The 72,089-nt window shown below is 33.9% G+C and overlaps 4 protein-coding genes across 14 annotated transcripts; 1 reads left to right on the top strand and 3 right to left on the bottom strand.

The window, feature by feature from the left end:
- The first annotated feature begins 9,416 nt into the window (after nt 1-9,416).
- On the top strand, nt 9,417-22,686 carry LOC108204715 (mitogen-activated protein kinase kinase 3). Of its 3 annotated transcripts, none has more exons than XM_064091776.1 (11): nt 9,417-9,600; nt 10,165-10,376; nt 11,867-12,020; nt 12,095-12,349; nt 13,312-13,530; nt 13,624-13,764; nt 13,906-14,073; nt 16,910-17,023; nt 21,616-21,723; nt 21,884-21,975; nt 22,117-22,686. In XM_064091776.1, the coding sequence occupies exons 3-11, from the start codon at nt 11,919-11,921 to the stop codon at nt 22,475-22,477; spliced, it is 1,560 nt and encodes a 519-aa protein (XP_063947846.1). In that variant the 5' UTR covers nt 9,417-9,600; nt 10,165-10,376; nt 11,867-11,918; the 3' UTR covers nt 22,478-22,686. The 3 variants fall into 3 exon arrangements, with proteins under 3 accessions (XP_063947846.1, XP_063947840.1, XP_017229770.1); XM_064091770.1 differs by having other exon boundaries at nt 10,165-10,403; XM_017374281.2 differs by having other exon boundaries at nt 9,418-9,600; nt 10,165-10,403; nt 13,627-13,764.
- An 11,736-nt stretch (nt 22,687-34,422) lies between these two features.
- LOC108204227 (uncharacterized) lies at nt 34,423-67,214 on the bottom strand. 9 transcript variants are annotated; one of them, XM_017373558.2, is made up of 33 exons: nt 67,079-67,214; nt 66,891-66,993; nt 66,407-66,494; nt 63,798-63,906; nt 63,485-63,583; nt 61,294-61,336; nt 59,170-59,241; nt 58,984-59,079; nt 58,559-58,804; nt 56,818-57,001; nt 56,039-56,150; nt 55,832-55,918; nt 53,674-53,812; nt 52,286-52,382; nt 52,121-52,180; nt 51,893-52,002; nt 50,084-50,188; nt 48,613-48,686; nt 45,583-45,658; nt 43,914-44,147; nt 43,331-43,402; nt 40,624-40,695; nt 40,127-40,191; nt 39,935-40,037; nt 39,718-39,849; nt 39,366-39,509; nt 37,922-38,029; nt 37,755-37,805; nt 37,607-37,684; nt 37,416-37,529; nt 37,031-37,227; nt 36,164-36,233; nt 34,423-35,254 (listed from the first exon to the last, which is right to left on the bottom strand). In XM_017373558.2, the coding sequence occupies exons 2-33, from the start codon at nt 66,981-66,983 to the stop codon at nt 35,066-35,068; spliced, it is 3,519 nt and encodes a 1,172-aa protein (XP_017229047.1). In that variant the 5' UTR covers nt 66,984-66,993; nt 67,079-67,214; the 3' UTR covers nt 34,423-35,065. The 9 variants fall into 9 exon arrangements, 5 of the variants coding, with proteins under 5 accessions (XP_017229047.1, XP_017229048.1, XP_017229049.1 ...); XM_017373559.2 differs by having other exon boundaries at nt 34,915-35,254; nt 66,891-66,988; nt 67,079-67,212; XM_017373560.2 differs by having other exon boundaries at nt 34,915-35,254; nt 66,891-67,003; nt 67,079-67,195.
- A 766-nt stretch (nt 67,215-67,980) lies between these two features.
- Nucleotides 67,981-69,112, bottom strand: LOC108217376 (uncharacterized). Its single transcript, XM_017390213.1, has 3 exons — nt 68,769-69,112; nt 68,272-68,478; nt 67,981-68,149 (listed from the first exon to the last, which is right to left on the bottom strand). The coding sequence occupies exons 1-3, from the start codon at nt 69,110-69,112 to the stop codon at nt 67,981-67,983; spliced, it is 720 nt and encodes a 239-aa protein (XP_017245702.1).
- A 186-nt stretch (nt 69,113-69,298) lies between these two features.
- Nucleotides 69,299-70,365, bottom strand: LOC108217368 (uncharacterized). Its single transcript, XM_017390205.1, has 2 exons — nt 69,989-70,365; nt 69,299-69,947 (listed from the first exon to the last, which is right to left on the bottom strand). Exons 1-2 carry the CDS (start codon nt 70,363-70,365, stop codon nt 69,299-69,301), a joined length of 1,026 nt encoding a protein of 341 aa, XP_017245694.1.
- Nucleotides 70,366-72,089: the final 1,724 nt, after the last annotated feature.

Genomic DNA, 72,089 nt, shown 5'->3' with positions numbered 1-72,089 from the left:
GAAATTTAAAATACAGCCATAATATTATAAATTAGTGTAAAACGTAACCACACTCTTGAAATTTACTCTAAAATCGTAAAAGATAGAAATTATTCTTCGTACACCCAAATGATTGCTTTTAAAGTTTACAACGCTCTCTCATCAGGATGTTGGTCTACCTAAAATGTTCGGCCCATATTTTTGAGCCGACATTATCATCTCTTTGCTCTAACATACCGGGTTAGATTGTCATATGTTGACAAACCAAAATGATGACTAAAAGAATTTAATTGCTTTGTTTTAATTATTGGTTTGCTTTTGAGATGAGTCGTGAATGACTGTATTGCTGTGCTGAGTGGAGGAATCGATGATCTCCATAGCGAATTCATTTCTCTAATTTTGGCATGAATACTCGATCTTAAAAAGAATGCATTGGCTAAAAAATCGGGAAATTATTATCTGAAAATGATATATCAATATTTTCCACTTTGAAAAGTTGCCGTATCAATCAGTTTCTCAACGATCCTCACATGTTTGAGACCCCCTGTCTATCAGAGTTATATATTTATGTTTAAAATATTTTTGTCCATCAATTACTTATACTAGCTTTTAACCCATGCAAAACACGGGCGAGTATATAATTCATAATTTGTTAATTATAATTTAAATCTTTACGTCATGTTATTAGTATTTTAGTATTAATGAATTGAATTTTAATTAAATTATATTAACCAACTGATTATATCTTCCTACGGAAATTTACCTTTTACAATTTATTATCTATGTATAAATATTTTTCTAATATTAATATGTGACATTTTATTATTCAATTAATTTTAAATCAAAATTTTCATATTTCATATATCTTCATATGTTACGTAATGGTTCGTGTTTGAAATAGAAGCGTCTCTAATTATTTGTATGTATTTTAGACAAAAATATTCAAAATTGTATATTTATAATTTTATTTGTAACGTCATTATAATATTTTATATGAAATATTATATGATAACGTATCGAAATTTGATAAAATATTATTATCAAAAAAATTTATTTGACTTCCAGTTTAATAAAAAAGATATTAATATACATATCAATATACATATAAGGAGTGTTTTTAATATATGAAATTGTTTAATGATGCAAGAGAGTCCTAGATAGATATCTATATGTTGTAGACTTTTAGTTTGAGAGGACAGTACTAGAGAGTACCAAACCAAAATTTTGTACGACCACAAATTATACCCATGATAGCTTTTTATAGTATAGTATAGATATTTCATACCAAGAAAATGAGTAATATTTTGAATACAGAATATGATAATAGAGAAACTTAAAAACACAACACATGAGTCTCAAGCCTTGCTACCTACAATGAATAGTACTTCATGTAAAATGGAACTTCAAACAAATTAGAGGTGTTTTGCTTCATTTAACATGTGTTTATTTTTTATAAGTGAGGAGTTGAGGAGTGAGAAGTAATTTTTAATTATGTGTTTAGATAAGAAAATTATTTCTGACAACTTATTGGGTGTACAAATTATAATCTAATAATAAAATATTATAAATTATCGTTTAAAATGTTCTCATACATTTTTACAAATTTAAATTTTAAAATTCAGAATGAGTGACAATTTCAACTTCTGACAAATATGAGTTTAACTTATAATTCTTTACCCACAAACTATACACTAATCTGCCAGACCACAAGTGAGGAATTCATCACGAGATATCATAAGACATCTATGTATGCATGAACAATATCTATATCAATTTTAATATGCATGTAAACAAAAATACATACTAACACAAATAAAACACATATAAATATTAAATGATTCATTATTAATGCTCATATAATTAAATTATAAACGAAGAAGTAAAGATTTATCATATACTTACATTGATTGGAATGATGATCGTGTTGTTATTTCATATTTTGTGTGAAATCGTAGAGAAAATTATCTTCCATTGGTAGAAAAATGAAGTTTAGAGAGAGAGAGAGGAGGCAATTATTGAAATAACTTATGAACTGGAGCACATAGTCCGTCGTAAGTTCAATTAAATATATTATTCTGCAACGTTCAATTTAAATGTGGTTGGTGTGGTATTAATTACAATGGGTGAATTAAAAATTTTAAATTTTTGCAATATACGACGGACTATGTACTTTCCATCGTAATACTTTATGACGGACTATGTTTTTTCCGTCGTAATACTTTACGACGGAATATTTTCACCGTCATAAACTCTAGTAAAACGACGTTGGTGTAAGAATTGGTAGTTTTTGATTTTTTTAAATTAATAAAAAAAATTAAATATGACAAATTACGATAGACTATGTTTTTCCCATCATGATATTTTATGACAGAATATTTTTCCACCGTCATAAGGTCCTAGTAAAATGCCGTCAGAGTAAGAACTGGTACTATTTTATTTTTGTTTTTTAATTAAGGTTAAGGGAAATATTTAAATAAGACAATTTATGACGGACTAGTTTCACCGTCGTTAGCTCTAGTAAAACGACCGATACACTTTGATTTTTTTAATTAAGGGAAAATATTAAAAAAAGACAATTTATGACGAACTATGTTCTTTCCGTCGTAATACTTTATTTCACCGTCATAAGTTCAAATAAAACCACGTCGGTGTATGAACGGGTATTTTTTATTTTTTTCAAATTAAGGGAAAATATTTAAATAAGAGAATTTACGACGGACTATGTTCTTTCCGTCGTAATACCTTACGACATAATATTTTCTTCGTCGTAAGCTCTAGTAAAACACGTCGTCGTAAGAACTGGTACTTTTTGTTTTTTTTTTTAAATTGAGGGAAAATATTTAAATAAGACCATTTGTGACGGACTAGTTCTTTCTGTCGTAATACTTTACGATGAAATATTTTCACCGTCGTAAGCACTAGTAGAACGACGTCGGTGTAACAACTGGTACATTTTGATTTTTTTAAAATTAACAGAAAATATTTAAATAAGACAATTTACGACTAACTATATTCTTTACCGTCGTAAGATCCTAGTAAAATGCCGCCGGCGTAAGAACATACGGGTACTTTCTGATTATTCTTTTTAAATTAAGGTTAAGGGAAAATATTTAAACAAGACAATTTATGACCGACTATGTTCTTTCCGTCGTAATACTTTACGGCGGAATATTTTCACCGTCGTAAGCTCCAGTAAAAAGACGTCAAAGTAAGACGGAATATATAATGGAAAAATGGGTGGTAAAAATCAAACGAATTCATTTTTTAAAACAAATTGATAGAGTACAATTCTAAATTACTAATCATGTTAGAGAGGTAAAGGCAGAGAGCTCACAGTAGCTGGCGTTTCTTGATCTGTATCAACAGGCATAGTATAATCAGTTCCAGCTGAGAAACTTACATCCAATGCTTCTTCTTCTTCACCTTCTATATGAGCTGATGACTTTGAACCATCAGATGTCCCAGCAGGCGAAGGTTCAGCCTCCAGACCTAAACACTGACGAACACCATTCTTGAAAAACTTAATAAACCAGAAACACATGTTTCCATCATTATAATTTTCCATCAAGATGGAATAATTCTTTTTCACACCTTTTCTTTCTTTAAGTTTCTATACATGCGTAGATAGATGTCAACCAACTATAGTTATAATTTCATCTACGAGTCAACACTCAACGACACACTGCATGCAAAATGTATACCATCAGTTGTGGTAGGTATATCATCACTAGCTGGGACATTGACATACTAGCATTAAATGTATGCCCCAATTTCAAGTTCTTTTTGGGACATCTATTAATTTGCCTTGTATATATTCTGAGATTTTCAAGTGTTTTTTTTTTCAATGTTGACATCAAGATGTATTTTATTCGGATTAAAAACAATATATTAGAATATTGAAATTATATTCAGCTAAAATTTGAAGTTATCCTAAAATATATGATGGTAGTCCATGAGAAATTTAAGGTATATTTAAAAATATGGTGATATTTAATCAAGATTAATTAAAATTTATTAAAATATGTTCGTATTCAAAAGTCAATAAACCTCTTTTACTTTATAAAACGATGGATGTTGTTACATTATTCGATGTATTTTATATTTCTAGAAATTCATTTATATATAGTCCATTAGATAACAAGGATTGTGCTTGACAAATAATCTGTATCAACTCATGACATCTCACCTCTGACTGAGAGACTTTGTGTAAAATAAAAATATTTTACAATAAATTATAAGTTAATTATAAGTCATAACTTATTATTTACTTATTAAAATCCAGATTGAATATCTTTAGTATCCAAATTAATATAATCGCGATTTTTCTAATATTTTGATAGCATTCCACACTTGTATTTTTATATCATTCATGTACACAACACCTGTGAGTAAAGTCAACACGGTTCGGCAGGATCCGAACCGTTGATTAAACCGGTCGAGACACGGTACGAACCGGGCTAGGCACGACACTATACTAATTGTTTACAAGGACGAGCCAGTTACGGGTCAAAAGGGGACCATCAACCATGAACCGGCACAGATTGACCCGTCTAGCCGAACCGGCACAGCCCATGTGGTCATCCCTTTTCCTGCAAATTGTAACGATTGACTGCTGCACTCTTGTCAGCAGCAAACACCGACCGCATGCCTCTATCACTACAACTCTGCCCTTCTTGTAATTGAATTGGCACTCCTGATATACCCGCCTCTGTCAGTTCTGAACACCTTTACTCGTTTTTCTGGTCCATCTTCAACTTTTGCTCGAAAATTCTTGAAAATATTCAGAGCTTCATCCTTGCTTTTAAGAAAATAAACCCACATGATTCGACTATAGTCATCCACCAGTAGAAAGAAAAACTTGTTTCCACCAGGCGTTTCTGGTGAAATTGGACCACAAAGGTCCCCATGTACTAACTCCAACACCTTATTAGCACTGTAGTTTGCCTTGTCTGGAAATGATTTTCGTGTCTGCTTAGCCATTAAACACCCATGACAGATATCTTTTGGCTGAGTGAATTTTGGAATTCCACGAACCATTTGATTTTTCGACATCAAATTCATGGCTTGGAAATTCACATGTCCAAGACGATTGTGCCAGAGCCAAGTTGGATCCTCAACCTTAGATAATAAGCAAGCAGGGCTGGAGGTTTCAATAATCAATTTATACAACCTGTTCTGTGACCTTTTTACTTTCATTAGCAACCTTTCTTGCTTGTCAAAAACTCTCAAATATTCCCCAACCATTACAACTTTGTTTCCTTCCTCTGAAAGTTGCCCCAAACTTATAATATTACTACAGAGAGTTGGGATAAAATATACCTCGTGCAGTGTACGCTCTTCTCCGTTTTTACACTTGAAGTTTATGGTACCCTTGCCTTCAATCTTGACTTTTGATCCATCACCAAATTTGACCTGTCCAGTAATGCTCTCATCTAGCTCTTTAAATTTCGACTTTTGACCCGTCATATGGTTGCTCGCACCATTGTCTAGATACCAAAGGTTTGATTCAATTCTCTTCTCTTCAGCCCCTTCTTTGACGAGTTTAGGTGCAACTTTTTGTTCATTTAGTAGCATCAGGTTGTCCTCTTCTTTCACATGATTTGCCAACAGGAGTGCTGGTTCCTCATCCTCTATTTCTACAATATTTGCTTCATGTTTTTGTTCCCTTGTACGCCTTGGCTTCCTGCATTCCGCTGCATAATGCCCAAACAAATTACAATTATAGCACTTTACCCTGCTTTTATCCCGTCCACCTCGACCTTTAAAGCCAGAATGTCCATCTGTGTTTTCTTTGTTCGAGCGCTTTAACCATTCTTCCCTGGTGAGCAAGAGCTTGCCTTCGCTTTTCTCCCTTTTAGACCACTCCTCTTCAGTCAACAATAGCTTACCTCCAACATTCTCGTTCTGACCCTTGAGCCTTTCTTCGTGAGCCTGAAGAGACCCAATAGTTTCTTCAACTGACATCTTTTCTAAATTTCCAAATTGTTCAATTGTCGAAGCAATTTGCAAAAATTTAGAAGGAACTGCACGAAGTAGTTTCTTCACAACGTATGACTCACTTATCTCTTCACCCAAAGCCCGAATGGTTGATACGATTCCATTCAGTTTCATGTAGAAGTCATCAAGTTGTTCGTTGTCATCCATGCGTAATGACTCAAACTCTGCTTTCAGTGTTTGAACTCTAGCCTTCTTCACACGGTCAGCTCCTTGACACATGGTTTTGATGGCTTCCCAGGCCTCTTTGGCCGTCTTCTTCTCAGCAATAGATAGAAGCATGTCCTCTGGTATGCCTTGATAGATCATGGCCAAGGCAACCTTGTCAGTTTTCTCTTCTATTACCGCTTTCGCGTCGCTTGGTTCTACAGCAATCCATACTCCCTGAGCCTGCATAAAAACTTTCATTTTCAAGGCCCAAGCCGTGTAATTGCTCCTGGCCAACATTGGGTAAGTTAGACCAACTGATCCTCCCTTAACTTTGCCCACATCCATTTCGTAGTCTTTGTCTTGAGATCAAAGAGTACCGAAGCTCTGATACCAATTCTTGTAATTGAATTGGCACTCCTGATATATACTTATATCTGTTTTACTTTGAAACTAAGAAAAACAAAAGAAAGTTATATGCTCGTCAAAGACTTAACTTTTATTATGAAGAATTGCAGTACAATATATAGCCCGTAACAGCTACAATTTTGAAAGCTAAACTTAGGAAATAATGTACCAAATAACTAATTGATTCCTGCAATCACTCTGCTACCTTATTCTTTACGATCCTAGAATCTCTCCATAAATGCAGACCAAATCTCCAGTGCAGCAATTACAACTAATGCAATAAATAAAACAAATAATATCAAAGATACAAGTTTAAGATTAAAATGCCAACAGCCCTGTCTCCAAGACTCCAACGTCTTACACTGCAACTAACTCCAACGTTCACCTATTCTCTCTCCTCCTATCCAACGGTCACCCCCTCCCCTTTCCTATAAACATAAACATCTTCTCTCGACTCAACACTTGCTTGTTCTCTCTTCTCTGATCAGTTCATATACGAAAGTAAGACACAAATCGGGGATTAAGCTAAAAATAGTAGGGAAAATCAATTTTTTTGTCACTCGACTATTTTTTTCTTTAGAATTCTACCACTGAGCTAATGTTTTAATGATTTTAATCACTAACGTTACTTTTGTATTGAATTGTACCACATTCCATCAAGTTTGACCTCTGACCGTTAAATAAAACGCCTATGCTGATGTGTCGTATACATCTATACTATAATATAATAAGCCAACATAAGTTTAATTTGTAGTCATACAAAATTTTGGTTTGTTCATCTCCTTTATAACTACAAGTCGGTCACATCTAGACTTCTCTTACTCTTAAAATATTAAAGAGTTTTATACCGTTCAAATTACAAACACTTGTGATGTAATACAAGATAAAAAAACTCTACCATTATTCTTTTAAATATAATTTATATATTATTTATATACTATATTATAATAAACCGATATTGGTATAATTTGTAGTCGTCCAAAAAATGTAATCAGTTGGTAAATATAATCTGGTTATAAAAATCTAATTCATTAATACTAAAATACTAATAAGATGATGTTAAAATTTAAATTATAATTAATAAATTACGAATTCTATACCCGCCCGTGCTTCGCATGGGTTAAAGGCTAGTATATTTATAAATAGGGAAAATCAAATTTTTTGTCACTCAACTATTTTTTTCTTTAGAAACCTACCACCGAACAATATAACCCGATTTTGAATATACAACAACGATTCTGTTCATTTCAACTTAAACACCAGTTCCATATCGAACATCATCTAAATAACCTAAGAAACGCTCTAGCGATAAGTCACTAACATCAACCCCATAAAAAGTAGAACATTTACCTCCTTTGTAGTAATTATATTCCTTCTTTAGTTTTGAACTCACCCCCGTGATGTATCTCGAGCTTGACAGTATCCATTTAACCTACATAAAAATTAGTCAGCAATAATTAGAACAAGTGAATATGATTCGATTACATGACATAGTAATGAGATAATGCAAGTTTTTGTCTTAATCATACCTTGAATGCAAAGTGAAAGATAACCCTGTGATGTATCGTGATGATAAAACCCTCAGAAGCTTTCAAAAGAGGGGTTTTGTTTGATCAGGGGAGGAAGGGTTTGGTTTGATCGGGGATATAGGCTTTCGTTTTGTTATGTGTTTTTGGTTTTTTCTTTTTACTCAATTACTCAAATTTTAAATATACAAGTTACATGTAAGCAGCCACGTGTCAAGAGACTGTCCAGTTGGGATGAATCTTAACATTCGTTAATTATTTTTAACGGAATACTTAGTTACTAATTAAATAATTAGTATAGTTCTAATTATACGCAGTTTTATTGCTCGGTGGTAGGTTTCTAAAAAAAAATAGTTGAGTGACAAAAAAATTGATTTTCCAAAAATAGTATAACTTTATATGCACTAAGCCACAACTAACCAATTCCCACTCTCTTGTTGCATTATAACTTTCTAGACCCTATATTAAGCATTTTAAACTTCTAAATGAATTAATTTGTTCATGCAATAGTATAAACTATACACACACAAAATAATTATGTCAAATTTGTAATTCTATAATGCTAAAAGAGTACCATAAGATGGTGAAGAAAAACTGAGCTTTGAGAAGCAGTTATAACTGGACTTTTAAATGTATGGATTATTGAGACACATCTATCTGTTTTATGAGACACATCTAAACGGCGGTCTTTCTGATGTGTGTCTAAGAATACACAATAAGCACCAACTTCCATGAAAAAGACTTATTTTTATTGGTGAAATTGCTGTGAATGCAGGGTACCCATTGACATTTATTATTCATCCACCAATCAAAGTTTATCATTATTATGAGAGTTAGTGTCTATTGTGTGCTCTTGGCACACCATTAAAAACCGTTTAAACAAACTCGATATTTTTTGTGATAATGCCCCGAATGCGGAGGTGATTTTAAGTTGTAGCACTAGTGTAGAATTTTTTGTAAAGACAACAACAAAAATTCCTTTATTGTTTAGAAACATATAGTATCTTATAAAAAACATAATATATATATTATATTTAAATATATATAATAAATAAATATAATGTGATTATTATTACAGTCGGTTTGGTTGGGATTCAATTTTAAAATTAATCAAGACATCGATGTGATTTTATTCAGTTCAGATTTCATTTGGTAAGATTTTATTTAGTGCGTTTTCACACGATTTTAGCGGTTTTTGATTCAATTTCAGTTTTCGATTTTCGCTATGAATATATTACATTTCTAAATTCTGTCATATTTTTTTCCAAAGACATGGCATTTTTGAGATAACCGAAATCGTTAATCGTTCTTAGAAGGCCAAAATTATCATTTCAAAACAATAATAACGCATTACTTCCTAAAAAATCTAAAATAACCGAAAAAACAGAAGAAAATACCCCCAAATTAGTTTGGAAGAGAAAAGCGGGGAACGCGAGTACGGGTGAAGAAACACGAAACAACTCAAAGATTTTGCAGATTGTTTACAATTGCATTCTATTTAATACTCCAAGCTATCAGTCCATCACCTTTGCTATTTCTGAAGCAGGTTTGAATATTTTTTTCATTAATTTGTATCATTTTAATTGCTTTTACTCAACTCCTTAGGGTTTATAATTCATGTTCACTGCTCCTTTAAATAATTAAGTTCAATTTGTTCATACTTTGATTTAGGATCTCAATTTGTACTTTCACCTAGCTTGTTATATGCACTTGCTTTATAATGAAATGGATCCATTGCAAAGCTTCTTTCCCCCTGATGGATCGTAGCTATATACTCAAATTTTGTTTATTAATTTGATACGAGTTAATTAGTTGATGGATGCTTACATAATATAAGTTACAGACAACAATCCTGATATGCCTGTTAATATTGCTTAGTCGTTTTCCAAATACTATTCCGGGGACATCCGGGTTCGACTCTCGCTCACCCGAAATGTATTAGAACAGATACTCATTTGTAAGGCGTATAAGCCTAAAATTGGAAAAAAAAAAGAAAAAAAAGTTGTGAACGTTTAAGTACTACTATACCCTCTTAATAGGTTTTGAACATGTTTTCATTAAATTTTGCTCACCATGTTAACTGATTCTTATTCTCCATGATAATATCCAGACAGAGTTTCCGACATTAATTCTAGTATTCGACCTCACTCGAACCTCAATTCCTAGAGAGACAGAGTTAGAGTCTCGGTGACTGCCTCAATCGCTGAACACTCAACAATCAGCATCAACGGTTCTGAAAAGTAAAAACTGTAACACCAACAGATGAAGTGGTGGAGTTTGCCTCAGCAACAAGCACATCAAAATCCAGCAACAGATTAAGTGGTTTGGTTCCGGCAATTACCTATTTCAGTATGTTTTTTGTGTTCTTTTTGATTATTGATTACATATTACTATAGGTGCTTCATGCTTGTTTGATTGTTGTTCTTATGTCCCTTCTTTGATTTCTTATTTTTTAGAAAATTCCAGCAGAATAGGACTCAATAGCTTTACTTGTGCAGATTATAAACAGTCAGTAGATTTTACTATACATCAGAATTGCTACTACCAAGTTTGATTAATTGATGACCATCAGATTATTGAAGATACAATAGTATTTATTATAAGATTATTTGTGATTAAGCTATGTGCTTACTGTTATTGTAACAATTTTTCCTAATATCAGTATTAGTAAGATTCATACATATACACATGATCGAATATCTCTCTTGAGGAACAAATTTCGCTAGACTTATGGCACTTTTACATAATTTTTCTCATAAGTCTCACTGTCTTTTGTTAAAATATGTCAATGACAGGCGCTGCAACCTCTAGTTCTGTGGTTTTTAGTTCACTATTTTGTATTTGAACAGAGTTTCTATTACTTTCAAATATCTTATATAATCATTTAGCATACTTGCAAATGGGTTTCTCCCTCTATGATTATCTTGTTGCCTTGTCTACAAGTTATATCTGATTCTCCGTTGAAATCCCTTTCAAATTTCTGTGGGTATATCTTCAAGATCTCCATTGCATTTCATTCAAGCATGTTTCCTTATCATTGCATTTCTCCATTCTGCAGAATGTAGTAGGCAGTAGGCAGCAGGCAGGCTAGAAAGTTCTGCAAAGAATATGAATGCTACCATTATGTTAGACTTAATATTAATGCAGATTTGTTTGGTTATGTATAAATATATTCTCATTTCCATTTCATGCGGTTTTTTAACCGAACCGAATGGTTAGAAACCGATCCGTGGTTTTTGACTGGCCATGCTTTCGGTTGCGTTGAGGTTTTTGCTTCTTAAAACCCGAGACTTTCGGTTCCAGTTGCGATTTTGTCCAAAAACCTCACTGAATCGATTTGTGCTCTACCCCACCTATGCCTGTTAATCTTATTTAGTCATTTTGCAAGTACTATCCCCTCTTAATAAGTTTTGAACATATTTTGGCTTTTCTTTACATATGCTGACCACGTCCACCAATTCTTCTCCATGATAATATTATATTGTCGTAGTTGTTTCAGTGGGTGTAATTTTATGCATTCTGATGGGAAAAAGTTTCTTTGTTATTATATGTTTTAAGCTTCAGAAGGTGGCCTTGGTTGGATCATTTTAAGAGCCCAGTTGGCTATACCTTTTTCTCTGAAAATAAGGACTTATATTTGGAAAAAAGTACAGATTTTACTCACTTTTTTCTTGAAATAAGTAGATATCTTTTGCTAAATGTGCAACTATATGTGCCTGAGATATAGTTTTAGCTTTTATGTTAACCAAGTATCGTAGATGTTTTGGTATCTGTTGGTGGGATTAGTGCAATGACAATGTGTTTATTGTCAGTTGCTTGTCAAGCAAAGAGAACTTAGAAGGACTAGCCTCAATTCCGTTGCTCATGGCTGGGTTGGAAGAGTTAAAAAAAAAGCTTGTACCATTGTTTGATGCTGAAAAGGGCTTCTCCTCTGGATCAACTTTGGACCCTTCTGATTCTTATATGGTACATTTCTTCCTTGGAGGAGTGTTCCTGCGTGCATAATGAATTCTTCTTATTGAGAAAATGTGGTTGTGCAGCTCTCGGATGGTGGAACTGTTAACTTACTTAGTCAGTCTTATGGTGTATACAACATTAATGAGCTTGGACTACAGAAGTGCACTTCACGGTCAGGGGAAGACTCGGATCATGGTGAGAAGACATATAAGTGTGCTTCCCATGAGATGAGGGTTTTTGGAGCCATTGGTAGTGGTGCAAGTAGTGTTGTTCAGAGAGCTATTCATATACCGATGCATAGAATTATTGCCTTGAAGAAGATTAATATATTTGAGAAGGTATGCATATTTTATACATCTTCCTTCCACAAATTATAATGCAGCTCAAGTGATTTTTTTGGAGCCATTTATAGAATTTTGTGATTGATAGGATACAATATGCTATTACTATTAGAGTGGAACCAAGACAAAGCAAAAACCTAGACCACAAAGATGCAAGACAATCCACCTGTCCCATTCAGTTGGATGCCTAAACATTCTATATTAGTTGCTAAATTGTTAACTATGGTGCATGGAAAGCATTCTAAGTGCATTAATGATATCTCTGTGGTCTCTCTAGTTTTATATACCAATCCCTAAGGTCATGTTTAATTTTAAGGGATTATTGTCTCCGGATTAACATCCTATTTATCTCAAATATAAAAAGATAATAATCTCAAGAATGCCCATTTTGATCATCTTTTTTACTTTGTTTCCATGGAATTATAATACCTTGTAAGAGAGGGTAGAAGAATCCCATAGAAATGATTAAAAAGATGATTATAATCTAACTATATGGGATTATAATCCCTCAAATTTAGAGAAAACAAAGTAATTGTTGAGGGATTATAACACACCAAAACAAAATCGCCTACCAATGCATAAATGAGAAACTCCAGTAGATCTCCTTTATGAATGGTAGATTGCAAAATAACTTTTTTACATGTATGTTCGAATGATGCTACAATGCCTTTGGGATTTTGGGTGAAGTATTATTCTTTGGTCTCACTCTAATCCTTTTTCCTCAAAGAATGTCTTCAATACATTGTGAGTATACACCAAGGAAGAGCAAGCACATGATTATACCACTCTTTGGACTCCCCCGAAGTTGTTAAAACAGTCTCCATTTAGTTTTTTTTTCCTTCTAAATTTTTGGACTACATCATACATTTAAATGTTAAGGCAGTATATACTAGTGTAATCTCTTCTGGAAGATCAGATAAATGTGTTGTATACAGTAACTTGTAAATATATGTTGTCAGGAGAAAAGGCAACAACTGCTTACTGAGATAAGAACATTATGTGAGGCACCATGTTATGAGGGTCTTGTTGAGTTTTACGGAGCATTTTACACTCCTGACTCTGGGCAAATCAGCATAGCATTAGAATATATGGATGGGGGGTCCCTTGCAGATATTATACGAGTGCGCAAACAGATACCAGAAGCTGTTCTTTCTTTAATGGTTAAAAAGCTCTTGCATGTAAGTATCTTACCTTCAGTTTCACTTGTATCTTCTTTTTACATATGTGCTGTATATTCTTCTTCAGTAATGTTCACATTGTCCTTGAATTAGCAGGGATTGAGTTACTTGCACGGAGTTAGGCACCTAGTTCACAGAGACATAAAACCAGCAAATTTGCTAGTAAATCTAAAGGGGGAGCCAAAGATAACAGATTTTGGCATAAGTGCTGGGTTAGAAAATTCCATGGCCATGGTTAGTGACAGCTACATTACACAATTCACCTCTTTGTTGGATTAAATTATTTTTACTGGTTTCCCACAACTTTTGCAACATTACATTTTAGCTTCTGTAGTTGGAAAATTGATACTTACATTTTAATATGTTGTCTCTCAGTGTGCCACTTTTGTTGGAACTGTTACATATATGTCACCTGAGAGGATTCGAAACGAAAATTATTCATATCCAGCTGATATTTGGAGCCTTGGTCTTGCACTTTTTGAGTGTGGTACTGGAGAATTTCCATATACAGCTACTGAAGGACCAGTTAACCTTATGTTGCAGGTACCTTCAATGTTATATACTGTATATGTTCTGTTTAACAATGCATTCATATTTCTTGGTAAATGTGCATGTTATTATGTCATGACTTAATTCAGAGAATCAAAATTTCCAAATAGTTTTCTTTTGGCAACACGAACCATCTACTGTATAGTTGTCATTTCTAGTACTGTTTCTTTGTGTTTGCAGGATGCATTTATATCTGTGCTCCAGTTTCTATCAGTCATGTCCTAAAACTTTTTGCTTATTTTTGTGGTTAAATAAAAACCTAATTCTGTGGGGTGGAAGTAATGTTGTGATTGGTTGACTTTTATTGCCTACTTATACTCTTTCTTTATGCTTCTTGGCAAGGTAGAAAAAGAAAAAGGAGTATTTAGAGTGCCTCAAGTTTTCATTGATTGTTTTGAGGGTAAATGAATAGTGTATTATGCTGAAACTTTCAGCTAGAAGTCAAAAACACTTTCAAAGGCATCAATTTACTGTTGATTTGCTGCCAGTTGTAACACTGAACTTCAAAATATTTGTAAGACCGTTAAAATGCGATGTCTTTTGACGAAGAAACGTTTAATCTGCCACTCACGCAGCTAAACTTTTTATGCATTTAATGAAATAAAATTCATATAAATTTCTAAAAGATTTTAGTTTTAAATTGAAATCAGTGTTACTTAGAATATAATCATTTGAAAAATTTTAACAAAAATTTGCACTTTGAATATTTATTCACATGTATCGATTTATAAACATATGAATTAAATAACTATTTTCAATTTATAAATTTATTAATATCGTCGTTATCCGGAAATTATAAATTTTTAAAAAAATTACTATTAAGTATAATTCATGAGTATTGAAAAAAAAATAAGAATTATAAATGTGGTATCTTTAAATGTTTGTTTGCTTGTATCAATCTATATGCATATGGATTTAATGTGTACTTTAAATTTTAAATCTAACAGAAGTGTAATCATTAGGAAATTTTTTTAAGTTTTAAAAAAATTGCGCTTTTGGTCCAATACATTAGTTAGGAAAGAAGTTGGATAAAAGATGTGGTATTTATTATAAGTATATGAATTAAATGAATATTTTCACATTTAAATTTAATTAATTTAAAATAAGAATTCGCAATGACTTGAAAGAAAATGGGTGATGGTCCAGACTATCACAATTTTTTAGAAGATGGCCCCAAATCTTAGTTTTGTAAAAGATGGCCCATGAATACCATTTAGTGACTAGGGATCGTGTAGCATTTTGTAGTTTAGGGCAAAACTCTACATCGTGTAGCGTTTCAAGGGTTAAACGCAGCTGTGTGTAGCGTTTAACTTCTAAAACGCTACATCATGTAGCGTTTTCTATTCAACCCTAAAATGTTTTTTAAGTATAAATTAATCATTCTGAAACCCAATTGTGAACCCTAAAATATTAACAACCGTTAAATTACTTTATTAAACTGGTTCTTCGGCTTTAGGGCTTCATGGCCCCAAAGCCTAGAATTAATTAGGGTTTAGACTTTAGGGTAAACCCTCAATCCTAAACCTTAACCGTCAACCAATTTAATTTCAAGTATAAATTAATCATTCTAAAACCCAAATGTGAACCCTAAAATATTAACGACTGTTAATTTATGTATCAATTATTACTTTATTAAACTGGTTCCTCGGCTTTAGGGCCGTGAGACTCTAAAGCCTCGAATTAACTAGGGTTTAGGCTCGAGGCCCTAAACCCTAACCGTCAGCCAATTTAAATTCAAGTATAAATTAATCATTCTAAAACCAAAATGTGAACCCTAATGTCATACGATTTTTCTTATATTTTTTTAAAGTTAAAAAAAGCTACTTTAAGTTGTGTTTTGGGTGCAAAACGCAACTTCATTGTCGGTCACCAATATTATTTCTAAAAAAGAAAAAATAAAAAAAAGAGCAAAATTGTCCAACGCAACACTATGTTGCGCTTTGATAGTTAATAAGTTAACGCAACACGATCACACGTCTCTTCGTGATATTCAGGGCCATTTTTTTGGGTTACGGTATTTGGGGCATTTTAATTTTATATCTTGATATTGTGGGCCTTTTTTCACAGAAAATTGATATGAAGTTGAGTGGTAGATTAGCGGTTAAATTTCATTACAGTGTGCTACATTACCATACACGTCATTTTTTAGTTAGGTCTTTTAACAAGGCTAAAGGTGAAACTAATATGAAAGCTTTACATAGTTCAAGTATTGAGTGAAAGCTTTTTTTGGGCTTGTAATTCACCTGAAATTGTTAGTATAGTACAATGATGATTTAGCTCATTTTTATTGTTTTGCTGATAGATTCACAATACATGAAATTCGTCATTACTTAAAATTTTTGACAATCATGAATTTGGTCTAAAGTGGCTTGTTATTTTTTTCACAATATTTCAGTGGAATTAGTTTTAACAGTCCAATTATGTTTTTTCACAGTTTCAACTCTTATGTTGTGTTTGGTTGGGGTGAATGAAAATGGAGAGAATGAAATTAAATTTGTACGATAATCTAGTTAATGTTTAATAATTTCATTCCTTCCAACATTCCGTTCCCATCACCCTTAACCAGAACTCGAACCCTCTACTTCGTGAAGGAATGCTCCATTCTTTTTCTACCCAAATCTTATCACTCAAAATTCGGATCCACTCATTTTTTTTTTCAAGTCTTCCCTTTTGGCCCCTATTATTTCCTTTTATTTTCACTCATCCCATTCCATTCATCTCAACCAAACACAACATCATGGTTTATTGGTTTGACCAACAATATTTTATGGTTTGATTTCTACATCTGATTTATTTTTACTTGTAACTTACCGATAGTTTATTGGTACAGATCCTCGAGGATCCATCCCCATCACCACCAAATGACATTTTTACTCCAGAATTCTGCTCATTTATTGATGCTTGCTTGCAAAAAGATGCAGAGGCAAGGCCAACAGCAGAACAGGTAAATGGAAGGCACTGATAGAAATAACTGTTAATTCTTTTTGATATATGGTGGTGGACTATTAATATGGACTGTCGGTCAGGTGAAGGGTAAGGGCTTGATTTGGCAGTAGTTGGTATCAAGTCTTGGGCAAGAACATGCACTGCTTATTCTTAGACTTGTTTACGCAGAAAATTTACAATCATTCACATGTTTACACTAGCCATTAATGTTTCTCCACTTATATAAAACAATGAAGGAAAAGGTCTTATATATTGAAATACTCTTAACTTCATATTCTAGCCAGGTTAGTTCTTTTCTGAACTTTTTATGATTTCTTTCCTGCATGAACTAATGATTCGTGGTCGTCAATTTCTTATTGTAGGACATTTTAATCCACCTGGCATATTGTATAACAAATGTTTAATAGAATATGCAATGATTTATAATTTGATTTACATACGTCAAAATAAAACATTTTGTTTCTTATCTTGACGTATATCATATTATTAAACAATGCCTTTTTTTAAAAAACTAATACTTTATATATTATAATATTTTATTTATATGTATTCTATGTAAAAAGTATAATATAATTTATAATGTGTTATAAAATTTACCAAAATTGATATATGTATAGAATATTTTATATTTAATTTCTTATTGCACATAATTATGTTAAAAAAACAATCATAATTGCAAAAATCTTGATATAATTTCATCACATTGTATCTGCCTTTTGAGTGAATTTAAATTAACAATGTTTCAATTTATTTGAAATGAATATCTTTTCGGATAATCCCATGTATAGTAATAGACATTCTATTTAAATATTAAAAATAAAAATTTGAAGTACATTAAATAAATTATCTTATTTAAATAAACACACAATCTATCATCTGTACTATATAATATAATAAGCAAACATGGGTGTAATTTGTAGTACAAAATTTTGGTTATATTTTCTTGGTCATGTTTAAATATATGATCATAAAAAGAATAGATTATAGGTTTGAGTGTTTGTACTTGTTTTTTTAATCTTTTACCAACAATAGATAATAGTAAAAAGTGATAAAAAAAACTAGAAGATGTGTTGTGAGGTCCTAAATTGTAGGTAGTTAGTATTTGATATGTATGTATGGCAAATTTATTCTTCTTGTGAAATATCAAATTTACTGGAAAAATTATAGGTAGTGAGCTTTTGGAAGTTTGTCAGCATGCTTTTGTTGATCTATAGCAAGTAAAGATATGGGTTTCCGATTAGCAGATGATCTATTGGGGGCGTTTAGGTTAGCTTAAAAGAAGTGACTGCATGCTTAAATTAAAAAAGTGGAATAGAAGTGAGAAGTAAATAAGTTAATAAAGTGTTTGGAAAAGAAGTGGAAGCTCTGAGAGAGAAGTTAGTATTCTTATCTTTTTAAAAGTGCTTCTACTTATTTACACAAACGGGTCAAGAAAAGCAGAAGTCAGAAACAGCTTCCGCTTCTTGTTCCCAAACAGGCCCATTGTATGCATTGAAGAACAATATTTGTATAGCCTCAAACTCATTTTGAGACTTGCTGAAGGATGCAACCAGCCAACCACCAATCCCCCCAAAGCTAATTCTCTATTATAAAAAATATCAAAATTGTGATATCATAGAAAATCCTCTCTATATTTAATAAAAATATCAAAGTCATGATATTGTTTAATAGCCTCTCAGCAATATGCACTTGGTTATTCAAGGGTAAAGGATTTTGTTCAGAAAAATATCAGTTCACAAATAAAAGAATTGGTAGAATGGAAATTGCTTGTGTTGGTTTATCTTAGCAAATGAACGAGATAGATTTTAATATGACAATGTCAAACACTTTAAACGTGGGCAGTGACCATGGTGAAGTGGGTATGAAATGATGATTAGGTTCTAATTCTTTATTTTCATTATAAGTTGTGACCGGGAGGAATGCTGATGAGTACTTAGGTTGCGTTCACTTGGTTGGAATAGAATGGTTGGAGAATGGAATGAAAAATGATAAAGAGGTTTTATGGAGAAATAACAAATATTCAAAATTACATGTGCATCCAACGGGATATATGTGGGGACAATCAGATGGTGGTATTGCGTTTTATGATATATAATTTAATGAGTTCGAACAAGAGATTAAACTCAATCGCTATGGTGTAAGCAATTCAAATCTATGTCTTATACTGTATTCCTTGATTCCCCTTGAGCGAAGTGTGGCCTTCAATCCTCCCAAGTTTTGCCTCTTTACTTAGCTTTGGAATCATGGAACCTTAGTTCTTGGCTTTTTCCCAGCAACAAAGAGTGAGAGAGATTAAGGATATATATAGGCTACAACATGGATCCTGGATAATTAGGTCATGCCTTCCAATGGCAAATCAATGTCATTAAATACTAGTTTAATACACTAAAAAAATATATTTGCATTACCTCTCCCAACATCGTTATTTAATTAATTATTCGGCTCTAATATTATTTGCTTATTAAATTCCCAGTATTAAAGATATCGCATGTCTATTAATTACATTAATTTCTGATAATTAATTTAATTAATATTTTTTAATCCTTATCATCCATTTAACCTTATAATTATGCAAGAAAAAATCTGCTTACACGACTAAAGTAGAATTATTTTTTATGAGCTTTCAAGTGGACATCATCACACGAATATTTTCGGATATAGTTTTCATTTACAGTTAATATCCCACTTTGTATACAATTTCATTATCCAATACATAATTTTGTAATTAACAATGAATTACATCATATATGAATCAAAGCATGTGCATTGCATACAAGTGTCAATCACTATATCCGGATTAAGAACCTAAATGATAGTAAATATTATAGAATATTAGTTCTAATTTGTCATTGCATTATTTTGATCTCGTTCAATACACACAAAGTATACAAGTATTATTTAATAATCAAGATAGACTATTTTTAAATAATACTTCAGTCGTTCCAGTGATTTGTCTAACACCAGGTACCTAGACTGTGAACCTTTATTATATTACATAAGAAATTAACAATCTAATCTTCTGATCGCATTTGTGTCGCATTTGATACTAAATTGTTCACAATATATAACTTCAAACAACATTTGAATATTTAAATGATTCTCAATCAAAATGGTAGGAAATAAATAAATTTATTCCAAACGAATAATTTAGTATACCGTAATGATATAAACTAGTATTATATATATCTATATAGTATTATATATTATATATATATAGGCTAGTGATCAAATACAAACCAAATCCTAAATACAAACTAAAAACTTATTTCAAAATCACTATTTACAACTAGAGGAATCACTAGTTTATACTGCATTAATCACTGTTTTATATAGTAAAATCTGCAAATTTTATTTTTCATTATTGAGAAAATCTACCTGTCTTAACTATTAGTGGTCGAGTATTAATGATCAATTATGATAATAACAGGTCGATGATGGTAGTAAGTGATGAGAGGAGGAATTTGATGGTGGTAAGTAGTCGCTACTTGTGGTAAGTTATGGTGGCAATCGGCGTTGGCTAGTAGTGATGGTAGCCAGTGGTGCCAAGTCATAAAAGTGTTGGTAATGCTGATAGGATGTCCCTTATTGTAGTATAGGTGAAAATGATTATTATATGCTATAGATAAATTTCTGTGATGTACAAATTAGTGATTTCTTTAGGGATGGCAATCGGGTATGACAAAATTCATATCCAAACCCGAAATTTTTATCCATACTCGAACCCAACCCGAACCCGAAAAATACCCGAAAATGAATACCTGTACCCGATCCACTGGATTTCGGATCGAAATCGGGTAATACCCGAAATCCGAATTTTTTTGGATTGGATATCCGAAACCCGAACCCGAAATCCGAAAATATTTATAATTATAAATATTGCAAGCACTCAAAATTGCACAAATGATATGGAGCACTAGGATTATATGGATTTTAATATTGCATCTTCAATCATTATATCACAATATCAGTTTGGTTTATAGATGTATGATTAATATTTTATTGATAATAATATTTATCATTAGAAAATATGTTATTCACCATATTATCCTTTTGAATTATGCTATAATTTAATTTTATTGAATTTAATTATATATGTTTTAAAGATTATATAATATATATGTGTGTGTGCGCGCGCGCGCGCGTGTGTTTAATATAATATGTAATATATAAAGTTATTACATGTTATATCCAAATTATACAAATCCAAAAATCAGGTTCGGTAAATTCAAAATTTCGGGTTTCGGATCGGGTATCCGTCGGATTGGATTATTTTGTCTTCCCTAGATTTCTTTGATTAAAAATAGTGATTAAAAATTGACCGGAGACTGGTTTTTAGTTTGTAGACTAATTTGGTTTGTATTGGAGTAAGACTATCTATCTTATATATATATATATATATATATATATATATATATATATATATAGAGAGAGAGAGAGAGAGAGAGAGAGAGAGAGAGAGAGAGAGATAATTGTATATGTGTCAGAAGCGCAGGCGTTTTACTGTTAAGTTTAAATATGAACGAGATTGTCCTGTTTAATAGATAGCATCATAATATTAATTTGATGCTCTCTCCCTCCTTTTCATAACAGCTCCTTTCTCACCCATTTGTTAGAAAGCATGATGATTCCAGTGTGGATCTAGCAGTATTTGTCCGTGGCATCTTTGATCCAACACAGAGGATGAAGGATCTGGCAGATGTAGGTTATGTCCTCTTCAATTGTCAAGTTGCTTATAACAGTGTGAATATAATATTAAAATACCATCATCTGTCTCTTTAGTTTATCAGGTTGCTTATATATAAGATATGCTTCCAACTGCCTCTGTAATTATTTTTTTTTACTGTTTATATGTTTGCAGATGCTGACAATGCACTATTATTTACTTTTTGACGGACTTGATGAACTTTGGCAACATGCAAAGTCCCTGTACACTGAAAGTTCAGTTTTCAGGTATAATTCTGAGGAATCCAGACTAATCTTTTGGCATTGCATAATGAGATTACTTGCAATCTTTTTTAAGTTGGATGTAATACTTGTGAGACTAGTCATCTATGCTGTCATCATCTGTTGCTATTTACTGATCTGCATCAGTTTCTCTGGGAAAGAATCCATCGGTCCATATGATATATTTAAGGCGTTGTCCAGCATCCGGGGTACATTAGCTGGGGACTGGCCTCCTGAAAAGCTAGTTCACATCGTTGAGAAACTACAGTGTCGTGCCCATGGTGAAGATGGAATCGCAATTCGTGTGTCAGGATCTTTTATCATCGGGAACCAGTTTCTGATATGTGGTGATGGTATACAAGTTGAAGGCGTGCCAAATTTTAAAGATCTGTCTATTGATATACCTAGCCAGCGAATGGGAACATTTCAAGAACAGTTTATAGTGGAAGCAGGGGATGTGATTGGCCGCTACTTTATAGCTAAGCAAGACCTGTTTATAATTCAGTAGCAACTCTTTCCTCCAAGTTGAGTTGATAACTTTTAGCTGTCACCACTTCTAGTACATCCTTAATCACCAGAGGTGATGCAGGAATTTATGTTCCCAATTAAGAGGTCTACAATTTAAGTATAAGCATGCACTGTTCCTTTTAGCTACAAAACATATTTCAGTCTACTAACAATTTTCAAAAGACCATATGACAAGATCACTTAATTTTAGATCCTCTTTACCATCTGGTTTTTACTTCAGTTAATTTCTAATATTATGACTTCTGATGATTCTTAATTTTAAGACTTTTAGATTATCCCCAACTTCGGTCTGGACAATTTGAAACCTTGCCAACCTTTCTTTACTTTAGATAATAATGCCAGCATATGACTCAGCAAAATAAAATAATAATAATAATAATAATAATAATAATAATAATAATAATAATAATAATAATAATAATAATAATAATAATAATAATAATAATAATAATAATAATAATAATGCTGGCAGAATGACAAGATTATCTTTTTCTTAATATTTGGAGGGGAAGAAAAAATAAATGATTTACAATTTTAATTTTACTCCACGGCCCCCCAATAACCTCAATTGCAAAGCACTTTGATGTGATTTTTAGACAAACCCTGCAAAGCTAGGATTTGGACCAGAGGGCTGAAATGAATTCAGGTAATCCGGGTTGGACCGGCGTTAAATTTGAATATAATTTTTATTGGGATATTCTTGTTGATACACGAGTTGGTTTTTATCAATGTTATCATGACATTAAATGAACTATATTCATAGTACTCTCACTATCAGCTATACATAGGGCTCTTCACGAACCGAGCCGAGCCGAGTTTTGACCGAACCGAGCCGAGCTTTAATTTTTTTTCTGACGAGTCGAGCCGAGCCGAGCTTTTTTATCGAACAAAAATTGTGTTCAAGCTCGGCTCGTTAACTAACGAGCCGAACACGAGCTTGTTCGCGAACAAATACAAGCCGAACCGAGTCGAGTCGAGTCGAGCCGAGCCAGAAAAAAATAAAGACAAACCGCTAGTTGACTCTTAAAATAGCTAACCAAATAATTTTAATTTTTTTGAAACTTTGTTTATATCACTAAAATGTATATATGTTAACATCCATACGGTTGGATCGGTAAGAAATATTGTTTAATAAATTGAAACACTAATTTAGGATTAAACACTAGTTAGCGGTACTAGTTAACCTTCTACTTGACTGTTAAAATAGCAAACCATATAAAATTATTATTTTACGAAATTTTGGTTACATCACTAAAATATATATATATATATATATATATATATATATATATATATATATATATATATATATATATATAAATTATATGTTGAATTCTGAGTTCAATAACATATATAAATTATAGAAAAAAACCCAAAAATATTACATTTTTTCGAGCTTTAACGAGCCGAGCTCGAGCCGAGCGAGCTCGAGTCGAGCTCGAGCCGAGCTCGAGCCGAACATACTAAAAGCTCGGCTCGAGCTCGTTTACTTAACGAACAATTTTTTGTGTTCGAGCTCGAGCTCGTTAACTTAACGAGCCGAGCCGAACGAGCTCTTAACGAGCCGAGCTCGAGCTTGTTCGCGAACAGCTCGGTTCGTTAAACAGCCCTAGCTATACACTTCTGTCAACAAAATGTTAACAACACGTTAATTTAAGTAAATAATCCTCAGTTACAACTTACAAGTATAAAACTCAATTTGACATCAATAAACAATTTATTGAACAATGTAAAGTATAAACAGTCAAAAAATTGATGTACATTCAAAATAATGATGGAAAACACTTCAAGTTTATGGTCAAAGCTATCTGCTAAAATTATTGCATACTAGCTTATAGCCCGTGCAAGGCACGAGAGCTTTTTAATTAATTATTAGCTTTTTAAATATATTTTAAATGGTGTGAAAAAATTTAATTTATAAATAATAAATTAAAATTTTCAATAAAATAAAATTCGAATTTATAATTTGTTTGTAAGTTAGAACTGTGGTAAATACATCATCACAGCCATTAATGGCTTCAAATAAACTATTGAAATGAAGTCATTCCTTTTCTCGTATGTATCCTGCCAAAGTATTAAATTCTTTCTATCAAATTTTAATATATTTTGAGTGGAATACGTTATTGCCAACTCTTATTAGATTATATTTATGAATGTATTTTATATTAGAATTATTATAGTGTGATTTAAATAGCCCGCAAGGGTTGGTTTAGCTGGTTAAAGAGAGGACATGTATCCTCTTGGTCACAGTTCGACTTCCTTTTTTTGTAGCGGGACGGTCCCAAGCATACGTATGCTAGGGACCTGGACCCTTTCTATATAATGAAGCAGGGACCTGGACCCTTTCTATATAATGAAGCACCACTACAATAGTAATCTTATGACTATGTTTCAGAGGCTCATTCATAGAGAAGTCATTGACATATGGTTGATGTTGGGAGTCACAGTGAAAATCACAGCAACAATGTATAGAGCAGTTATATTATATAAACAAGAGTAGGCCAATGAAACCACAACAATATAGCATGCACGAAGATCGTATATACAATAATCAGTGACTGATAAATTACGAGAAAAGAAGAGAAAGGCGCACCTTACACCGTCGCTAGAATTAGTATAAAGAACAGCTGAGTCGCCTAGCCCTTCGATGAAGACTAGACTGTTCTTGAAGTGATTATTGCCCCACTACGCTGTGATGGGTAGTCGCAATATCGCTCCCAGGATAAAACAGCACAGACCGAACCGCTCACAGACACGAGTACGATCAACAGCGATCAACACCTCAGTTCGCCCGAGAACAGTATGTATATGTGTATATATCGGAGTAGATGGTGAGAGTGTAAAAGAGAAGAAAAAGAATGGTGTTTGTGTTTTTCCCGTGCTACAACTCAAGTGTCGAGGCTCACTATTTATAGTGAGGCCAAGCCACCAACACACTGTCCAGATTCATCTGTCCAGGTTCAATGAATCTGTATCTGTCAGACATTCTGACCAGATTCATTTGTCCAGGTTCAATGAATCTGTATCTGTCAGACATTCTGACCAGATTCATTTGTCCAGGTTCAATGAATCTGTATCTGTCAGACATTCTGACCAGATTCATTTGTCCAGGTTCAATGAATCTGTATCTGTCAGATATACTGACCAGATTCATTTGTCCAGATTCAATGAATCTGTATCTATCAGATATACTGACCAGATTCATTTGTCCAGATTAAATGAATCACATTCTCATTTCAAGCTCTTTAAAGCCACTGTATTCAACTCTATTTCTCAATGGATTTCACTAAGAAAATGTCCTAGAAATTACATCAAGAACATATTAAAAAAATATGCTTTAAACTTTCCATTTTCTAACAATCCCCCACAAATCCATATAGATATGCATATTAGTCCTCATCATGACTTGTTTTTCAGAGTAGGTACCCTTCCGGGTTTGAACCCTCCTAAGTCCCCTACTTCGATGGCTACCGGATATAGATGGATTGTTTCACCTTGAATCTCTATCCGTTGGGTGTAACCACACTCCATAGACGACGACAAGTCAAAGGCTATGGTGCCGATCTACGGCTTTGAGACATTAATGGTCGTGTCTCGATCCTGTTCGTCGAATGTTTCAAGGAATAACCCTTTCCTCTAATTGCGACCTCACAATTACATTCGCTTAGCTGGGCATCTCCAGAGATGTACTGCAACCATCTCGTCAAATGACTTGACCCCATTCAGAGTTCTAAAAACTCTTGCTATACTTGCAGTGTCAGTACCTTTTAGGTTTGCAGGGGATAGACTCAGATGCATGAGTATCTACATTGTAGTTAAAGGTACTACCGATCCACCCTTACAGCTTGTTTACCACATTGAATACACTTTGAGGGATCTCCTCTCAGATGTATTGGGTTCCCGCTGTAGATGAATCATGATGGGTTATCAGTCCCATCCCCAACCTTGACTTAAGGACAACAGCATGCTCAAGCCCTTTAGTCAGTGGATCAGCTATGTTATCTTGAGTTCCAATGAACTCAATAGCAATAGTCCGATCAGACACCAAACCCCTTATAGACTTAAGTCTAACTTGGATGTGTCTCTTTGTTTTAGCATTATACTTGACACTTCTGATCTTGTCGATAGTTGTACGGCTATCACAATGAACAGAAATTGCCGGTAGCGGACGACTTACTACAGGTAACACAGACATGAGTCCATGTAACCATTCAGCCTCCGTACCCGTGGCATCCAATGCACACAACTCGGCCTCAAACGTAGACCGAGTTACTATAGTCTGTCTAGTCGACTTCCAGGATACTGCTCCACCCGCAAGGGTAAACAGATATCCAGTCACTCCATTGGAACCAGACTTCTTAGCTATCCAACTTGCATCACTATATCCCTCAAGCACACTCGGATATCTCCTGTAGTGCAACCCAAGATATATGGTGCCTTTCAGATATCTAAGTACTCTATCTAGAGCATCCCAATGAGTTCTGTTTGGACAGCTTGTATATCTTGCTAACTTAGACACAGAATATGTTATATCTGGTCTAGTACCATTAGCAAGATATTGCAAACTACCAATAATCTGAGAATATCTTAACTGAGACACAGGTACACCTGAAGCATTCTTGATAAGAGCAACTTTAGGATCATATGGTGTACTAGCAATTCTACAATTTGAATAACCATACTTCTCAAGTATAGATTTCTCTATATAATGAGATTGTGACAAGGTTATTCCCTCAGTTGACTGAGTCAACTTGAGTCCAAGAATCACATTCGCCTCACCCATGTCCTTCATTTCAAAGTGTCTTTTCAAGAAATTCTTTGTCTCGTTAATAATCTCAATATTGGTTCCAAACAGTAGTATATCATCCACATACAAGCACAACACAATATGTTCATTTCCTTTAACCTTATAGTAGACACACTTGTCATTATCATTAACTATAAAATCAAAAGTCAAAACAGTGTCATCAAACTTTTTGTGCCAGTCTCTAGGTGCTTGTTTCAAGCCGTAGATGGATTTGACTAACTTACATACTTTGCTCTCATTGCCAGATGCAACAAATCCCTCAGGCTGATCCATATAAATCTCTTCTTCAAGATCACCATGAAGAAAAGCTGTCTTTACATCCATTTGATGGATGATAAGACCATGTACGGAAGCCAATGCTACAAGCATTCGGATTGTTGTCAATCTTGCAACAGGAGAGTATGTATCAAAGTAGTCAATACCTTCTCTTTGCCTAAAATCCTTTGCCACCAATCTAGCTTTATACTTATCTATTGAGCCATCTGGTTTCATCTTCTTTTTGAAGATCCACTTACATCCTATAGTAGAACACCCAGGAGGGAGGTCAACCAACTCCCATGTTCCGTTAGAAACAATAGAGTCAATTTCACTCTTCACAGCGCCTTTCCAGTGCCTAGATTCCGAAGAATCCATGGCTTGTCGGAAAGTCAAAGGTTCGTCTTCGACATTGTAAGTGATAAAATCACTTCCAAAGTCCTTAACTACCTTTGCACGCTTGCTCCTTCTAGGTTCCTCAACTTCATTAGGAGTAGAGCTACTAGCATGATTTGCCCCCACATTTGTCATCTTTTCCACATAATCGGGAATAGAACTAGATGTGTGAGTAGGATCATCACTAGAAGAACTTTGAGGTATACCAGTCTTCATAGGGAACACATCCTCAAAAAATATTGCATCACGAAACTCAACTATCGTGTTTGCCACTATACCATCTATGTCAGATTTTAATACTAAAAATCTCATAGCTGTAGTGGTTTCAGGATAGCCCAGAAAGATACTATCAACAGTTTTCGGCCCTAGTTTCTTTCTCTTGTGTTCAGGGACAAGTACCTTCGCAAGGCACCCCCACACACGAAGATACTTTAGACTAGTTTTCCTGCCTTTCCATAATTCGTAAGGTGTCTTGTCCATATGTTTCAGAGGGACTCTATTCAGAATATGGCAAGCCGTATTCAGAGCCTCTCCCCACATGTACTTAGGCAACCCCGAATTAATCAACATACTGTTAATCATATCTTTAAAAGTTCTGTTCTTTCGTTCTGCCACCCCATTAGACTCAGGTGTATATGGTGGAGTCACCTCATGAATTATACCATTGCTCTTGCAAAATTCATTAAAGGTGTTTCCCGTATATTCACCACCTCTATCAGATCTCAAACGTTTAAGTACTTTTCCAGTTTGTGTTTCAACTTCATTTTTAAATCTAATGAATTTTTCAAGTGCTTCATCTTTATGTTTAAGCAAATAAACATAACAATATCTACTACAATCATCTATAAAGGTAATGAAATATCTACAGTGTTCTTTAGTCAACACACCACCAAATTCACATATGTCCGAGTGCACTAAATCTAACAAGTCAGAATCCCTAACCACACTATGAAAAGGTTTCCTTGTTAGTTTAGCTGTCACACATACTTGACATTTAGTTTTCTTATCAATGGCGTGCTTTGGAATCAACTCTAAGTTCATCATATTCTTTAGAGCACCAAAATTTAAATGACCAAGCCTAGAGTGCCACAGATCGGATGATTCAATATTATTAACAGAAGGAGAAGTAGTATTATTAATAAAACCGCCTAAAACAGGCTCCACATTTATTAAAAACAAGCCGTCTGACAAGTAGCCCTTGCCAAAAAACACACCAGTCTGAGTAATAACTACTTTATTACACTTTAAAGAAAGTTCAAAGCCATTTTTAACTAAACAACTTCCACTAATAATATTTCTACGAATCTCGGGAACATGATGCACTCTAGTAAGGGATAGAACACGCCCTGAAGCAAACTTCAGGCCCACGTTTCCTATTCCACGAACTTGAGCCGCACTAGCATTCCCCATCGTCACTGTCATCCCATGAGCCTGTTGATAAGATACAAACAGAGTAATATCAGCACAAATGTGCACATTAGCTCCCATATCAATCAACCACTCATTAGACAGATAAGTGGAAAATAGTTCAGGGTTGTACTTAACATACCCGTCATTGGTTTCAGAGGCAACAACCTCACCAACAACCATGTTAAGCACAGGCCCATCAGTGGTTCCAAGCACAGTATTTGCTTGTGCTACCACCTCAGCTTTCTTTGCTTTCTTTACAGGACAGTCCTTACTCCAATGACCAACCTGTCCACAAGACCAACATGGTTTGTTGGCCTTTAATTTCTTAGCCTTGCCCTTGTCAGTTTTGGGCTTAGTGTTCACCTTCTTAGCGACAGACTTTCTTTTCTGTCCCACAGTCACTACATTGACCTTCGAGCTACCAGATTCAGTTGGCATCACATGTCCCTGTTTGGACTTGTGCTGCTCCTGCACAGAGATGTCCAGCATCAGGTTAGTCCAAGTGATCTCTCCCTTCTGCCTTTTCAGGGAGAGTGCAAACTCTTCCCAAGACTTAGGGAGCTTTTCAATCACAGACATAACCAAAAACTTTTCAGGAAGGTCCATTCCGGACTCCTTCAAAGCATGCACCAACGTCTCAAACTCATGCACCTGCTCAGTCATGGATTTTGTATCCACCAGTTTGAAGTCCAGGAACTTAGCCACAGAATACTTTTCCAACCCTTGCGAGTCAGTATTGTGTGTCTGATCAAGTTTCTCCCACAAGGTCTTAGCAGTGTAGGAGTCAGATGAGTAAACATCGAACAGAGTGTTCGTTAAGGCTGCTAGAATAGCAGCCCTAGCCACCCCATCCTTTTCCTCCCACATAGCATAGGCCTTAAGGGTTTCAGCCTTTTCCTGTACCACAATTGGTTTCTCATACTGCAACACGCCATAGACCCTTAACCGTAAGCCACAGTTTCATCTTTTTCTGCCAACGAGAAAAAGAAACTCCCCCACCGAATTTATCAGGAATACCTGATAAATCAATGGGCTGTGGAAAACGATACGTAGTCCAATCGATGTTACTAGTAACACCAGACCCAGAACCAGCACCACCACCAACAACAGAATCCGCAATCTCATTAACCATCTTGTTTACTACACAATATAACAGATAATCACTTCAAGATTGTTGGGAGTCACAGTGAAAATCACAGCAACAATGTATAGAGCAGTTATATTATATAAACAAGAGTAGGCCAATGAAACCACAACAATATAGCATGCACGAAGATCGTATATACAATAATCAGTGACTGATAAATTACGAGAAAAGAAGAGAAAGGCGCACCTTACACCGTCGCTAGAATTAGTATAAAGAACAGCTGAGTCGCCTAGCCCTTCGATGAAGACTAGACTGTTCTTGAAGTGATTATTGCCCCACTACGCTGTGATGGGTAGTCGCAATATCGCTCCCAGGATAAAACAGCACAGACCGAACCGCTCACAGACACGAGTACGATCAACAGCGATCAACACCTCAGTTCGCCCGAGAACAGTATGTATATGTGTATATATCGGAGTAGATGGTGAGAGTGTAAAAGAGAAGAATGAGAATGGTGTTTGTGTTTTTCCCGTGCTACAACTCAAGTGTCGAGGCTCACTATTTATAGTGAGGCCAAGCCACCAACACACTGTCCAGATTCATCTGTCCAGGTTCAATGAATCTGTATCTGTCAGACATTCTGACCAGATTCATTTGTCCAGGTTCAATGAATCTGTATCTGTCAGACATTCTGACCAGATTCATTTGTCCAGGTTCAATGAATCTGTATCTGTCAGACATTCTGACCAGATTCATTTGTCCAGGTTCAATGAATCTGTATCTGTCAGATATACTGACCAGATTCATTTGTCCAGATTCAATGAATCTGTATCTATCAGATATACTGACCAGATTCATTTGTCCAGATTAAATGAATCACATTCTCATTTCAAGCTCTTTCAAGCCACTGTATTCAACTCTATTTCTCAATGGATTTCACTAAGAAAATGTCCCAGAAATTACATCAAGAACATATTAAAAAAATATGCTTTAAACTTTCCATTTTCTAACAGTTGAGACAGTATTGAAACCAAGTCCCCTGTGTTCATTGGTCCTGAACTTAAGGAGAAAAGCTGAAAGTAAGAAAGTTGTGGAGAATAAAGTGGTTGAAGATAATTTGATGGAATATTTTTTGGAGGACGGTAGTGTGGGGGTTGAGCACTGTTTGGAACCATGTAGACATGCAGTCAGGGCTATACTTCGTGCTAAGATAGAACAATGAAAAGAGGAGCAGGTAGGCCATATAGCAATATGAGAAGAGAAGAGAAGAGGGAGAATATCACGAGGAGCAGGTAGGCCATATAGCAATATGAGAAGAGAAGAGAAGAGGGAGAATATCACAAGGGCAAAAGAAACAAGACTTGGAAGTTGTCCCATCAACAGCTATAAACACATATTACATTGCTAAACTTTTGTTAGTTTGACTATTTTGTTCATGATCATCTTTTGAATCAAGTTAACCAAAGAAAGAAAACAAAACCTCCAACAGATAAGCCAGAAAAAAGCTAACCAACTTCTCAAACTCCCATAAAAACTCAGCATTAACATATCAGACATGCACAGCAAAACAGCCAAAAATCATAAAATTTTCCTTATCACTACATCCATAAACACTACAAAAACACACCAGCAGACTAATAAAAACCAACAATAGATTGACTAGACTTCTGACTACATCTCATCTCATCTCTACACCACCTGAAATTATTCAGCAGCAGAAAACTACTACACATGCTCCGGCCTTTGAATTGAATGGAGCTCACCAACAACTACAATCTCTGTTGGGTTCATCATGCACCCACTGATAATTCAAAAACTGATTTCTCATTAATTTCTTCCTTACATCATCATCCATATCCAACAGAACCAGTCAAGCATTATTTCATTGTCTCTAAAACAACCTTCAATTTCACTCTTGCCAAACGTGATATATTACAACTGCTAAAACTAACTTATTATTGAGGCAATGTCTTTGACTTATTTAATAAACTATTTTAAGGCACCAAATTTTAGTTTTAGAGCATCTCCAAGAGCCTCTTCATTTAGACTCCTAACTTGAGATTTGAGGAGGGAGAGGGAAAATGTTGCTCCAAGAGACTCTTAAGTGGTTCTTAAATCACTAAGAGCCTCTTGTTTCTCTCTCTTCTCTCCTCAAAGTTAAGAGCCACTACATTGCTCCTAACTTACTTTTTCACAATAAAAAAATCCTTCCCTCCAATTCACCTCCATCTTTCCATCTCTTTTGTTATAGTGGAGCCCAATATATGAATAAAATATGAAATAGAGAAGAGATGTAGAGAGTATTGTTGGAGTTTACACTCTTAACTTTGTCCTAAATTGCTAAGAGCCACATTTTTTATATTATATTTAGGAGCCAACAAGGAAGCTCTTGGAGATGCTCTTATACTTGTAACCAAGGCTGAATGCTTAAACTTAACGTCTTGTTAACGTTTTATTGACAAAGGTGTATAGCAGAGTGAGCCATACTAGGAAGGTATCATGGCTACAAGTCGGTAATATCGAGAAAAGACTCCAGATATCATAAATTGGAGTTAAAATATTTTGAATATCATGTTCTGAAAATATGAATCTGAATATCACTCTAAGACGCTGCATAATGTAGCGTTAGGTTATGAGGATAAAACGCTACATGGTGTAGTGTTTAATCTTTAGTTTTATCCTTAGGCCTCAAACGTCAGATAAAGTAACATTATGAAATAATGTTACATGATCAAGTGTTATGTATTTTAAGGTTTCCAGGTATTTTCTTTATGACTTGGGCTAAAATGATATAAACACTACACCGTATAGTGTTTTCTTATAAAATTATAAATGTTAGATTATAGAATATTATAAAGTGATATTTCAAGTCATTTTTTTGAGGATATAATATTTGAGATTTTATTGCTTAAAATTATGATAAAGAGGGTCAATACCCAATATTTTGATATCATTGGCGTTCACTTTGTTAACTTTAGTGTCATCCCAAACAATCAATGAAAAATACCACGAACCTTATAAACTCCCAAATCACCCTGGCACTCTCTTTGTTAGTCATTGCTCGCTCAGTTATAGTGTCAATCCCAAAACAAAACAATCTATAAAGTAGGATAATTAAGACCTCAAATGTCACTATTTAGCAAAAAAGGGCTCTATTGTCACTTTCTGAAAAAATAGCCCAAAATGTTACTTCAAAACGCAATGTTTACAATGTCGGATAAGAACGCAACTTTAAATTATCATTTCAGCTGAAAACAAAATTTGAAATCATGATTTCAACCGAAAATAAACTTAAAACACAACTTGAAGTCGTGGTTTCAACTGAAAACGCAACTTCATGTCGTTTCACCTGAAAACACAACTTACGAACGTGTGAAATAAAGTCCAGAAAAAATATGGTAAACCTAGAATATTAATTAATTACATTTTGGAAAATATAGCAATTTTTGGTCAAGTCATCTTTTTGAGCTGAAAACGCAACTTCAAATCGTGGTTCCTCGGAAAAATAAAATGCAACACAAAATTGCATTTTGAAGTGACAGTTAGAGCCATTTTTTCAAAAAAAAATGACATTGAGACCCATTTGTTCAAAATTATTGACTTATGGAGTCTTCTCTCAGAATCAAAAGCATAATTACATGCTATGATTGATTGTGCATCATATTCTCAATAGGTATGATTTAGTATTGTTACTTTTTCGTTTATTATCACACACCCCTTCCCCTCTTATTATAGCATCGTTCTCGACTTGTATAACGTCCAGACTCTAGACCCCTCTCACATATGTTGGGGGACCCACACACCTTTCAGAATTCGTTTGAAAACTCACCTTGCACCTACACCCGATATTCGCGCATTAAAGATTTATTCAGGCAGGACTCCTCTGCAACAGATTTTGGAGTTATCAACAAAATATAAGGACCGTTTGGGTGAGTTTAAATTAAGTGCTTCTTGCTTAAAGTAAAATAAGTGATATAGAAGTTAGAAGTTAGTTAAGACTTATAAGTAATTAATGTATTTGGAAAAAAAGTAGAATTCATGAAACAAAAACTAAAAATCCTAGCTTTTTACAAGTGCTTATCGACTTTTTACACAAATGGTACGAATAAGTGCTTCCAACTTAAAACTTCAGAAGCGGGGCTTTTAAGCCCTGCCTAAACACCCACATAGTTATTTTTTGCATGATTTCTGCTCTCAGACACCCACAAACTGTTACAAAATTAGAGCACACCGGGCCTAGTGCCTGAATTACACAAGATGCAGTCTTTCTACCATATGCATCTTATATAGGTAAACAAACTCATTTATACAACTAATCAAAGCATTAGGAGTGCAACACCGCACTCGTATCTGTGGCTTTGTATTCACTAGGCTCTCCAAGATATTACTGATATGTAACATATTCAAATGGCATGTACCAATGAAATTCTATATTCAAGGAAGCAATAAATGAAACAGGCCCAACTAAATCTCATCTCAACATCTGTGCATCCTTGGGGCAAAACCTGAGAGGCAGCTGTCTAAACACAATCATCTCTGCAACTTGAAGGAGATATCCAGCACCAAACATTCAAAGATTCAACACTAAAAGTACGTCTCCTGCTACTTGAATATCACATGGTCCTAAGAAACCCGCGAACTTCAACAAGAAAATTGTGTAGATTCTTCCTAAATTTCTGGTAGTTTGGCCGATCGAGAGAAAAAGATAAATTGTTTGAGCTTGTGAGAGAATGCAATGCATTACCCAATCTTGATTTAAGTACTGGATTTGCTTGTCTTTCTATCAACTCGTTGCCCAGTCTCTACAAGAAACATCACCCGGGAGTGGGACATTAATAGAACATAATGTAGAGTAATATAAATAAAGCAAACAGAATCTCTATGCAGCAATATGTGACAAAGACCAATATTACAATTATAAATAAAATGAAATCACTATTCTGAAGTAGAGATGCTACGAACATTTGTGTAGACCTCACATTCATATAATACAATCCCAGCACACACTTCCAGAGATGATTTTGTGCTCTACTGTAATTAATTTTTGAAGCAAAAACACTTATGTTGTGTTTGGTTGGGGAGAATGGAATGGAATGGAATGGAATGGAATGAAATGAGTAAAAATACTTGAAACTAATAGAGATAGGAAGGAAGTTTTGAAATAAATTTAAGTGAGTGCAAAATTGCTATGACGAGATTTGAGAAGAAATTAGGGGTAGGAGAGAATGGAGCATTCCATCTCAAATTGAAGGTATGATCTCTAACACATAATGAAAGGAATGGAATGGAGGAAGGAATGAAATTTGTTAAAAATTGCCCATAATAGTTCATTTTTCATTCCATTCCTTCCGGAATCATTCACCCCAACCAAACACAACATTACATTTTTATTTTTTGTTTGTGTTCCAGAGTACCTCTTGTTCTAAAAACATGGGATCTATCTTCCCAGCACGCCATTAAAGAGGTTAGCCATGTTACTACCCCCCCTCCCCAAAAAAGGAAAAAGAAAAGGAAAATAATAGTAATAAATTATTATGTGGGTGCAGATGGCGAGATAACAGCTTGGGGAGTCTGGTCTGTTAACAGTATTAACATGCAGAAGTCAAAAGAGTTTAGATAACTTATAGACTGACTTCAGAAAAATTCAATAATATATGTACTTGTGTAATTATATGTGGCTGATGCACTAACATATATGCATGTGTAGATACCTGATACAGAACATGTTCACAGAGGATTAGTGGAAGCAATGCATCCGCCGCAGAGCTGACAAGATCAGTGCTGAGATTGGAGAGGAAAGAAAATGATAAGAACACGAAGGGGGCTGAAAATACTAGTTATACGTCTTGCCCCTGGCAGTTAAAGTAAACAAAAACCTCTAATTTTCTTTTAATATTATGGTAGCCCAACATCCCCCAACACTAATTAGTTCTAGAAGACAGGCCCGGTCTCTTGATATAGGTCCCCTTCCTCTACCCACGCACACATGACTTTACTGATACTGAGACTTAACTCTCAACCACCCACCACCCACTGTAAGGAAAGTGCACTAGTACTAGAGCACTGCCCCTTTGGCAAAATGTATCACGAGTCCTCCCTGAATCGTTTATCATTTATGGAAGGAATGTTATTTTAGAATGCATAATCAAGGGAGCAGGCACAATCTGTGTTATGTGTTAACTGAAGTCAAGAGGACAGTTCATGAAAAGCTTTTTACATGCAAATCATTTCAAAAGGAAATTTATAATGACCAATCAATAGTACTGCTTTTGTATTAGATTCTGTTAGTGTGTGCTTATGCTTGTACTAGGGTACTAGTATTACTGTGTTATTGTTTCTGTCAATATGGTTGGTTAGATTAGCTGGTTAGATCCTAGCTGGAATTTCATATCCTCATATTTCTTGTCATGGCCATCCCCTGATTTGTATTTTTTCTGTTGGGTTATAAAGTTATTACTTGGCAAATCCGACACACCATTATCTTTGGAATATTCACTTCTTTTTCTTTTGTTCATTAAAAGAGCTTTACAAACAGAATTTACTATAGTTCATCTTAATTCCGAGTAAAATTAACTTGCCTGTAATCCTCAAAGAGGAGGAACTGCAGTAGTAACTGAGTAAATTGGCTCAAGATACCTTCCTGCATTTTCCCGTTGGGATCCTTGTAACCTGCAGCATGGGAACCGAAACCAACTTTACCAGCAGCAGTTTCCTTGAAGTGATACGAGGCAAGAGCATTCAATGCTCTCAGACACATGTCAACAACTTCTGCATCCTACAACCAAAAAATAAAGACGCGGAATGAAGGCTAAATCACTATGCATGCATACCAATAGACAGATTATTTAATGATATCAGAAAACATATGCATGAATGACAATCAAACTAGACACATTTATTGAAGATGACTAAATGTATATGCAGCATAAGGCACATAAAACTGATGTATTAACAATTATTTACCTGATGACGAAGGCCAAATTTAAGAGTCTCACGTATATGAGAAAATGATTCAGCATTTAGCTCCAATAACATCTCAGGATAAACCTCTAAAAGATGTGAAAGCAACCCAAAGTACTGTTCCATAAAACATCAAATATAAAAATTTGCAACACAATAACAAGTCTGCTCTTTGGCAAAAAGAGAAAGCTTACATCATGACAGAGTTTAGGATATTTTAGCATGTCCAAAGTGATGAGTGGGTTAACAATTTGAAGACCCGTATATACAACCTGAAAAATTTTACAAGTGTTGGAACACAATAAACAATATGTTGTAACATATATGCCTTTTGAACCTTACCTGAGAAATTCTTGTCCCATGTGCCTCAATGGAATCTGATGAGAAGTCAACCTACAAAGTTTAGAATTATTGAATGTACTACTATGAATAAATGATGCTTTAAAACGTAGAAACTGAGATGGCCCTTAATTTTGGATATATATATTAGTAAATGGAACACAGCATACCAGATCCTTCGAGCATAAATTAGAAAGGAGTTGCAACAGGGCCCGTAAATCTTTATATTTTTCGGCATTTGCTTCACTTAGTAAGCTTCTCGAAAGGCTTAGTGAGATCTAGAAAATTGGTATGTTTTATAGTAAGAAATAAGATAGTAAAAACACTTCCCAAGAATATCCTACGCAGTGAACCATAACTCTGCACTAACTTCACAAGTACTTTACATATTGAAAGCCATACTGAGACCTCTGATGCAATATTGGATTATTTCAAATAGTGTTAACAGTATTCATGAGACAACAGTTTTTAACCTCTTCGGTCCATAAGCAAAAGAATGAACAATCCATTTATCAGATCAGTAAAGACGAATAAAACAATATATAATCTTCCAACAATCAAAATTAAATCATCCCCCCCCCCCCCCCCCCCCCCCCCCCCCCCCGCCGTCACTATACATACTCATGTCATGCATTTCAGCTACCCATCGAATACAGGATGAATTGGACAAAATCTTAACATTCTCGCCATCCGTTTTACTGTATACCAAATATGCTAAAATAACAATAATGAGGTCATGCAGAACGATGTACTTAAAGTCTTAAACAATCAACTACTATTGCTAAATGACTTTATTTTAAAGACAAAACAGCGAAAAAGAGCAACAAGAGCTAGGCTTATCATAGAGAGCAGCACGGAAGACCAATTAGTTCAATGAACTAATTCAGCTCAATTAATACTTAATTACTGATTAACGTATATTTAGAAGTTAATAGAGCCGTTTTCATAGACTAGTTACGTATCCACTTAATCAACAGATCTACAGATTTAAAGAAAAAAATTACCGTCTAAAGTAACATTAAATATATATCAGCTACCTGTAACATATGATATTAAATAAATAAGAAAAACTTTTAAATGGGATTCATAGATGTAAACAAGAAATTTTCAGTTATTAGTACATAACATGTAAATAGATGTAGACTTGTGACTTTATAGGGATCCTGTCATACAGGAATTGCAGTTAAATTTTTTGTTACTAATAGTCAAGTCCAAAGAAGCTCTACTGGATGTGTTAGAAGGCAAGTCTGACGAAATATTGCCCCCAAATACTAACGCTTAATAAAAAAAGGTACGAGGACAAGTGAAAGAACCCTTATCCTTGGATGTAAAACATATGAACAACGTGAATTATAAGATCGGACTTAATATAACATTTAACAATGGCAAGGAATTTTGTTCTTGTTACTTCAGTTCAGCATATACGCAGAAAAGGCTACCCTGTTAAACATGTACTAGGGCAGTATACATACAGCAATTGCAGCTTCGATATAGTAGTAAACTTACAATTACAAGGCAAGAATTGAAAAAAACAACTTCTATGAACATTTTCAGATAATTAGTTTCCTATATATATAAGTATAACTGACTCGTGGAAAGAAGAAAACATGTTACCTTCCCAATATTGTAAGAAGAGTAAAGCTGAAGGAAACGCATGCAGAAATTAATTACAATTGCAGTTTCTTGAGCTTCTAAGTAGATAATTTGACCATCGACCCAATCAACAACAAACTTGATTAACAGGTAGATAACTGTAGACTGAAAAAAAGAGATGGGTGTAAGATATATAGGCAATCAAAAAAGTAAAATATAGAGACTCCATATTTAATAGGTTGAGCACAACACATGTTGGACCTCCTTCTTCTAGGCGACATAATATAATCATTCAGGTAAAAGAATCAATTTTTAGATATCAAAATAGCAGAGAAAAACCAAAATAAATGGAAATTTTTAACAATAATTGCACCTCATTACTGTAAACTTCAAGCAGTATGATGATAGGGTTCATGACAGAGAATCCCATTTCAAAAACTGCTTTTTGAGTTCGAGGTTCAGATGCACTTGAAGCACCACGAAGTCGCTCCAACAAGCAAGTAACCTACAAAATTTTAACCACAGAACGTTTAGTATCTATTAAATAGAAGTATATTCAAAAATACTTATCTCATTGTAAGTGTCCTTACACCTAGGATAATATCTGGTTGTTGAGATACATTTTTCAGATCACTTCGGCCAGATATTTCCACCAAGTAGTTAGTCATATGATGAGTAAGATCTCTTACATACCTTCGAGATAATTTGACAAGCAATTAGAAATATAATAGTATAGAATGCACATCAGAAATTAAAAGACAAAATTTTATAGTTTCACTCACTGATTCGATGCCTCTATGTTTCCCATGCCAGAAGCTGAAAGAACAAGAGTTTGAGAAAGCGAACGCTGTGACACACAATAATTAGTAAGCAAGGAATGCAGAAACCATTTCTTTGCTAATATTGAAGAAAATTCAGGGTCTATGAAGCATGGAAGAAGAGTTCCAACCAATTATTCAACGTAAGGAAGAGAATGAAAGATATTTAAATATCGTTGCATGCATATTTGATTAAGTCTCTCTTCTGTAAGTTTTTCTATGGGAGGGCAGGGAGGACATATGTCCATTCTTGGTCTGACTAACATATATCTGTTTTCCCACGTCGAAACATCTAGAATATAAATATTCAATTAGTTGTTAATTCAGACCAATATCCATTAGCCCGGTTCATCCATATCTTATCTAGTCATACACATAATCTACATAAAAGTTAAACTCACTACCAAATATAGTTCTTTATACAACTCGTCATAGAAAATAATATAACATCAAATTATTACTTGGTGGGCGGCATGTAACAAGAACAAATTTTTATCACCAATAAAAGTGCTTGCCAACTTTCCCCACGATTCCTGAAGAGTAGGTGAAAACAAAACACATTTAGTACCAGTTCAACTAGTAAAATACCTGGACAATCTGCAAAAGCTAGTACCAAAAAGAACATATAATAAAAAAAAATCCTAGAAGAAATATAGATCAAAGTTTCTAGAGGTTGTCTGTAAATATTTAGCAGTACTGTGTCCTGTGTCGTAGCTATCAACTGCTAATGCCTCAACTATAATTGAGTAACTAGTACCAACACTAATCCAAATATTAATACCTTTATGTAAGAAGGCACAAAAATGGTGTGACCCACATGGTCCAAATGTTGTTAAAGAAAATTACGTCGAAGGACATTTGAAGATTGGACAAGAACAGGTGGTTTTATACAAGTAATACAAGTGCCACGAAACCAGCCCATAGCAGGAACTCCGGGCACGTCAGTTTTATTTAAATCAGTAAGCAAGAAAAAAATAGCCGAATCCATGTATATCAGTTTCAAATGGATCTAACGATAACAAATTTTTGGATTTGGTTTTCCTTGGCCCGAGAATTCATGGACTTAAGATTTAGGCATACGCATACCCCACTGCAACCCGTATGAAAACTTGAATATATATCATGGAAACCAACGTGAAAATGAGAACTGAGATCTTATTTCATTATACGCCAATAAAATCTAAAAAACCCATTTAAATCTTCCCCATGTCATCTCTCCCAAGTCCCACCACCACCTCCCTCCCACTGGCCACGCCACTCTGCTAGCCACCAGCCACATTTCCAACTGACCTATTTCACATGCAATCTGACCAGTGACCAATAAGGTTATTAGCCTGAGAAGCACCGTGGAGTTGCCATATGATCATCCAGTGGCTGCGTCAAGCACAATGATTGTCATAATTCGTCATTTTCGGTAGTAGATGATCCACCTCCATGATAACTATCACCATCCGTCAGCTTCAACTCCTTCCTCTATAACACCACCTACAATATCGTACCTGGGGAATGATGGATGTGCGATCGGAAATTCGGAATCGTTCTTATATTTCAATTTTATTATTTATGCTTAAAACTTTTTGTATGTACTGAACTTTTGGTCATTTGGTCTTGAATATGGATGATTTTTGTCGAGAGTAGTGTTGTAAATAGTGATGCAGAACAAAAGCAGTTCAAATCTAGGTAATTCCGTTATGATTCTGGTGGTGGTGGTGTATTGGTCTAATATTTGGTGATTTCACTGGTGGTGGTGGTTGTGACGAACCAGATCACTAATTTAAACTACTCTTTAAGGTTATTACTTTACTACCAGCCTCTATCACTTTATCAATGTACATATACTCATCTATCACTTCTAATTAATTTTTAATACATTCATAAGTTAACCATATCAAAATGTAGTATTTGAGCCAAAATAGTAAAAGCTTGATAGTTGGTCGTTGCTCAGTATTCGGGTATGGGCCTTTAAATTTTAAAACTTATTGTAATGGTTGCAATCACTATAAAAACAAATTTTAACTACAGACATGTTTTATAGCAGGCATGAATATTAATCAAATCACATAGAAAACCTATTATAATCAAGACGCATATAACTAACTAAGCACATCTCTAGGGCTACCTTATCTTAAACAATCACTTTCACACCAATTTATTTGAAAAACCTAGTCCAATTAAAACAATTATAAATTTTTTAATTGGGAGGAAAACTAGTATCAATTACAAATAGGGTTCGAACTTCTAAGTAAGGAAGTTCCGCGCGCCGGGGGGGGGGGGGGGGGGGGGGGGGGGTAGTATTCTGAAACATGTTGACTTTTTATATCCGACATTACATCCTTAAACAGTTTTAAGAAACTGTTTAATAATTTTTATCTGGGCCCACTTGAGTACATTAAAATACAAAATTCATGTTTTTTCAATAGAATATTCTAACAAAACTATTAGTAATGAATTTTAAGTGTATTTTCTTGAACAAATAATCAGAACTAATCAGGAAGTAATAATTAGAATATAATATATTCCATATTATATATATTAAGATTCTAATACAGGTTTCGACTTGAATTTTGATATCCAATGGACTATTGTTCGGTAAGCCCAAGATCCAAAAGGTTTATTAACCAAAACGAAATGCAAATCCAGAAAGCCAGGTTTGATTATCCAATCTGATTGAAATGAATGGGTTATCCACAGGTTCGGATGAAGTTGTCATCTCTAATCTTACTATGGCACCACATGCTATCTAAAGTGCAAAATTTTGTTGTGCCTTCATTAAGAATGTGTGAACAATTGTTCAGATTTGACGAAAGAATACAGGTTTCAGAGTTAGATCAGAATATGACCCTGGTTTTAAAGTATAAAGTACATTATATGATTAATCATTTATATTGGAAAATACAGATACTCTGTTTTCTCTGTAAGTAGACTTCACTGCAATCATCAGCCAGGATTACAAAAAACTTAATAGCGTGTCACTAGTCCTATTGGAGATCAACCAGGCAATTAATTTAAAAAGGTGAAGATAAGCTTGACAGAGTAGCAAACACTTAAATTTAAATAGTATGAAAAAATATTGTAATATGGCATAAGAGATCATCAAAGCAACAAGCTGGGAAGTATAAGAAACCACTAACCAAGGCAACAAGCTAGGAAATTTAAGAGATCACTAACCAAGGCAACAAGCTGTGCAGAAACATTCCTTCGCCGCACTAATCCATGAAGTAGCTGATAACAAGTGAGTGCCTACCAAGCAACCAAATAAGGAATCATAAAATTTCCATCACGTGTCTTTACCTCGAGCATGAAAACAAGAAACTTGTAGAAAAGAATGCAATTAAGATTCATTGAAGTAAAACTCCGTGTGTTTACTTCAGTACAAGCCAAACAAAACTAAAAGCATAGGATTTATGCGATATCATTTTCAGATTCCAATATGTCAAATACCATCAATAGGACATCAGAACATAGATGGCTAAATTAGAATTTCTTAGCAATTTAAAGATGTCAATCATACTAAAAATGCATCAGAATGAATTACTCAAAAATTTAACCAGTATACAACATATATTTTTGTAATTGAAACATAATAAAATTGTATTGTTTCTGTTTCAGGGTTCTAATTTCTCTTTATATCTCAACTGCAATTGTAAGTAAATATTAAGGTGGGGGTGTCTTGAAAAAGGAATTATAAACGTAAAACAACGCAAAGCGTGAGGGAAAACTAACAAACTACATATTTTTGCTTTTTCCGGACCTGCAAATCTTTCTCCCCGGGATAAAAAACAAGAGTTGTCATTGCGATGCGGACAATGATATCAAGTATATGTTTTCCCTGGTTATGCTCCCCAAAAAGACTAAGGAAAACAAGTCCGGCCTGTTCAGGCTGCAGATCAGACTCAAACACAGTTTTTGATTTGACGCCTTTGTTCATCTCATTGTTTGGCATCATATAAGTGGAAGACCATCTTGCAAGAAACCATATAATTGCCTGCCATGATAGCTCAAGTCAGTCAACCAACTTATTAACTAGTGATGGATAATTAAACTGAAATATGAATAGTTCAGAAATATGTTCATAGGTGAATTTATCCTACTCATACTAGGGCAAACAGTGTCGGACACGACACATATCCGGTGTCAGATTCAGCAGTTACAAAAAAATTAGGACAAGCAGACACTGTCCCAGTTTTCGAAACAATTACAGGAATACGGCTTCTTTTTAATTCCAATTTTTGATATATATGAACAATTAAGTATATATTATATTTTTTGTAATCGCTTTATTTATTATATAAATTATTATTTTTAATGCAAGTAATTGATTATTTACTACAATTAATATTACTTGATGGAACTATATATCAAATCTGAGAAATGGTATTTTTAAAAAAATTGAGATTAAAGTAGCTGTTAGTCTGGCACCCACTAATTATAAGAAAGAACTACTCCGTAATAAATTTCCTATTCTTCGTTCACCCACTCCACAATGTTGTTTCATTTTCATCAGAACTGCTTATCTACATCTGCAAACATATACATATTTGGCTTCAAATCATTAATAAATCTGTAATTTTCACCAACAGAGGACCCAATTTTACGCACATGAATCTGCCACGTATACCAATTTGTACTTTGTATGGGTAAACATTCATAAGTTTTATTCCTTCATCCGCTCTATTACTAGAAGTGAACTGAAAACTCATATCCAATTATTTAAAAAGGAAAGCTTCATTTTCTGTCCTTTTCCTCGGATGTAATTTTATTTTTTTGCTAGGCAGAAGTTTTTAATTAAAAACGAAAAACTACAAAAAAAGGGGCAAGGCCTGAACAAGGGAGAGGGGCATGCACCCATAACCCAAGCAGCAACTACCAGACTTTAGCTTACAAATTTATACACAAGTAAATAAGGAACAACTAATTCGTAAAACATATTGAAAAAAGGTGACACTTCTGTCAAAATTTCACTATACAACTCAGGAATAAAAATTAGATACAGTGAAAATGACGTTATATATATAATATCCTAAATCAGTAATACTTAGGGATGTAAATACCATATCATATCAATTCATCGTAAAAAAAAAAATAGTTTTGCAACAGACCAGATACTGAACAGACAAGACGACTAATGTAATAAAATACTAGCATAGAACTTAGAGCATCTGCCAAATAATAGTAATACAAATATGAAATATGCAGTGGGCCTTGAATCCGAAACATTAATTTGTATATAGGAATTGTACAAGCACAAATACTTTTGGTAATGTCTTTTTAGTTAAGACTTTTACTGATTGCATTTGAAGGATGGATAAAACGCTTTGTTCAATATTCAGCCAAGAGAATGACAATAAAACAATCTAGTAATCTACATATAAGAAAAAACACATTGTCGACCAAGGTGATCTTGCCAACTGATTGCTTACCTCCATAAGTCGCGGACTGAAATATGATGCTCTCATCTCCGAATCGAGAGATTGCTCAGCAAATTTAATGATTGAGCTGCATATATTGTAAACATGTAACACTATATCACGAAAGATAACATCATAAAGCTACTGCACTATATGTGATCATATATATTACCGATTGATGCAAATTCTGATAGGCTCCAGAAGGTTTATTCAAGAAGGAACAAAGGAAGTTCAAATCAATAAATATCTTTCCTTGATCTGTTGAAGATTTTGGAAATGTTTAGATTACATATAATACTTGGGAAATTTAAGCAGATCCCAAATATTTTGTCCATTGGCTAGTTTCCTTATTTTAGTTTCCTTAAGTTGGGGGGTTTTCTGGGAGGCTACTCCAGAGGCCTATATATCATTATTCTAGGATTGTAATTGAGACAGACTGGAATAATATGGAACTACTATTCTATGCCTAGGTGTGAGGCTTAAGTATTCTGGGTGAGACCAGGTGTGAGGCCTAGTTATCTATTTTATGTCTTTTATTCTCTAGCTTAATTCTGTGTTTTCATAATTTGCTACATACATAACGTTCGAATAAGATCCTGCATCACCCATTTTAACTCACTAATGTCTATATAAAGTAGGATGTGGAAACAAAAAGGTAATGTCTAGTGAGGAAGGCTCTCCCAATAAAGTTCTCACAAACCTCTTCAATAGTGTACTCCACCAAAATAAAGAGCCTTGAATACTAGAAAGAAAGCCCCTATACCTAACAAGATTAAGTGAATACCTAAAATTGTGGCCATTTTATTTATATCTTTCCATACATAACCGAAGAATAGAAAAGAATCTTCAAGCGTCTCAGGTCCTAGAAGTGCATTATAAATACAACCAAAGCCCAATACTGCGGAGGAAATTAAATGAAGTACTCCAGATACAAAATATGGAAAAGTGTCTATAACTTCCCCACCAGGACCTACTCCCCAACCTAGAGTAGCTAGGTGAGGAAGTCAAATTAATCCTTGTGCATCAGGAGGCTGCTTCCAAAGGTTTACATTAGGAATACTAGTCATTAGATGATATGATAACTAGTCACAGCAAGTACAGATGGAGGGAGAAAGAAGACAACAAACAAGTAGAAAAGATTTATATTTGATAACCTCCCACATACACCATGTTATATGCAACAAGGACCGAGGAAAAAAAAAAGGCGGGGGCAAAGCAACCAACAACAATCCACCTAACTCTATCTTTTTTATTATTCTTCTTTCTGCTGATTTTTCAACATTAGTTCATTGGGTATGTATGACTTTAAAGAGATATGAAAAACCGATTACGACTGAGGCATCAAACAGTGGGGTTCCAAGAACAAAGATGAGCATGTTACGTGCCGTTCCACCATTAGCAGACTGGAGTTTTAATTACATTCCTTACTGCTAAGTTATGTTAACAGGCTAGAAGAATGATCTTTAAAATAAAATTCCAGAGAAGTAAGGAAGTGGGTCTTTGTATTTAGATAACTGGTTTAATTCTGGAACAAATTAACAGGTTCATGATCAATATTATTTGGCTACTTGTTCTATCAGCCTGTTTTTCCCAAATCAAATTCACAACAAATCTATCAACCCCCCCCCCCCCCCCACCCAAACACACACACACAGACACGCAAAAAATATTCGAATGACATTCTTTCACTAGGGAGCAAATTGCTCATCCACTCTTTAACTACAAATGAGAAACTCTGCTGACAGATTAAATACACTGTTTTATCAATTTATATTTACAAAGAATGATGAACATACACCATTAATCACTGTTCTCCAACTATTGGAGTACACTGCGTTTATGTCGTTATACTCGAATACGTATCTACGTTGATTCCTTGGCATGTAGTGATACTCGACTCTAAATTTCAAATGGAAGCAACTATTGACTTATTTTGAAGGAGTTAGGTTCTATGGAGTCCACGTCAAAGCTGAAGTCTTGAAGTACAAGTCAATTGTTTTTTAATTTAATCATAAATAATATCTTTGATTACTAAAATTTATATATAATATATTATTTTTAAGTAATATTAAACATCATCATCAATTATTCATTAACATCCTTTAACTTTAACAATCATTAAGATCATCGTTCTCTTATTAGTTATATTGTAAAATATATTGTCCTGCGATTTATAAAAGTGATTGATGTATTTATTGATTATCCTGTAGAACATAGTCTTCAGGTTGTCGTATGATTGAAAATATTGTAGAACAAAAAAGTTAAATATTGAAACCTAGTTTATATTTTATCCAATTTTGATGAACGTGACTCCAAGACTCCACCTAAAATGTGGATTCCATATAACATTGCAAACTAAAGATTCATCAAAAAAATAATAAGACAGAGAACACACACAGAAATAAGGACTGGAAAGGGAAGACACGGATATACCAAGTCTATCAAGAGGATTGCTCGTAACCGTTGAGTATGATCTAAAATAAACTGTTGCACAGACTTATATACTGAAAGGAAATCGATTGTCAGAAAGTAAATAAACAACAGAGGCCTACCACTCAACATGTGAACAGACATAACCACCCAATATTAACTCAAAAATCCACAATGTAACAATATATTGACATTCCTTCCTAATATAGGTAACAAATATAAAAAGCAGCTACTCAGCGACGCAGGGACAGAAGAAAGTTCCCAAACATTAGAATAAGATACCCAACTATAGCAACTACTGGACATTACACATAACGCATTGATAAGTACTTGAATTTTAAAGTTTTGGTCTGTCAACTCTCAGCTTCCCAGTAGTGGGAATTGAATACACTTAACTATTAAGAGACTGTGTCAGATAAGTTTTAAATATTTTACTTTCAGTACTATATTAATAAAGTGCTTTAACACAACAATATCAAAGGTCAAAATCAGTATACGTTAAACTAAGATATAAATTAAGCGGCTTTTTTTAGAGTAAAGACCTTTAAAAAAACTTATTATTTGTTAGCTACTCAAAGCAAAAAAGTGTTGGCGAATTGAGAAGAATACTACCTAGATAGTATATACACTGGATGCTTTTCTGCCTCGGTCAAGCCCACAAAATGGTTTTGTATAGCTTCTGGTACCTGAAATTACATGCCATCAATACTAATTCCTGTACATTCTAAATTTGCTGATTATAAACTGATACTACTTACAGAACTTTTAAAAGAAAATAAAACACAGATATTTTAAGATGTAATCTGCTCTGCTAGTGGACTAGAGATAACACCTTATATAAGTGGTTAATGAGTAGGAACTGTCAATCATGTACAATGAATTCATACCCGTTGCAAGATGCTGTGTCCTATATTGAGGGCTGTAAATCGATACAGACTATCTGGTGTCTCGGCTTATATCCGGCTCGAAAATATGAAACATGTCTCATATCCGTTTTGAAAACGATCCAAATCTGGCGGAAAAATTAAGCCCGTATAATATATGATCCCGGATATGAGCACACCTATACCCGCTCAGATTCGATCTCATATAATTTTTCATAATATGATCCTACCCGAATACCCGAATATGATCCACGGTTCATATTCGATTCGAACTAATATAAATATTATATTTTAAATCCATCACATTTGTAATTGAATAGTTATCATTTTATAAAATTTTAATATCTTATTTAAGTTTATATCTTCATAAAACATGATTTATTTAATGTGATAATGCTTAGCATCTTCACATATATTTAATAAATGATATATACCAACATATAAATATAAGTTTTAATTTAAAATTATTATATTTTATAATAGTATGTTTACTTAGACTAAATGATAATTATTTGAATAATTGAAATAATAATGATATTTAATGTTAGTGGATCATATCCGGCTCATATTCGATGCATCATAAACTACCCGGTTAAATATAGAAAATACAATACTGGATCATATTCGGTTCAGATCCGGATCTCACATAACCGGGAACGGTTTATATCCGAATAAAATGATCCCGGACCCAAATCTGGACAATCTAAAAATAATATGATCTGATACTTGAGCAGAGGGGTACCCGGTATCGCCCGGATCATTTTACATTTTACAGCCCTACTTATACTAAAACCAAAAGGCCAAAATATTAAGTCTATGGTTGATCATGAACAACTAATAAGTGTACCAGCTCCAGATAGCATTATTGACTGAATAGATTCCGATTAATACTAAATCATAGGAAAAGTTAATGTTATCCCTAGGACCTACAACATGGCTAATAGCTTGGGGCAGTTCATAACGTAGCAACTCCTAACAAACTAGAATCATTTATCCTGCACAAAAATAACAGATCACTGGATGTGGAGCATATTCATACACTAAGCAGAAACCTTATTTTACTTAAGTTGACCAAAACATGGAAATAGACTTATTTATCTCCTCATTGCTCAGATTATTTTCTTAATAAAATTAAAAAGTGAGAAGATAAAATCAAAAATATTGGATATTATGGGTCACATGAAAGAAGCAGAATATACCAATGGTGTTTCACCCTGCCCCTCGTCCGAAAGAACATGCCCAGCTATTAGTAACAGCGAATAGAGCTCTTCCAGAGTTTCTGTTAGATCACTTGCACCTCTGTTCTACAATCATGTTAAGACTATAAGTAAGAAACAAGTAGCAATAGAATTTCGAAAAATCAATTATAAGTGACTTGTATTATGTCAATTGTCAACCAACTGGATAAATGTTGTATCAAGCTGGCTTATTTAGTATAGAAGGTGAGATAATATAAGCACACACATAAAGATAGTAAATTCATCTATACACATGCCAAGTGGCAGCCAGAGTGACATAGAGTCAACATAAAAAAACTTCTGATTGATGTTGAAACAACTTTGAGCAAGTCTAGGTTAAAAAAAGGTCCAAACGGAGGACATAGGTTTTCCAGAATCAGCAAAAACACAGTGAATCTGAATATAAAACACTCATGAATTCAAATAATGACAATTAGAACTATTTGAAATAGCTATTTTTAAAAATAGTATAAGTAAGATCCAAATGTAATTAATAAACTAACGCTGATTTGTAAATAATATGTAATACCATATCATCTAATCCTAAATTCTAATATACTGGAACAACTATATCAGTTGAAACAAAATTATGTTTACGAAGACATACAAACTGATAAATAATTAATTCCTTCATAATTTGATCCGAATCATTCTCCTCACAACAACTGAAAGCAACTACACCTAGACTTTTCTCAATATTGTAAATACAAAACGAGGGAGGATAGTTGCCACTTGTTCCACGCATTCCACTTTTGACCCCTGTGTGTATCACCTTGTAATAAATATTATTGTAAGAAAGGACTCTGAAGCCTTATAGATTCACATATTCATCCGAAACAAAATTGGTCCCCCAATTTTAATAAAAATTTTGGTGAGCAAAGTCTTCATGCCCCGCCTATGGTTCAATTTTCTCGTACATTCCTCGTTATTTGGATGGCTTATTATAAACATTATTTACGACTTAAACAAGAAATGATTTAGAAGTACTATTACACTTGAAGGCATATGATGTGCATTATAGCAACAAATATGTAAACTTTTAAGTAGCTGCTTTAGTTTTCACAGTAAATGGTTTTATATGCTTACACTCCATCTGTAATATTAGATCACCATATCATTGCTAGTTCATATCCGACAATAAGGATTTAAGGATGCAAGTATGAAATTTACTTAAAATAATTTTTGGCCAGTGGTTGAATGGGGTGTTCTACAATTTTATGAGCTGGAAAGGTGTAGGACAGTAGGCTTTTGATACCATGTGATATTAAACCTATCTCTGCAGAGATCGACAAGAAAACACAATAAATGTACAGATTTCCTTTAAAGTACTCGTCAATTCATATAATTCAGGTCTGCTCACAAGTAGTCAAAATAACTTTTCAAGTATCAAGTAATTTTTTCTACGCTAAGCCAAATGTCCCTTGTGAAATAATGATGCAAGTATGCTCTCAAGGTACACAAACAAAGAGATTTTGTTGTCCAATCTGGAGCTCATTAACGAGTCAATAACTCCATATTAAAAAATCTAACTATGTTTGTGAATAGAAGTTCATATTTATGTCCTAATTACAGTACTTGATAGTATGGAAAAACATGAGACCGAAGTGGCATTCTAGAACATATAATGATTTAGCACCAGTGAATTATATCTTCCAAATAATTATGTGCCAAAGACTCGAAGCACCACTCAAAATTACAAAAAACTGGAAAAAAACAACACAACACAAAATTACATCGAACATATGGTTATCATGAAGATAAACAAAAAACCTGATGAAGCCTCAAAAAGCGCTCGGTAAATAGTCGAGTTAGCAAGGGAACTGTAACGTCAACGGCTGCTCGTGCAATAAGAGCATATGAGCATAACCTTTCATCCATCGCTACAAAGAGGAACATTTGGAAATAAGCTTTACAGTACTGCTAAAGGCTAATAATCACGTATATTTTCAGGCATCTAAAATGTAAATTGGCAACACATTTTAGACGCTGCTGAAATACCAGATATAGAAGCTTGAAGGTAGTCTTCAGCCTCATCACTGGATACCGAAGCAGAAGCAGCTGTATCATTACAAGAATTAATTAAGATCGTGAACTAATCAAGTTTATCAAAAATCTAAAAAAATCACAAAAAGTAGCTACACTTTTATAGGGTGATGTACATACCCTTTAGTTCAGACTCGACTATCAAAGCAAAAATATTTGCTGCAGCATTTATTCCTTCTGGTGGAAGCAGCATACTTGGATGAGTCAAATCTGTCGGCTGAGGTTATTAATATAATAGTCAATTCTCTGACTAGTTCCAATAAATTATAAGAAATATCTTTGCTAGGGAATAGTATATTATAGATTAGCAGGTACATATCTGTAGATGAAACTCTTTAATTGTTACATCATAAAAGACTCCTTTCAGTTAAATACAATCAATTTTTAGCAAAATATGCAGAACAAGGGAAATGCACTGTTTATTAACAAATTAGTTGGGTTTCAATATGTTGACGTAAAGTGTTTTCATGTTTCATACAAAAATTGTTAAATCTTTAATCAAATTTCTTCCATCCTCCGTTACCCTGAGTCTTCATTTTTCTCGAGTACCCATATCACACCCTTGAGTCCTTGACACTCAGAAATGGGTATGGACAGTTAGACACTAATATTAGTCCAAAAACATGATAAAAATTTTGAAAGTTGTTGAATCCGACCCATTGACACGTATCCATGTGGACATTTCCAGCCCGGGTAACAAAATCTTTCATCCTACAACTTGATTGCACAGGAGTGGCCATAATCTCCATTTTGTGTAGTCATTTTTGCTTAATATTATTACTACGAGTACTGCAAATATTATTTTTTCCAGTAAAAGTAGGACTGGATTTTCATTTTCTGGAAAAAAAATAATCCAAGCTGAATTATTTATATTGCTCTGCACATAATTTCTGCAGGATCAACATATGGTTGATTAATCTCACTAACAGTTTTGTCGACCCCATCACTCATTTTTAGAAGATTCTAGCCTTGACATTTAGCTGGACTCCCAATCTCAATTAATAAACACCTTCCTCTTCCACTCAGATGGTCCCTTCAATAGTTGCTTTATTGCCATAAAATATAAATTAGTATCCTGCCATTGCCCAAGTTCACCACCACAAACAGAGATTTTCATTACAACCTCTAGTTGTACCTCACTGCAAATATTGCTTGATATCTAACGAGTCGATCTCGAATACAAATAAAGTCACGGGTAAAGAGGTATCTTCTATTGTAATTAATCTACTATTTAATTGTTTCATACTTAATGACCATTATAAATCTCATTAAGATCTACACTTAATACCAATCATCCTTCTTCCGATTTAAGTAAAAGATTCTAGTAGTCTTCCTCCCGTTTATTTACTTGCTACTATTGTTGTCTTCGTACCTTCATAATCTAGTTGCTTCATTACAAAACCTGTAGAGTCCACATTTTGAACATTCACCAATGCAAAAATATTGTTCACTTCACATGTCTCTCATGTATATATATCCAAGAGAAAACAAGCAAACGGAGGATTTACCACAAGAAGTGTGGTCCAAGTATCTAATAGAATATCACGTGCCACCCAACTCCAAGTTTCTTCGTCGGTGGAAGTATCCATAAGATCTTTAAGAACTTCAGCCATCAGTGTGGACAACAAAGTAATAGTGCCAAAAGGCCTGAAAATTGGGAAAAAAATCAGCAAGTCTAAAAACTATAATTATTTCAACAGACATCGTCATGAATCATAAAGAGGTGCTGTGTCACGCTTATTTAGAACACCCTTCCCACCAAAATTATTACATATCATGAGTATTATAACTGCTATAAGAGATTGACCTTCATATTATTAATTTCATGTTGTCTAATATATTCATTCGAAGACTGTGTCAGCCTTGGTCAACATTCCATTCCCCTTAGTCATAGACGCTCATTCCATTTTCATTTAAATGGGGCTTCGTAGAGCACCTTTTATATGTTTATATATATATACATACATATATATATATATATATATATATATATATATATATAGGGTCGCGCTCAAGAGAGAACCAATCCTTAATGGAACCTTTGAACCACTAAGGTTCTGCTGCAGAACTCTAACTTTTAAATAGATTTTCAGGATCTGAATCTAAATACTTATTTTTTGCATCGTTGTATGTGTTCAAAAATAATTTTAAAATATAATACATAAACACGACACTTTTTGCATGTGCATCTCTGCTGCAAAACCCTAATTAATAGTAGAAGGTTCTAAGGGTTCTTAGGCTGAGGGTTATAAGAGGAAGATGACCATATGTGTGTGTGTGTGTGTGTGTGTGTAATATGTTGTCTGATTTGCTTCCATCATGTTGTAAGACTTGTTTCCATCATTACTCATCACAATATACATACATGATGATAGTCATTTTATTTGATAGCCTCAAGTAATTATCCTAAGGTAATCTCTCAAACATCTCAATATATAGAGTCTATCGAAAAGATGGACAAAATCAAAACAATATCCCCGATAATGGTCAACTCAAATGATTACATATTACAAGGGGTGAATATTAATGTGATCGCTGAAGTGGAGGCCATATATCACTTTGCTCACCGATCTTAACGGGATATAGTTAGAATCACTTAAATCATAATATATATCAAACAAGTATCTTCGGAAAGCATAATTAATATTGATTGAGGTTTACACATGTTTCTTGAATATTCCCCCAACCAAGTTAAAATTTGTGAAATCTAGCATTGAAAATAAGATAATTAGAATCTAAAAAGTTTATTTCCCATTTATTTTTATTTTTGCTAGTTATTTTATTTGCTTAATTGAAAATAAATAGTATATGAACTTTATAAAATCAATTATATAACCTAAAATACTAGAATTCACAACTTTTCACTTTGTTGTGGTAACATTCAAGACAAAATGTATAAAACTCAATCACTATTATTAATTTTACTCCCCGAACACATATTTAGAGGCTCCTGTTTGATTGATATTTATTATGACTTTGGTGATCCAAATGATACCCCGTTACAATCAATGAGCAAAGTGACATATAAGCTCCACTTTAGTGACCACGTTGATATTTTAAATAGATTTTTAATTTATAAACTCCCTGCTATCCAATGAAAACATAAAATTTCTAGTCCCGTAGCCCGTATTAATCCAGTCACAAAACTTACCTTTGTCCGTTTTTCTCTTAGCCTCAAAAGTTTTCTATAAGATACTATATTCAGAAAAGAACAGTCAGATGAATTCACATCATGTTTTTTACTTATCCTCATCAAAAGCTTATGCACTTCCTAATAATTTTCTCTTCTTTTAGTTATTAATTTCCAAATATCTAGTTTAAACTCGAACTGAATCCAAACACGTTCGAATTTGGTTTCAATATAAGAACATGATTCAAGCCTAAAGTGAACCGGAACATAATGGTGAGGGTTTGGTACCAAATGGACCCATAGAACCCCCCCCCCCCCCCCCCCTCCCACACCAACCCGCTGAGAGAGATGAGAGGGGGGGGATTCTGATAGAGGCAAATTTTTATCTTGAACCTCAGGAATCAAACAAATAGTATAAATATTTTATTTTTATAAAAAAAATATAGTAGATTCTGTACATATTCCAAACTCTATTTGGAATAGAGGCTGAACACCATCCCCTAGCCATTCCTTATGCTTCAGACCAGAAGACTGACCTGACGGACTTCAGGAGCTGATCAAACACATGGGGTGTAGTAACAGATGCCACAGATAATAGTGCACGACAACCATCAAGCATCTCACTGATCAAAGCAAATATATATATATATATATATATATATATATAGGTGTTAGTGCACATAACAAGGCATGATGATTTAAGGTGGTATAGGATATATAAGGAAGTACAGGATAGATATAACCTTTCGCTTCTCCCACATTTAATCGCATTTGACACAACATCAGGAGGATCGATCCACTGTAAGATTCCCGAAAGCAATTGCAGTATATGTTGATTTTGCGTTTGTCCACTATCTGTATCAACACTTCCAGAAGTTCAAGTACAATCTTCATGATAATGGTAATTGCATTGTACTTATAAGTATATAAACAAGTGGATTCCTTTATGACGATTAATTATTTGATATGATGATATAATTTGCAGCTGAAATGTAAAGAGATATAGTGTGCAAGGCATCGAAAGGAATATATTATTCTTGCTTGATCCAGGGAGTATACTTCGAACTTGCTATCATTCCAGAATTCTAGTCAGAAGTTATTTAATGTCAAAGAACAGAATACTAATTTAGCAAAAAAAAAAAAAAAGAACAGAATACTAAACTTCATATTTTACTCGCGCTGATTGTTTTATTAGACTTTTTGACTTTTGGCACATATCTCTAAGTGCTTTAATTGTACAGTTAAAATTATTATTTTTATAATTTTCCTTTAACATTGCAAAATTTAATTTACAAACAATATTAATTTTTACTATGAAGTCAAAGTGCCTAAAGATGTGTGCCAAAAGTCAAAACATAAATTTAAAAAATAGAGGGAGTGTCTGTACTTTCATGGAAAAGCCCAGCTCTAACACCATATCTTTAAGGGGATTAAAGTAAGGAGGCATACATTTGATATTAAATAGCTGTTTATCTTAGAAGTTCACTGCAACTCAAAGAAATAAACAAATAGAGATGAATACCAGAAGGAAATACAGCTCCTGTCAGTGAGCATAATTGCACTATAAGCTTCCGAGCAGAGACTGCAATCGGGCAATCAAGCCAGTAACCATGATTTGAAAACTTAAGCCTTAATGCTCCATATAAACTCAACAGCCATCCAACATGACCACTATGAATTAAAACATCGCGCCAAGATGGACCAGGCTACTAGCAGCAAAAAAAAGAGAAGCATTAACTGTGTGCACTTTGCCTGTATCGATCATTCTTAAACAAGAAACCCAAGCTTAAAATGTGGTGCACATTATAAAGAACAAATTGGCAACATGAACTGAACTTAGTGCAATGAAATAGAAAAGCAAGGCTTTAGTTTAACAATTAATCAAAGAAGTCAATATTCTGTGTGGTAATCATGATGTCATGAACATGAAATATTGATTGCATCAATATGTTGAAAGGATCTTTTAAGAGCATTTGAATCCTTTTATCACAAAGCATCCCTCTTTTGTCCTTTGTAGTGATCATGATGTCATGAAGATACAATATCATATGCATCTTTTATCAAAAAGAATCTCTCTTTTGCCGACCCCCCCCCTCCCCCCAACACACCCCAACCGAACCTTCAGAGGAAAGCAGACACCACAATCATCTGGTATTTGTATGGTAAGATTTTAAAGCTCAGTAAGCTTTTAAAGTTTATGAATTATAAACTGAAGAGAACACATATGTACTACTTGAGGGGTTTTTTGGGATAAGGAATATAAGCTTTAGTTGTTTCAACATGGATAGTTATTTTTCTTATTACTCCACGTGAAAATACCTCCTTTCAAGATTGTAAGAATATTTATAGCTTCTGCAGCCTGCAATCAACTGAGAATTATACATATCTACCATATAGGTCGGAATTAGAGTTCGAATACCTAATAAAATCGTTTCTTTTACTACAGCTCTGCTTATAGACCTTTAATCGTTTAGAAGTTGCCCCTCTTCAAAATGCCCAAACATGTAGATCATCAATTTTATCAATAATTTTACACCCAGACTTCACTAAAACACCCCTATAAACTTTTATCCAAACTCCAAATCAATTGTTCTTCAGTATATATAATGTATTATTCAGAAGTCTTCAATTTTCTACACGCAACCAGGAAAAAAATCACACAATACTGATGTTTAACATTAAAGCTACATATAAGCTTATAATCCTTAAAACTCAAAGTAAGAATTTACCCCCGATTACTTTGGATTACTTCGGATCCTCAAGTTTTTAGATATTCGGGATTAAACAATTGACATTCTAACTATATTTTGGATATATGAAAAGCTATAAATTCTTAAATTTGAAATACATAAAAATAGGTCCAAGATTTCCGGCATGTTATAGATTCGGAAGCAGTACAACTGAACTCTGAACAAGTGACTATTAAAAACATAGAATCCAGGTCCATTGACTAGATAATGAGTAACTAGTTAAAAATACCATTTGCTGAATCACTCTACCTCAACATACACAATATCTGCCACGTTCTTCATCAACTTACATTCCAGACAACTTTAGAAACAGCTGCTGGAGTTATCAAATACTATACCTCCCTTTCCTTATCACTAATTACTATAAGACAGTATGTTAAACTTAATATGATAGATTGAAAGTACTACTGTGTTTCTTTTCATTAACTCAAAAAAGTCTTTAGCCAATTACGTTGTTGTCAGTTAAACTCTTTATGTCGGGATGGGTGAAGTAGAGAAAAACAGACTAGTTACCTGGACTAACGCATATTCGGATCTCTTGGCTGAGTTAACATCAAATCTAACTCCGGTAGAGAATACATTTATGCTTTTTTTTGTACTCTCGACTGCACTTGTGCTGTACTGGAATTCCCAATTCAGGATTTGAAGCATTAGACGTAATGCGGCTGTACAAACTTTAACCTCGAGTATCTCCGAATTAGATTGGACAATATTATTCGTAACACTAAGAGCAGCTTCTTGTGCCCAACAGTAAATTGTCTGTGAGAATAAATATGGACATATTAAAAGCTGAAATTAGAATATAATATAGATAACTTGCCAATACTTATTTAATATATGTGTGGAAAGCCCACAATGAATGAAATATGGAATGGTAGCAGTTGACTACATACATAAATATGAATGGAGAAATATAGCACTGAAATAGTCAAAAGAACCTTTAAGTAGTTTAGCTCTAATGAGGTCCGGCATTGTTCATGGAACTCCCGCGGAAGGCCTATAGCAGTTGAAGTAGAAGGTGCAAATTCAGAAACCTGAAAGGGTTAAGAGAAAGTTAACCATAGGCTCACCAAAAGTAAACTTTATTGAAATATAAGTGAAACTTTTAAACGAACAAAAAATACCAATGACTCTAAAATAGTGATTCCAATGAACTGCACGTGTAGACCACGACTTCCAATTACAGCTTGTCTTACCTGTTATCACACAGCAACAAACAAGCTGAAGTAAGACCTTTAACAAGCAATAATAAACACCAAAGAAGTTTTAGGTAGTCTTTAGTTAATTAAGTAAAAAGTCTTAAAAGTACAAGGAGCTAGGTAAAAAGATTTTAAGGCACACAGATGATGCTAAGGCTATCTGCAAGTCAAATATCAGCTGGACGCAATAGGTGGTGTGAAATTTTATTTCTCTTGTTTTCAGCAGTGAAAACTGAACGCCAAAATATAATTAATTCTATATTGTATTGACTCAAGGAGTTGAGTTGGTCCATTGGTTTAGGTGCACAGAAATCATGACTAAATATTTCCGATATGCCCAGGGTCATTTTCAGGGCCTTTCATCTACTCTTTTAAGCAGAGGTGAGGAGGTTGCATCCATCCTACCCTCCCCACACCCTGCTCTTTGAGCTGAATAATGTATACACCCTTTATGATGTGATGACTTGAGACTACAAACCAACAATTTCCCAATCCATAAATACATTAGCTTAATCACATCATTCTCAACTCAAACACAGAAACATGTTGCCTACGAATCAAAATCGCAACAGAGGGTAGATCATGAGCATTATCTATTTAGCTCCAGTTCTCCGACAACAACCTATGTAGCTCATTAGGGGAGATGACCTACACTTTTATCTTGTAACATTTTGTAATGTACAAGATAGTGATAGCTATTATGAAACTGCATTAGCAGTGCTTTCATGCCTCTGCCAAAACGCAAGGCCAAGGAATCCCATTTCCTTTTCAAGAGATAAGAAACAAAAAACGAAGTATCTATTTCCACCCTTCTTTTATCTTCTCTAATCAACAAGGGGTTTCACCAAAAATAAATTTATCCAAAGTTATCGTTCCCAGTACCAAAAAAAAAATTTATAAACTCATAGATTGGAGATATGCTTATCAATAGATATCAATGTACCAGGACATCTCTGTTTGTTATTTTCTCATCTCATATATCTGGTCATCCCCTCCCCCACCACATTAACAAATCTAACATATCTAGGTGGTATTTAATGAGTCTGAGGATCAGCCTTTCCTCCTGTTGAACAAAGCCAATAAATGCTTTTATCTTTACTCTTTTTTCATGTAGATCTTAATGCATCACTCTAGTGCAAAAGGCAATATTATTATCTATATCTTAGATTTTAAATAATATACTTAGATCTTAATATATCACTTAACTGAAAAAGGTATTATTGTCTACATCCTAGATTTCAAATCTAATATATGTAAGGTATTAAACTTGAATATCTACTGAAAGCTATACCAGGCACACTTGAAAATGAACTTTATAGCAATCTTAAGCATTATACCAATGTCTAAGCATTATATCAATGTCTAAGCATTATAGCAATCGTAAGCATTATATCAATGTCTAAGCATTGATGTTCTTACAAAAATCAATTACCCCTGGCTGACGCCTAACCTCATCGACAAACTCTTAACCATTTAATTGATATATATGTATATGTATATGTATATGTATATGTATATGTATATGTATAGCAATTAAATACAAATATATTTTATAAGTAGAAAGTATAGAAGTACCAAAGCATTAAGTACCCACACTGCTGACCTCTTGTACACCTAAAGACTATATAAGAACACGAAATAAATTTACTGAAAGAATTTCAGTAAATTTATTTCGTGTTCTTATATAGTCTTTAGGTGGACAAGAGGTCAGCAGTGTGGGTACTTAATGCTTTGGTGCTTCTATACTTTCTACTTATATATAACCATTTAATTGATATATATGTATATGTATATGTATATGTATATGTATATGTATATGTATATGTATATGTATATGTATATGTATATGTATATGTATATGTATATGTATATGTATATGTATACATATAGCAATTAAATACAAATATATTTTATAAGTAGAAAGTATAGAAGCACCAAAGCATTAAGTACCCACACTGCTGAGTGCTGACCTCTTGTCCACCTAAAGACTATATAAGAACACGAAATAAATTTACTGAAAGAATTTGGCTGACAGAAATAATAGTGTACCTCCTGAAAAAAAGCATCCTTTTCTGTAGCTTGGAATTCTAACCTGCAAAAAGAATAAACTTATTAAAATAACATTTACTGTTTTCACAACGGAAATTATTTAACTTTTTTCATGCCTAAAAAATTGAACGGCTAACTCGAATTTTGACACGGTCAAATGAATCAAACCTTTAAAGTTTCTTTAGCAAGAATTAGATATATAAGTTGGCAAAAAGAAAAGGTTAGGTAACCAATGCATATGGTTAATATTAAAATAAATTCATATCACATTATTCACATTGACGAAATTTAGTTATATACTAGATGGCATGGGCAGCATGTTAGACTATTTACAAATTTTGCTTCGTTAATTTATTGGGAAGCCCGGAATATTTGAAGTGGACTAGTGGTAGTAGACTAGTTGCTACAGATTCTAATTCGTCCATATATTTGGAGGCCTAAAAATACTGGAATACTTGATATGACAGATTGGGACCATGGTAGTAGACCAAAATGCTTAGAAAGGTATATGACTATTACTATTAGTTTTCATTTATATTGCTGAACGGGTAAATACAATTATGCATCTGATCCACTACAAGATTTTTAGTTATTAATATCCCTAGTATGACCCATCCCACTAAACATTGTGGGGAACTGTGGTTGAAATACAAGCTCGAGTTAATTTACTGAACCAATTGATGTGGAACAGAGAATTATAATAATGATAAGTATATATTTGTGAAAATATTTAAGGATAAGCTTGGTTGGAAGTGCCTGGGGAGTTTGGAGTAAGCAAGACTTTTAATGTGCAAACGGATTCTTTTGATGTATGTATGGTAATTGACGGAAAATACAAGTCAATATTGGATTTTGAATTTTCTTTAGATTCCTATGGACCCAAGGTTGTAATAGGTGTTATCACAAATCAAACAGAGCACTCTAATAACTTCCAGGATTTATTCAACTTAATTGTGCACTAAACCAGGAACTCCACCCAGGTGACATGTGGACATGTGGGGAATCTAGTTCACAACACAAATTTATTTTAATTGCTACAAATCATTATTTCCTTCTATATGGTATTGTCAAAAATTAAGTGGTCACATACCCTTCAGAATTTCTGATTCAGATTTTAAAGGTGTAAATGTAACTAGATATCTCAATTTTAAAATATTTATGTTGATCTTAAATAGTTAAAGTTTGGTTTCAGTTTTTGGAATTTTAGAAGAACGGAGAACTTGGTGAAAACCAAAAAAAAAAAAAAAAAAAAAAAAAAAAAAAAAAAAAAAAGATTACCGATTTACAAAACAAATAGAAGTCGGTAAGTTTCTAAATACCACATTGTAAAGGATTTTAATAAAAAAAAAATGGTCGACTACCACAATGCTTCTAAAGAGTTTAGAATCTTAATTAATTAGTTAGCCAAATATTATGGACATTTTTTTTTTTTTTGACAAATATATATTATGGACATTTTAAAATCCTGATTAAATACCACCAAAGTTTAGAAACATAAAATGATCTCATAGAATCTTTTTTCAATTCACCCTCCTCTTTGTCTTAAATATATATAATAACACACTTAGTTTGTGCTTCGAAAAATAGCTTTTTAGTGATCTTGTAATGAATATAACAATTCATTTCAATACACATAAGGGAAATTTAATAGAAAAAGCACTCAAAGCTGCGATTTGCATGAAAATATATATGTAATCAAATATTTAAGATCACTTGCTATCAAGATATGTCCCATGAGAAACCAAATGACCAATTTAATACTATTTTCATAGTTTATATTTAGCAAATAGCTAAGGATCGTTAAATCTAATACTGAAGAATATTCTATAACTTAATATTTCCATCCCATTATCATATTAAATTAAATAGTTATGTTGATACAAACAAAGGTACAGGGCTCAAATTCCATCAATCACATATTATTATACTTTTTTTATTTAGTTAGATATTAAATACTCTCAAAAAAGTTTATAGCTATATAATAATTGATTTCAAATATTTAATTCCCTAATAAAGTTACAGTCAATTATTTGCATTAAAATTTAATTTATATTATAATATATTATTTACAATAGAATTTTCTTAACATCACATATAATTAATAAAACTTAAATAAGAAAATGATAAAATATTAGAGACCCATTGTCACGGGATGTAAGCTAGTAATAGTACAGATATGCAAGTCACTTACCAGCCCCTTTTCATCAATTGAGTAGCTACAGAAGAAACCTTTGCCTGGACATATCCCTCTTGCGAATGAGCATGTTGCATGACATAATTCAAACAGTAACTGCAATAGATATATGTAAATGCAAAGGTGAATTCGTTGATTCTTATTTATAAGATAAATTTTAAATTATTAGGTTTTCCTTTCATCACAGGATATCCAAGTACTGAATAACTAAGGGACAAATGATATTTATGATTATTGCACTACAAAAATTTAGAGTCACAAATTCCTCGTTGTCAATGACACCGACACAACCCTCTCTATATTAAATTACCTAATCAACTTTATTTTATCATGAGCTGAAAGGAATCCCCATTCCCTGATAGCTGCGTCGCGAATTGCTGCAGCAGCCTGAAACCTTGCATTTGGCACCTGTGAATTATCTGAAAATGTTGAAACACAATTAGTATGATAATATTTCAAAGACAAGAACCTTCCTTAGTCTTTAGTTTCAAGCATCGTGTATTATGTTACATATATAAATTGACAACATTTGGTAGAAACAAAATCCATTAAATTTGATTTATAACCCAGTTTCTGAGTTTATGTATCTATGTCATGATATAAAACAGCCATATAATAATATATGTAGATAGTACAACTTGGGAATCTAGATGCATATGTGGTGGCACATGATCATGAGGAAGTTTTACATACTCAGACAAAGTTAAGAATTTACTTGCAATAGATAGAAGCTGCAAAGGACAAGTTTGCAAAGTTGGTGAACAAGACCTAGATTTAGCATGGGATAAGTTAATGCAGTCCAGCTTAAAAGCAATTGGCTGTAGGAATAGGTTTTACCTGATTAGTATAAACAATATAGAATCCAATATATTCTAAAATGGGATAATATGGAATTGTTTTAACATACTTGTTCACCTATAAACCAATTCAACATGGGTTCTACACTCAAAAGCAGGGATACATGTACAAATACACAGGGGTGCGGCGATTGCGGTGTGGGAGGGGCAAAATACGTAATTTCACAGGACTATAAAATAAATAAAACAAAAAACAAAAACATAATTCATCCTCCGTCTTCCGCAGAGGCCTCCGTCCTCCGGTAATGATGTCGGCAACGAAGGTAACTTCTCTTCCTTTCTCCTATCTTTCTCCTTCTCTGTAGCTTCTCTTCCTCTCATTTATTGTGTGTATGTATGTGTGTCGTGTGTATATACATGTGTTTCTGACTAGTTGATGTATTGTTGTGTTGTTATTGTGTTGACTTCTCGTCTCTGTGCTTTGATTGTTGACTACCTAACCCCCTGTTGTAGTGTTGTATGCATGTACATATATACTCTTGCCACTGCTTGTTTTATTGTAAATAAAAATATTTTATGATTATGCTCCTTTTATAGTTTGTGGTTAAAATATAATTGGTGGTGTTATGTGTATAGTTAGGGGTGTTTTTGTCTTTTTTATTTGCTAAAACTTGATGTACTTGACTATTTGGTTATATTTGAATGCTAGTTTTTGTTTTACTAAGTAAATATATTTGAAATATTTTTATATTTGCCATACCCCCCCCCCCCCAACCCCCATTTCTTCAAATTTGCCGAATTCCCGTATCCCCGCACCGCGCACTGGTGCACCCGCGCACTGGTGCACCCGCGCCAGTGCTTCCTAGGTTGTACATATACCCATGACCATGAGCCACAAACAGATTCCAGAAAATTCTAGTACTGTTAACTACTGGCAACTAAAAAAGGTTATGCACAACGCTTCCCGCATCAGCACAAAAATCTATTTGTAAGCAACATTACCATTATTTCTCACAAAAAGGATGTTCATAAGGGTTTAAACTTGTAACCTAATGAGTAATGATAGCAGATTTTATAGACACTAAAACATCACATCAAGAACAACCTTCGAGAGTATAAACCATATAATGCGCAATGTATTTACATATGGTATTATATTAAACATAATTAGAGTAAAGTTCTGTGGAGACCCCTTTGCATAGGAGACTACGCATACTCTACAATTAAAACATTGCAAAACTTAAAATTTTGCAAATCATATTCTATGAAAATTATTATTTAATTAGAAATCTTGAAAAATCACAGATGTTTTTCAAGCAGAACACTGCAAAATATAGGTTCTGCGAAACATGTATAGCTTCCGAAACGAACATTTTTTTTAGATTTTCAATGAAATAGCACTATTCATATTCTGTAAAATAGTAAATTGTGTAATGTTTTGATTACAGAACATGCATGGTCTCTAAGATCTCCAATAAAACGCGATACTCCAAAGAACTTTACTCTTATATTGTGCTGTGCAAATGATAGATGCACAGTTTAACTTTAACCTACAACCTAACAAAATTTAAACTTATTATACAGATTGATGACTGAATTGGACACCTAAGAATATTAGGTGCGGTGACTTTTTACAGAAGATAAGTCATATTCTCATGGTAAATGGCCTACTTTCAACATTGAATGGTCGCTTATCAGCTGATCAATTAGTCAATTTCTTGCTACAATACGTTGCATAGTACAGTAATCTGACTCTAGGCTGACATTTACTGAATAATCTGGCAATTGACGTGCTAGTAAGCATGTCTACAGAAGTTAATTTATTTGATGCTGCCAACATAGATGAAAGGCACAGAAACCCTTGACCCATAATATTATAAGATTTTCATAAATGTGTGAACCTAATGTTTATAAGTGGTATACAAGTGAAAATGAATGCTACAACTTTGAAAAATTAATCCTCTAAACAACTCTGTGCATTTTGGGCAGATTTTTTAAAGAGAAAGCCAATAATCAAATAACATAAAAGTCAGAATACTAACTAGTTCATTAAACTATTAAGGTAAAGCACTGCCAGAATACTTGATCATGTTTTTTAATTGAAAAAAATGCATCAACTTACCAAGTATGAACTGACATGCCTTGTATGGTTGTGGAGACTGGCATAATGATAATATAGTTGCCTCAGCAGCAGCTGGATTGACATGCATCTGTTAAGTAACAACCAGTTGGAACAGTTAATTAGTATGTGTGAATATTATATAAGCTCTTATGTCGCTCTTCAAGTAGTTATCCAAGTACGGTAAAAGTTACAATTACTTCCCCAACAACAATAAGTCCTCTAAGTTTAAAGTTACAAATAATTGCAAATTGTTTATAATTTTCCGCTGAAAAGCAGAATATGACATAATCAATGAAACTACTACCATTTCAATAATCGTCAATCAATACAGTTATTCGTTATTTTGACAATCGTGTTTAAATTAATATATATCTTGCCATTAGTTTGCAGTTCCCTTGATGATAGCAGTACCGCAACGAAAACTAATGGTAAAGCAATACTAGGCGAAACGAACACTACAGAGAGAGATGAATTGTTTGAGTACCTGAATAGAACTACAAGCAAGCTCGATAGCTTGCATAGTAGCTTGAAGCTTCGCCAAATCGGGCTCGTTATTGTCATGATAACCGTGATGCATCTTCACTGGACTAGCAATCACTACACAAAATCAGTTGTGTACATTTACAAGCGTATATGTATATGTATTATATCAATTCATAGAGAATAACTTACCCGATAATTTCTGAGCTGCTGAAATTACACAAACGACGGCGACGCCCAAGGGCTTGCTTTCTGATTTCCGATAGTGTCCAGGGTTTTTATTCTTTCTATTTGCTTCTTTGTCGATATATATAATCCCTCTTTCCCGTTTTACCCATTTTGCCGTTAAATCTTTTGATCAATTTTTATAACAAATCAACAAATAAATAATGTATCATCAAAATTTTATATTAACTTATAGGAAATTAACGTTTCAAAAAAAATAACTTAGAGAAAATTAAAGTCAAATAGTTTAATATTAAAAGCAACTAAAATCAGTTCGGTTAAACTGGCTAACTAAAATAATTATAGACAACGATTATGGAAAATTTGTTCAACACAACGTCTTGTATTGATTTGATATATTTTAAAGTTAATATTTTATTACTATTTTTTTTCCGGCACCATCACAATCTCTTGACAATACTAGCTTCTTTCTTGAACTTTTCAAACCGAACTAGTTCAGATTCTATCTTACCATTTCTCTCAATAAAGAAATCATTAGCCCCTTTAATTTCAACATTTTTCTTTGTTAATGATTTAAGAGAAACTCTAAAATTATAAATTTCATTAGACATATTATCAATTACTCCTTATGTCCCCCTCATTTGTTTACATTGGGGGACGGGCAGTGTTATTAAATGCGATATGCGCACTGAAGCGCAAAGAGCCTCCTGGCGCATAAGTGCAACACGCAATGCGAGATGCGCGTTTTTTGAAACAAAGCGTAAAAAATATAAAAAAATGCATAACAATTAGATATAACAAGTAATAAGCATATTAGATTGTCATAGAACATGTTAATGATAATCATGTTCAAAGTTAGGGCACAAATAGATAATCTAAAATCCTAGTAATTGATAATTTGACATAAACTAAAAATCATCATCATCATCGTCAAACTCTTCTTGAAGATTTTCGAAATCTTCATCTTCAAGATGCTTATTCCCTTCGGTAAATTCAATTTCATCTTCCTCGTCTTCACTTTCATCAATTAAACGCATTTTAGATGATGATTCAGTGGTATTTTTTCCCTTTTGTTGCCTCGGGAAGTAGTTGACATATATAGTAATTATATACATATAATAAGTACCTTACAATAAAATAATAAATATGTATATTAATTATTTAAGTATCACTTATTATATTTTATATTATTATTTTACCTGGAATTATAGGGAGGCTCTCCTGCTCCAGAAGCATTTGCAACATCTTTGTAAGTTAATCCATCTTCTTTGGAAAATACAAAGTCATCATCTTCTTCGTCGCTCTCTCCATCAACCTTACCAACCAGCCATTCATTGCTATCATCAATCTCATTTAACAAGATGGGATCAATTTGATCACGAAGTTCATATCTACGCCTTAAAACTCTGTTGTATTTGACAAATACCAAATCATTCAACTTTTGTTGTGCAAGTCAATTTCGTTTTTTGCTATGAAGCTACAAACACAAGTAAATAAAATATCAAGATAAAATCTCCATGATACAAGTCAGGCTAAGAATTCGAATGGTAAAGTTTTGCAATTCAGGAGTATGTTTGCCATAAGATCCCCACCAGGCAGCTAGAGAAGAAACAAAGGACACAATTAAATGTGATTATTTTCTGTCAAGGAGTTTTGTAAATTTTAGTAAGTTTATGTTTAGAATTTACCGGGAGACTTTAGTGATCTTTGTCGAACATCCATTGGCAACCCAAAGAAGCCTCCTGCTCTCTTATATATTTCTAATTGATCTCCAATCTTGTCTTGCACATCATCGTCAACCATTCTCTCGAGGCACTTGTACAGACCTAATGATATTTCTCCACCGTTCTCAATGTTCATGTTGTTGCAGTAATACTCTGGATTAAGGTAATGCGCAGCTGCGTGCAATGGTTGATGAAGTTGCACATCCCACCTCTTATCTATGATTTCAAAGAAGTGGTTGTACTTCTCTGTCTTATTTTCAAAAGCTCGTGCAATTGTTTCTTTGGCCCTATCCATAGCTTCATAAATGTAACCCATGGGTGGTTTTTTTTTCCACCATCAACTAATCGAAGGACCTTCACAAGAGGGCCCGCCACCTTCAGAGAACACACAATAGTATTCCAAAAACTTACTTACATGACAAAATTAGCAATCTTTCGTCCAACTGGATCCTTGCAATAATTACTTTTTAGCCATCTTTCTGATAGGAACATATTACTGATATTAGCCTTCTGAGTGTTGATCCTGGACAATGTCAAAAAAAGTTGTTGCAAATCGTGTCTTAGATGGCCTCAAGAACTCCCTCCGACCAGTAAATTCTCTTAGCATATTCACCATTCCTGACTTTGTATAAATAAAGGAATTCAACATCATAGCCTTCTTGATGCATTTGTTTAGCCTCTCAATGCCAAAAATATCTTCCAACATGAGATCAATGCAATGTGCAACACATGGTGTCCAGAATAAGTGTTTATATCGGATCATTAACATTCTTCCAGCTGCTTTATGGTTTGAGGCACTGTCCGTAACAACTTGAACTATATTTTTTGGACCTATCCTCTCGACAAACCTAGATATCACATCGAATAGCATATCTCCAGTTTTTGCAACAGCAGATGCATCAACCGATTCAAGAAAAAAGCTACCTCTTGAAGTGTTAACCAAAAAATTTATAAGAGTCCTATGTTTTCTATCTTCCCAGCCATCACACATTAAAGAACATCCATGGGCAACCCACTCTGCTTCATGAGCTTTCATCAATTGTTTTGCATCTTCAACTTCTTCTTTTAACAATGGAACTCTAACCTCATGATAACTAGGTGGTTTCATTCCTGGTCCGTATTTCCCTTGAGCTTCAACATAAACATCAAAACTTGGATAATTAACAGCATTAAAAGGGATACAGCATCATACATCCATTTTTCAAATGCTTTGCAAGCTCTTTTTCTTAGCTCCTTTTTGGCCCCTTCATCTATTTGTGGTTGTTTCCCTTTCCTTTTCTTCACTGCAATTTCAGGGTCTGCAGTCAAGTAAACATCCATAGGACCCCTCATCTTTGGTGGCTTCTTTAAGGATGAAGTTGTACTGCCGCACATAGATGTTTGAGGTTGAGGCTGCACTACCACTACATCATCATCTTCATAATCTCCCACTTCAAACTGATTCAAATCAACAACTTCTTTTGCTTTCTTTTTTACATCCCAAAATTCAACAACTTCCTTTCTCACATCTTCTGGTACTTTTAGGCAACTTGTAGCATTTCTTTTCCCTCCAACAAGATGTTCCTTCATTCAAAATACTCCACCCGTTGTTTCTTTTCCACAGAAATTACAACGTAGTCGAACTGAACAACCCTCTTTCACAGCAACAGAACCTGATAACGTAGAACCTTGAAGAAGATACAAGATACCATGTTTAACACCTTTTAGAATCACATCGGAACCCTTGCAGACATGTAGAATTCCACCTTCACCTTTAAAACTGAAACCCCTGTTGTCTAACATACTCAAAGATATCAGATTCTTCGTCATAAGTGGGACATGTCTAACATCATTCAATGTGCAGAAATGACCATCATGTGTCCGAAGTTTAACCGAGCCTATTCCAACTGTCTCACAAATAGAACTGTTAGCCATAGAAATTTTTCCACCGTCTACTTGCTCATAGGTTGTGAACCACTCCCTGCACGGACATATATGGTAAGACGCTCCAGAGTCAAGTATCCACACATGAGAGTGATGCGTGTCATTGACGGCCACTAGAGCAATATCATCTTTAGAATCAGCATCAGCTATAGCAGTAGTACCTGTAGCACCACCCGCCAATTTATCCTGTCGCTTCTTTTTCTTGGGACTGTCAGATTTCCAGTGTCCCTTCTCTTTACAGTAATTGCAAACATCATTAGCTTTCGAAACTTTAGGAGTTGGTTTCTTGGATTTATATTTCCCCGACTTTTCATGTTCGATACTCCCGCTGGCTACTAACCCAACAGCCTGAATATCCGCACCTGTACCAGCCGCCTGATGGCGCAACTCTCTATAATGAAGAGAAGATCTAACCTCCTCTAGAGAAATAGTATCTTTACCGACAATAAACAATCGCACCAAATTCTCATATGATAATGGTAAAGAAACTAACGGAATTAAAGTAGCATCCTCATCTTCAACTTTAACATCAATATTACGCAATTCTAATAAGATTGTGTTTAATTGATCTAAGTGATCTCGAAGAGACATACCCTCTTGCATCCGCAGACTAAACAGACGTTGCTTCAGAAGCAACTTATTTGTTAAAGACTTTGTCATGTAGAGATTTTCAAGCTTTAACCACAAACCAGACGCGGTATCCTCCTTCGTAATTTCAGTGATAATATCATCTGCAAGACACAACAAAATTCTAGAGCATGCCTTTTCTTCGAGACTGGCCTCTCAGCGCTTTCAGAATCTTTCGATTTCTTGTTCAACGGCGCCCAGAGCCCCTGTTGCTTTAATAAGGCACGCATCTAGATTTGCCATAAACTGAAACTATTCCTCCCGGTAAATTTGTCGACCTTCACGTTAATACGAGCAGACATCTTTCTGACCGTAACCTCGCTCTGGTGCGAGTTTGTTATAACGGAAGTAAGAAAGATTATAATAAACGTAAAGGAAGAACACAAATAGGCAGAAGAGAAAAGTTTTATTGATCTTGAGGATATAGATGCGTCATACGTTTTCAGGTTATATCCAAAACCGATTCAAGGCATATTTAACGTCCACGAAATGCTAAGTGTTATTGTGTCATGTGTGATAACGTCTATAACATTTATGAAAGTGATATTGAAGTATATTCCCCTTATGCCGTTTACTTTCGTAGCATTTCTATTAAGACTATATAATATTATAAATAAAGGAACGTTATATAAGTTTATGGTACTTGCATGTCACTTTCAGGTATAACCATGCAGGTTTAAAAATGCAATTATGCAAATTCTTATTTGTAGTTTCAAAAATGTTTATAACATCTCAAACCCACA

This window comes from Daucus carota, chromosome 1, assembly GCF_001625215.2.
Source record: "Daucus carota subsp. sativus chromosome 1, DH1 v3.0, whole genome shotgun sequence".
Taxonomy (NCBI): domain Eukaryota; kingdom Viridiplantae; phylum Streptophyta; class Magnoliopsida; order Apiales; family Apiaceae; genus Daucus; species Daucus carota.
The sequence above is the reverse complement of the archived record's forward strand: the minus strand, read 5'-3'. Positions and strand labels throughout refer to the sequence as shown.

What these genes read in the sequence shown, in the direction of transcription:
- LOC108204715 (XM_064091776.1), top strand. Translation starts at nt 11,919, where the DNA reads ATGGCTGGGTTGGAAGAGTTAAAAAAAAAGCTTGTACCATTGTTTGAT. An exon ending in AGATTAATATATTTGAGAAG is followed by an intron (nt 12,350 to 13,311) that starts GTATGCATATTT and finishes ATATGTTGTCAG; the next exon opens with GAGAAAAGGCAACAACTGCT. An exon ending in ACTGAAAGTTCAGTTTTCAG is followed by an intron (nt 21,976 to 22,116) that starts GTATAATTCTGA and finishes GATCTGCATCAG; the next exon opens with TTTCTCTGGGAAAGAATCCA.
- LOC108204227 (XM_017373558.2), bottom strand. Translation starts at nt 66,983, where the DNA reads ATGCATCACGGTTATCATGACAATAACGAGCCCGATTTGGCGAAGCTT. An exon ending in TGTTACATGCCGCCCACCAA is followed by an intron (nt 40,192 to 40,623) that starts GTAATAATTTGA and finishes TGTGTGTCACAG; the next exon opens with CGTTCGCTTTCTCAAACTCT. An exon ending in ATTTATGCTCGAAGGATCTG is followed by an intron (nt 37,806 to 37,921) that starts GTATGCTGTGTT and finishes TAAACTTTGTAG; the next exon opens with GTTGACTTCTCATCAGATTC.
- LOC108217376 (XM_017390213.1), bottom strand. Translation starts at nt 69,112, where the DNA reads ATGGGTTACATTTATGAAGCTATGGATAGGGCCAAAGAAACAATTGCA. An exon ending in GTTCGACAAAGATCACTAAA is followed by an intron (nt 68,479 to 68,768) that starts GTCTCCCGGTAA and finishes CAAATACAACAG; the next exon opens with AGTTTTAAGGCGTAGATATG. An exon ending in GAGCCTCCCTATAATTCCAG is followed by an intron (nt 68,150 to 68,271) that starts GTAAAATAATAA and finishes CTACTTCCCGAG; the next exon opens with GCAACAAAAGGGAAAAAATA.
- LOC108217368 (XM_017390205.1), bottom strand. Translation starts at nt 70,365, where the DNA reads ATGAAGGAACATCTTGTTGGAGGGAAAAGAAATGCTACAAGTTGCCTA. An exon ending in AAAGCATTTGAAAAATGGAT is followed by an intron (nt 69,948 to 69,988) that starts GTATGATGCTGT and finishes TAATTATCCAAG; the next exon opens with TTTTGATGTTTATGTTGAAG.